The sequence below is a fragment of the Neovison vison genome, chromosome 10, assembly GCF_020171115.1.
Source record: "Neovison vison isolate M4711 chromosome 10, ASM_NN_V1, whole genome shotgun sequence".
Classification (NCBI taxonomy): Eukaryota; Metazoa; Chordata; class Mammalia; order Carnivora; family Mustelidae; genus Neogale; species Neogale vison.
In genome coordinates, this window is record NC_058100.1 from 51534201 (window position 1) to 51594567 (window position 60367).

The 60367-nt window shown below is 38.3% G+C and overlaps 2 protein-coding genes across 2 annotated transcripts; one reads left to right on the forward strand and one right to left on the reverse strand.

The window, feature by feature from the left end:
* Nucleotides 1-778: 778 nt before the first annotated feature.
* Nucleotides 779-1112, reverse strand: LOC122917980 (60S ribosomal protein L37-like). The gene has a single exon (XM_044266136.1). It carries the CDS (start codon nucleotides 1110-1112, stop codon nucleotides 801-803), a length of 312 nt encoding a protein of 103 aa, XP_044122071.1. The 3' UTR covers nucleotides 779-800.
* Nucleotides 1113-12052: 10940 nt separating this feature from the next.
* On the forward strand, nucleotides 12053-56738 carry RNF2 (ring finger protein 2). The gene is made up of 7 exons (XM_044267289.1): nucleotides 12053-12248; nucleotides 45011-45099; nucleotides 47797-47957; nucleotides 48583-48798; nucleotides 53061-53333; nucleotides 54276-54447; nucleotides 54727-56738. Exons 2-7 carry the CDS (start codon nucleotides 45013-45015, stop codon nucleotides 54826-54828), a joined length of 1011 nt encoding a protein of 336 aa, XP_044123224.1. The 5' UTR covers nucleotides 12053-12248; nucleotides 45011-45012; the 3' UTR covers nucleotides 54829-56738.
* The last annotated feature ends 3629 nt before the right edge of the window (nucleotides 56739-60367 follow it).

Here is a 60367-nt window from a genome sequence, read left to right on the forward strand (position 1 = left end):
GTTATTTATGTGGTTTAAGTAATCATAAGGAGTAATTTCTTTGAACTCCCTTGGGTCTATAAAGTGATTTAGATATTATAGCTACAAATAAAAGGACAGTTAAAAATCATATGTTGGGGGCACCTGGGTGGCTCAGTGGGTTAAGCCTCTGCCTTCAGCTCAGGTCATGATCTCAGGGTCTTGGGATCGAGCCCCGCATCAGGCTCTCTGCTCAGTAGGGAGCCTTCTTCCCCCTCTCTCTGCCTACTTTTGATCTCTGTCAAATAAACAAAATCTTTAAAAAGAAATCACATGTTGTTCTCGGTTTACATTTCAAAAAGGAGATCTAGCTTAGACATTTTATATTTGAGATACTTATTAGACATCCAAGAAGAGGGGCTGAGAAGGGAGTTGGATATAAGTTTAGAGACGTCCTTAACTTCCAGGAATCTTAGAGAAATCCGTAAGTTTGGAGAAAATTGGGAGTAGTTAACATATACTTACAGCCACAGTACTGAATAGAATCACCCAGACAGAGGATATAAATTAAAAGGGGAAAAAAGTACTAAGACTAAACCTGGGACATTCCAAAACTTAGAGCTTGAGGTCATGATGTGAAGCCACAACAGAGACTGACCTGGAGAGGGTCAGAGGATCCAAGAAATTGGAACCAAGAAAAAGCCAATTATCACATGCTCAGCTCTCACTGACCCTGGCTCTTGCTCGCATCTGTGTTGGGAGATTTTCACAAATTTGGTATGCTATTTGTTTTTGTGGTTTTTTTGTTTTTTTTTTGTTTTTTTGTTTTTAAACCAGAACATTTATTGTGTGACTAGTAGTTGAAATCCTTCAGATGAACTGGACTCTGCAACAGCAGCCCTCTTGGGCTTAGGTGTTGTTCCGTCATGGAACCCATGCCTGAATCTGCGGTCTACAGTTTTTAGGTGCCTCCTCATTCGACCAGTCTCAGTGGTGTTTCTTCTTTTAGCCTTGGCACTCCAGTTACACTTTTCCTTGCGGTTGGCAGGATAGCCACCTTTGCCACAGGTGGACCAATGAAGGTGGTAGGCCTTCGAACCCCAGCAGCCGCACAATGTGTGCGTCTTACGGCGATGCTTTCCAAACGATGACATCCTGTTCGTCTTCCTGTTTCCACAGCAGACCTTCTCGGTATGCTATTTGGATCCATCTCTAGTTTTCCTAACTAACCCTCTTGTTTCTCACAACCCTCATTTGATACTCTGCTCTGCATGCATCTTCAGACTAGGCCCCTCCGAATCTTTAGGATCTAGAGTCAAGGTCAGGGATGTCCTTTTGCCAGTATCAGCTAACACCGGCCATATTGGACTTTACCCTTATTCTTCATCTCACTTGTCATCCTCTCCTGGAGGAGAAGGAAAGATAGCTACTCTTGATGACCTGGCTACAGACCCCCTGATTCAGCTTTCAGGTAGGTGTATTTTACCCTCTTAAACTTATCCTATGCCCCACTTTCTTGGAGCTCCTGCTTGCCTGTGTATTTGCCCTGGGCATCTGGACACTTTGGACAAACAACCTATTTTTTTCAGCCAGTCCCTGAGTTTATCTCTGCACAACCCCACCCCCATTATACCCCAAATGCAATGACTAGTGTTCTTGCTTTGACCCCTTGGGTCATCTGATCCAATCTGGAGAGAGGTCAAGTCTCTTGAACCTGGCCTAACATACTGCCCAAGCTTTTCACCATACGGTAATCTCAAAAAGTTTAGAAACTTAGAATTCCCTGGAGTAGATACATATAAGATGGAAAATTCAAATATGTGATTCTCAACCTACAATTTGTACTTGTTTCCAGTAATCACAAGCTAAATCAGCAGGAATTTCTGGAGGGAGTACTAGAAGTTTAATTAGCAAACAACATCTGATATTTCTCCTAGAGACTGTGGGATATAAATTAGTAGGAGAAGAATAGAATTCCAAGATAATTATATAGGTCCTAGAACTCTTTTAAAGGGTTGCTATTTGAGGGTTATGTAATCATTGCTTGGACCCTGCTTAGCCTAAATTCTTACTAAGTAGGGTCAGGAATGTTTAGGGGAGTGGAAATTGAAGTTTAGTAATAAGACATTAATTTCCTGATTTTCAAGGTCACTACACAACTGGAGCTCTAGAACCAAAGAATTTCCAAATTCTAGTTTTTCTGTTTGCTTTGACTGATATTGCCTGATCTAGAACAGCTTTTTGTTCACCTCCATCCTTCCTCTAATAATAGGTGGATATGTGCAGAAATTTCACTCATTTTTATTAGAGGTTTACTTTTTTTTTTTTTTTTTTTTTAGATTTTATTTGACACAGAGAGAGAGAGAGACAGTGAGAGAGGGAACACAAGCAGGCGGAATGGGAGAGGGAGAGGCAGGCTTCCCACTGAGCAGGGAGCTAGACGCTGGGCTTGATTCCAGGACCCTGGGACCATGACCTGAGCCAAAGGCAGACGCTTGACCACTGAGCCACCCAGGTGCTCCTAGATGTTTACTTTTTACAGGTAATTGTATCTTTACTTTTATGATAAAGCTTAATGTTTTATTCCAGTGTGAAACATGCAGATGATACAGAAATTAAAAAATAATTCAGAAACTGAAAGTCCCCAAAAGTTCTCCTTTCCTTAAATATAATTCCTCTTAATATTTTGGTGTATATTCATTTGAATATGTTTGTATTACAAAAATAGGATATATGGTACACATTACATACATTGCTGAGAGACTTGACTTTTCACTTGATAATTTTTTTTTTAATTTTTTTTTAAATTTTTTAATTTTTATACTTTATTTATTTATTTGGCAGAGAGAGAGAGAGATCACTAGTAGGCAGAGAGGTAGGCAGAGAGAGGAAGGGAAGCAGGCTCCCTGCTGTGCAGAGAGCCCGACGTGGGGCTCGATCCCAGGACCCCGAGATCATGACCTGAGCTGAAGGCAGAGGCTTTAACCCACTGAGCCACCCAGGCGACCCTGATAATATATTTTTGATATCTTTCTATATCAGTACTTGTAGCTTTTTTTCTTCAAGTTTTTATTTAAATTCTGGTTATTTATCATATATGGTAAAATTTGTTTCAGGTATAGAATTTAGTGATTCATCATTTACATATAACACCCAGTGCTCATCATAACAAGTGCCCTCCTTGATACCCATCACCCATTTAGCTAATTTCCCACCCACCTTCCTCCATCAACCCTCAGTTTGTTCTCTATTTTTTTTTTTAAGATTTTATTTATTTACTTGACAGAGAGAGAGATCACAAGTAAGTGGAGAGGCAGGCAGAGAAAGAGAGGAGGAAGCAGGCTCCCCGCTGATCAGAGAGTCCGATGTGGGGCTCGATCCCAGGACCCCGGGATCATGACCTGAGCCGAAGGCAGAGGCTTTAACCCACTGAGCCACGCAGACACCCCCTATTTTAACTTTTTGAGGAACCTCCATGCTGTTTTCCAGAGTGGCTGCACCAATATGCATTCCCACCAACAATGTAAGAGGCTTCCCCTTCTTTGAAATCTTGCCAACATCTGTTGTTTCCAGTGTTGTTAATTTTAGCCATTCTGACAGGTGTGAGGTGGTATCTCATCATGGTTTTGATTTTTATTTCCCTGATGAGTGATGTTAAGCAGTAGCTTTATCTCATTCTTTTTAACAGTTATAAGATACGGTGTTGTATAGAATACTAAAATTTATTTAACCAAAAATAAAATTATAGTCAGGTTTTTACAAATGTAAGCAATGTAAAAATTAACATCCATGTATTTATTTCTTTGCACACTCGTGTGAGTACTTCTGTAAGATACATTCCTGGAACTGGATCTCTTAGGCTGAAAGATACACCCCCTCAAAATTTTGAGAACTACCAAATTGCCCTCTTAGGGGGTTGTGTCATTTTCATGCACATCATTAATATATGTAATATATGTGTTCATAAACACAGACCAACAACTTGTGTTATAATTGTGTGAACGTGGTAGGTAGAAAATTATGCCTATTCAAAGTTTCGCTTTCTAAGTATTGTTGTAATTATTAAACACTCTGTAAAATACGCAAAACAAGTATTTTTAGTGACTGCTTTTTAAAAACTATAGTTATTCTCATTACCTGAAGACATTCCAGATGTATCTTAGGAGCAAAGCATATGCATACCCATAGATTATAATGTTTCAAGTACTGGGGCCCACTTAAAATGAATAATGACTGGCACTGAAAGATGAATACTAACATTGTGCCGTCATTCTACTTTCATTCTCTTGGGTGGGTTAAGGGGGACGTATTTCCATACAGCAAATCTAGGCAAGTGAATGGGGGAGAAAATGCTAAATCTGACTTGAGAAGTAATCAACTTTCAAGTTCCACTTGGAATATTGGGAATAATGTATAGCATGTTAAACTTTTACTCTTGGTATGAAATATTAGTATGTTTTGACAAGACTCTTCAAAATCAACGTTCAAACTGAAGATCCACCAATAACAAACTTTCTTTTTGGTCATTATTCTTTTGGTGGGGTGGGGGGCAGCTGCAAAGATACCACATGACATTCCTAACATGGGTTCTCCTGATCCAGGATTGTTCCTGGAGTATTCTGTACCACAGACAGCAGTCAGTGGACATTTGGGCTCTCTCCAAATGTCCTCCTCATTGTCTCTCCAAATGTCTCTCCTCATTGTTTCTCTGTTCTTTTCCACTGAAGAGCTCTGTATTTTCTGTATTTGTTGATAAAGATGGCTCTTTTCCCGTACCATAAATGGCATGGTATCTACAGGTTATGTTTGGCATGTTCTTGTAATGCCGTTTGTATTCACTATGTGTCAAGCCCCATGTTCAAGGCTGGGGTAAGGATATAGCCAAGCCTAATTGAAGAGCAAGTCAGGAAATGAATAGGTTGGCAAATAGCTAAGAACTGGATCATGTGGAAGAAGGGACAGCTGTGTTGAAGTCAGGCCCACAGTCGTCTTTTTAAATTTTAGGAAAGGGTCAAACCAGGACAGCTAATGTAATAAAGTCCAAGAGTGAAGTCGGAGACTAAGGATGTGTAAATGTCAAGAAGTCAATGAATTGAAAATACACGAAGAGCATCAGTACTGCCTTAAGACAAGAACTAATTAGATCATAGCTGTGAGTGTTGGAGAGGGGTATAACAGTGTGAGTTAGGTCACCCTATATCCTTAACAGGATACTATGACAAGAAGGTTCTTTTGCAGTCATCTTTATCCCATACTTCATATGTGACAGATTTCATAATCCTTAAGGGACAATAGTTAATTCTGATCTCATAAGGATGGTCTGTGAAATCTGTTTATTTTAAAAATGATATAAATTTTGTACAGACTAAAATCCTTAAAAAATGTCTCTTCCTGGGTGTAACACACAAAACCTAATTATTCTTGGTTGACCAGAATGGTTTTTGGATTTACCTGAATTATAGCATACTTTAGTGTCTTATTTGATGTATATTTTTATGGCTTGCTTCTGCAGAGTATAAAATGCAAATGACCCAGCAGATGGATGGATATTGCAGGGGTTTCCAGATCTTAATGTAGTCTAAAATGAAACAAAATTTTCTTTGTATGGGTGGGAGTTGGCAGTTCTTTTAGATTCTTTACTAAAAACATTCCCCAGAAATGTATTAGATAAGAGATGTCTTTACCCTCCATTCTCTCACCCCACAAAAACCATTCTAGCACCAGGCTTGTTTTAAGTGGAAAAAATTAAAATGTCCAAAAAGGCAGTTTGAGCAGTTGTCATTTGACTTAGGTATTTTGCACTCTTCAGCTGTACTTCCCCATAAGGATCTTCCAGCTTTCTTCTCCCGAGAAATTTCCATTTTAGTTCTGAGTTTTGATCTTAATTATCTATTCCTTGTTAGCTTCCAGGATGATTCTTGGTGTTCCTATATCAACGCCAAGACACAACTCTCTTCCCTTCCAGTAAACATTTTGAAAGGAAAAAACTTTCAAAGTTTACTTGAATGGAATAAACATTTTTCATGTTAGAAAGCTTAAGCCAGTAATTATTAAATCATACTTTAACTTATATTTGAAATTGGATATCACAGTAATATTTCCCATTTATATGTCCCATTATTAACTACAAAGAAACAGTTGGCTATTTGTGTTGCATCAGAATGAAAACTTTTATTCTTTCTTTTGACTTTTCAAACATATGCTAGTTCATTATTTTAATAAAATGCACTACCAGATGTTAGGCAGAATGTGGCCACATCTGGGACACATAAAGTACCATTCCAAGTCTCCAAAGGAGGGAAGAAGCAGTATTGTGTAGTTCTCCCCAAAAGTCCAACTTGCCCATCTCATTTAATCGATTTAACTTCTTCAAGTTGAATCGTTAAGAGTAGCACCAATTATTTGGGTTGTCTTGGGAATATAAAGAGGAATGAACTAAAACACCAAGGGAAATGTCACAAGAAGACATGCACTATGCTGAAATACAAATAAAACTTCACTAAAGCCTGTGGCTACAGCTATATTTTTTCAGCTGAAGAGGTTGTAAATCTTGAGTTGCTGGCTTCCTGAAGTCACCTTGAATTATAGGTCTCTTTAGGCCTTTCTACAATGTCCCTACTTAAGTTGACCCTTTCAAAGAAAGCACAACACATCTAAAGGATGGCAAATAAAGAATTTTTTTTAGGAGATATATTTTGACAACAGTAAATATATAGATGGTGATTAAATCCCAAGCTATTCCTGTTTTCTAACCCAACTTTTAATTTTGTTTTGTTTTCATAAAGCAAACTTTTCCTAAAGGTTTTTATTTATTTATTTGACAGAGAGAGATCACAAGTAGGCAGAGAGGCAGGCAGAGAGAGAGAGGGGGGGGGAAGCAGGCTCCCTGCTGAGCAGAGAGCCTGATGTGGGGCTTGATCCCAGGACCCTGGGATCCTGACCTGAGCCAAAGGCAGAGGCTTTAACCCACTGAGCCACCCAGGCGCCCCTGTAAAGCAAATTTTCTAAGAAAACAAAACCAAGACCTGCTGGTTTTCTGTCAATGGATCAGGTTTATACACTTATATTTAATATCATCCCTAGCTTCTTAAAAATAGACCACACTGAGGACTGGAATAATACTAGTGTTGAGAGGAAGCTCTGGAGATGTTTCTCTTATATGCTGCTTACCCATTAGAAGAAAGAAAATGCTGAAGTTGAGTATGCAGCATTGAGAGGGAAGGCACCTGTGGTATGAAGGTAAGGTATCCCTCGACTTGAATTCCGATGACCTAGGTTTGAGTCTCAGCTCTGCCACTTATGAGCTCAATGTCTGCAAAAGCTAGTTAACCACAGAAGTCACATTTTCCTTGTCTATAAAGTAGGAATTCTACCTTGGAGGGCTGAACTGAAGATTCCGTGAAATAATTAATATAAATGTGCTATAGAAACTGTGAGACATACATAGTTTATCGGTAACAAGCTATTGGTGGCCTTAAATCTTCATTTTGGAAAAGCAGGTTAACAATTAGATATTTGGAGCACAACTGAAAAGAAATCCATGTGGTATATATAGAATAGGCAGGCATATATTCCCATTTCAAACACACTGCCTAAATAGAGAAAGATTCTGCAAGGACTAAGAGCAATCTTAATAGAAATTTCTGCTTGTCAGTGATAAAACTGAGGCAAACCCAGCTCATATGCACTGCTCTAATTCATTACACACTGAGATCAAAGATTCGTCTTTCATTCTCTTAACACCTATTTATTGAGCATCTAGTATATGGGCCTAGCATCACACTAATCTCTAGGTATACATACACTGGTGGACAGGATTTCTGTTCTCAAGGAACTTATGTCCTACTTACATTTGTATCTTTATTCCAAGAACTTGGCAAAGTGTTGGCACATAGCTGATGCTCAATAAAAGTTGGTTGAGCTAAACTAATCTAATTTTGTATCATTACCATAGCAGAAAGCCAGTAAAGCTGTGAATTTTGTGATCAGAAATGATGTCTATACTCAGTTCACCATGTGATTAATAGGGCACACTTCTCAAGTTTTGAGGGAAAATAAACTTTTTTTTTAAGGTAAACTCCACCCCCAACACAGGGCTGAAACTGACAACCCCAAGATCAAGAGTCGCATGATCTTCTGACTGAGCCAACCGGCCACCTCAAAAGAGGCTTTAACCCACTGAGCCAAGGTTAAAAAGAATCTTTTTAACCTAGAGTTCATGGAGTCATCTACCTATAGTATGATACTTGTATTATGTAGTGTTAGCATTTTCCTACTGAAGATATGATTATCACCTTCAATTAGTAATGTAACATGGGTGCAGAGTTATTAGTAGGAAATGTTTTTAAGGGTAATATTCCTTAGGTCAGGTAAAAAAGTTAGCAAAAGGAATGTAGGTTGGATATGTCAATCACTAGACAGACTGACATTCATTTAATATACCACTAAAACAAAGGGGAAGAAAATGGCAAGTCCATTCTATTTACATGGTAGTCAATTCTTTTTTTTTTTTTTTTTAAGATTCTATTTATTTATTTGACAGACAGAGATCACAAGCAGGTAGAGAGGCAGGCAGAGACAGAGAAAGGGGGAAGCAGGCTCCCCGCTGAGCGGAGAGCCCGATGCGGGGCTGGATCCCAGGACTCCAGAACCATGATTTGAGCCGAAGGCAGAGGCTTTAACCCACTGAGCCACCCAGGTGCCCCATGATAGTCAATTCTTTTTTTTTTTTTTTTTTTTTTTTAAAGATTTAATTTATTTATTTGACAGAGAGAGATTACAAGTAGGCAGAGAGGCAGGCAGAGAGAGAAGGAGGAGGAAGCAGGCTCCCTGCTGAGCAGAGAGCCCGATGTGGGACTCGATCCCAGGACCCCGAGATCATGACCTGAGCCGAAGGCAGTGGCTTAACCCACTGAGCCACCCAGGTGCCCCATGATAGTCAATTCTTAACAAGCACAGAGAGTTTACTTTTGGAAGCATAACTTCCAGTTATGGAATAAAACTTCTTGGGAGTTTTTTCAAAATATATAGGAGCTCACTGGTGGGGCCGGGATGGGTGACATTAGTATTGTTCACCAATATCCCTACTTCTTTTTTTTTTTTTTTTAAGATTTTATTTATTTATTTGACAGAGAGAGATCACAAGTAGACGGAGAGAGAGGCAGTCAGAGAGAGAGAGAGGGAAGCAGGCTCCCTGCTGAGCAGAGAGCCCAATGCGGGACTCGATCCCAGGACCCTGAGATCATGACCTGAGCCAAAGGCAGCGGCTTAACCCACTGAGCCACCCAGGCGCCCACCAGTATCCCTACTTCTGACTTGTTCAAGGACAGTCTCTCTGCAGATGGCAGAGGCTATCTAACTAGTTTAGGTCAGTGAAATTCTACCAGTAATGTGTGTGTGTGTTTAAATTCTTTTTTGCAGTAATGTGTTGTGGTTTTTTTTTTCCTCCAATCTAAGGCTATGAAAAGTTCATTGGGATTCTTTCATCTCTTCCTCTGCCACAGGGTCAGCTGCTATGATTTAGGTGAGATAGTTACAGAACAGTGGACCCTCTGTCAATCTGGTTCCTGGAGTGACTGGAACAGAGGGCGTTTGATCCATATGAAGCATGAACAAGCAATAAATGTCTGTTGTGTTAAGGCATGGAGATTTTGGAAACTTTATTATCATACCATAACAAAATCTTTCCCGATTAATATAGTCACGGGTGGCGTATAGCACTTTCAATGCCAAGTTTTTGAGTAAGATAAAATAGATAATATGAGTTCCATTAATTTGACAGTCGTGTCTTTCATATTAAGGATGCTAGCCTGAGGTCTAGCTTTTTAATCACATTTAATCCACATATCCCATAAGTTTTCCATTTCCCACTAATTCTCCCGTGAATCTTTTAAAAGTACTATATTTAACTTTTATCCATAAAGTTCCCATGCTTTCAACAAATGATCACTTTTCGCAACATCGATTGAATTTCTTAATGTAACCATACACCATTATCTTCACAGGCATAACTGGAGCAAAAGGTTCCGAATTATGAAGACACAGGCAGTTGTCTGGAGTAAAGAAGTGATGGTTCTGCAACCGCACTATCTTTAGAAAGCGGACCATTATAGGAAGGGAGAAGAAGAAGCATGCTTCGATTATAGTTCTCCCTTGACTTATGACAAGGCTACATCCTGATAAATTGGTGGAGGATGAAAATATCATAGGTCAAAGTCCCGTTAATACACCGAAACCCACTGTCATCATAGCCTACCTTAAATGCGCTCAGAACACTCAGATTAGCTACAGTTGGGCAAAATCATCTCACACAAAGTTATCTTATAATAAAGTGCTGAGTAGCTCATATAATTGAACACTGTACTGAAAGTGAAAAACAGAATGGTTGAATATGGGTACAAAGTGATTGTATCAGATTTTACCCTCTGTATCAAATGGCTGACTGGAAGTTGTGGCTCAACGCTGCGGCCCAGTATCACAAGAGTATCCTATCACATATAGCTAGCCCAGGAAAAGATCAAAATTCAAAACCTGAAGTACAGTTTCTCCCGAACAGTATCGCTTTCAATCACTGTTAGGTTGAAAAATCCTACATGGAATTGTAAGTTAGGACCATCTGTATTTTGACTTTTTTTTTCATACTGGAGATCTTCAGACTTGAAGATCTTATAGAGTCTGAGAATTGTCATTCCTTTCTTTCTTTTTTTTTTAAGTAGGGGATTCCAAGCTCAATGTTGGGCTGAACTCACCACCCAGAGTTCAAGAGTTTAATGGTCTACCCACTGAACCAGCCAGGCTCCCAAGAATTGTCATTTCTATTTAAAGCTATAGAGAGTGAAAATTTTCAAGTCCCTGAAAAAGAATAATGCTTTGCTCGTTTACTTTAATGGATTGTTAGGTAGGATACATAATGTGTTATCTTTAATATCTTAATACCTGTCTTCTTTCTTTCTACCCATCCAAAAACTATCTGCCAAAGTACTAATCAAATCCTAGCTCCTTAGGAAATCTTCCTTCCACACACCAGCTGTAATTGATCCCTTTCTTTTCCAAAATCCTATGTAAATTCATACGTTTATTTGGCATTGCTTGGAGAGTTTCAGAAAGTTCAAAAACTGGAAAAGACCTAAGAATTATCCAACACAATATTCTCATTTTGCAAATGAAGAAAATTCAGTTCAGAGAGGTTATGCAATTTACTTAAGTCTCCTGGTTAGAGACACAGTGGAGGCTATAAACCTAGTTTTATAGGGTGGTCCATTTCTTTATGTCACAAATGCCTTCATATTTACTGTCTGATTTTGTGGATTATCTTTTCAAGAGAATAGGACATCTCACCAATAGCATACCCTGAGGTCAGGGAACTCTTTTGCTTAACTTCTTCAGTGTATCACTTAATTTGTACGCATTTCACATTAATTTTTTTGGCTAATTGGTTGTGTTTTAGGTGATGATTACCTCTATTTAATCTATTACTTTTCATATTCTCAAGTTCAGAAGATAATACTGGAAGGGGCCAAGAAGGCAGGAAGAAAACAGCAAGGTATAATAGAGCTGATGAAAACGATCGGAATACTTACAGACGTCCAACAATATACTTCTAGAATAGAAGGTCATTTACCCTGTAATAATTAGATGTTGTAGGGTCACTCTGCCAGGATGGTGTGTGTCTGTTGAACCGGGAGGCAGGCAGCCGAAGTTCAGGTGAAGTTCTAGGGCTGAATGCCTAACGAGGACGTCTGCCGGGTGGGATGGGTGGGAGAACGGGAGGCAGTCACCGACAGCACAACTCCCAGCCCAAACCCTAAATGCCGGCCGACGAGGTGTAATGGGTGGGCCGAAGCGGGGGCAGAAAGCTCCAGCAGCCTGAACCGCGAGAACGAGGCCGCGCCGTCGACATCCGGGCGTTGCCCGGGGGCTGCGTCGACCCCGCCGAGGGCGCCGAGGGGCGGGGCCGTCCGGCCCGGGGAGGGGCGGCTCGCGCCCTCCAGGCCAGCACGCGGCGGCGCCCCCTCCCCTCGCGCCGCGGGCCTCCCCGCGCGGTGTACGTCCGCGTCCCGCGCCTCCGCCCCCTCGCTGGCTCGCTCCTTCCCGCCCTCCCCGCAGCGCCGGCCGAGCCGGCTTCCCCTCAGTCTCTCATGAATATTGAGCGGCCCCTGTTGTATTTCCCGAGCTCCATTGCGGAAGCCGAGGCTCGCCATATTGTGCGGCGGCGCCGGCGGCCGCGGCGGCTTGTACCTGAGTCTCGGTCTGGCCGCGGCCAGCTGAGTCCCGGGCTGGGGCAGGAGCCGGTGAGTGGGGCGGGCGAGGAGGCGAAGGGCGCGGGAACTGCGGGCCGGGACGCGCGTCGGCTCGGCGGGGCTGCGGGCGGCTGACGGCGGCCCGGGGGCCGGGGGTGTGTTGCCCGCGGGGGTGTGAGGGGAGATGGCGCCGCCGCCCCCGGCCGCTCTCGGGCGGGGATGGTGGGGGGAGGCAGCTTCTCATTGTTCCGGTTCTTCAAGGGTCCGGCTTGCGGAGGACCCCGTGGGCGAAGCTCAGGGATTGAATTCCTTCCTTCGTTGGGAACCCCTTGCTGTCCGCTCCTCCGCGGAGGCCGGGGCCACGGTGCGGCCCCCTCGCCTCTCGGGGCGGGGGCTCTAGCTTCTCTGCGGGGCCTCTCCGAGGCCAGCCGCGTGGACTGCGGGGTTTTTCCTCCGGGCTTCCCCCTCGCTGCCCGGCAGTCTGTGTCTACACCGTGGGGGTGGGGTAGGGGCGCTTTGTGCGGAATGCCCCCTTTCCCCCCCGCGGGGCTGGAGTCTGGGTTCGCTGGTGGAGGCGCTCCTCGGCGTCGGGGTTCCTTGTGGGCTGCGGGGAGAGCCCCCCGGGTTAAAACATTCCTGGAGTGCCGCCTGCCTGCCCGCGAGTATCTGTTGCTGCTCTCGGAAACCGCGAGGTTGCCCCGGAGGAGTCGTGGGGGGAGGGGGTGTCTTGGTTTGTTTCTGATGGAAGCCTCGCGTTTTGAACCCTGTCGTTGACGCCGAGATCTTCGGTATTGGGTGTCGCCAGGGAACCGTAGACCTGGTTGTCAAGATACTTTGCCTCCTCTGGAAGTAGCTTCCTTGCTCCCGGAGATACTGTTAGTAAAAATTGGTCTTCGAAACTTCCGAGGTTCATTCCGATTATCCGCCCGCGGAGACCTTTATGGTCTTACCGTCTTCAGACCTTTTTGGAGTATATACTGCATGGCTGTCAGAAAGTTTGAGAGAATGTGTGCCTTTAAGGGGTAAAGTGGCTTGAAAATGTTAGGTTTCCTTGAGGTGTCTGAAGAAATTTGCTTTAACAGGATAGGTTTGCATTCAGTGTTTTGGTAATACGCTTTACTTTTAAAAATTAAAAAAAAAAATTGAGACGTGGGTTGGATGTTTTAGACTGAGCATTATGTTTAAAACTCATGTCTGAGTGATTTGCATTACATAATCTACTTTTGGTGAGTTCCAAGACGATAAGCTGGAATACTTAGTGTAATTGGTAGGTAATCTACTTTCCCCTTTTTGCATTGGGGTATAGTTGTTGAATTTTTTTAATAACTTAGATTGGTGTCAGATCAGGCTTCTTACAGTAAATATTTGACCCTTTGATTTACAAAGAATTTAAATGCCAGCAATAAGATTTTTGGTGATTCTTTTTTCCCCTCTGTAATTTATACTTGTCACAATCAACAGGTATCTTTTAAAATCTGGATTGTACATTTAACGTGTTCAAAGTAAAATGATGGGTGGTTTTATAAGACTCCGTTTTCCAGCGGTAGCACAGCAAATATGGCCCCTTACTTTTTCTGAGGATTTGAGTTATTTCCTTCAGGTACACTTGTGGAATCCTCTTTGAGGTTAATTATAGTATGTATGAGAGTGATTTGGAGAATTTATGAAGGAAAAATGCCTGAATAGGCTAGCCTGAGTATTTTAAAAATATGCTTGTGGTCCTCATATGTGCTGCACTGAAAATTTTCAAATTAGAGCCACTAATATTATGTAGAAATGCACACATTCAAAATACTGAGACATTTTGAGAATTTTGAGTTTTTCTCTGCCTGTATTGAGCACTCAGCTAGTTCCTAGGTTTGTGTGGATAGAAATACTGTATAGAGCAGGTCAGCAAATATCTTAGGAATTTCATTTTTGTATTATTGACCTTTAGTGTGTAGTGTGAGGTCATTCTCTGATTTATTCATGATTTGTGTTTTAATTATGTGGTCTTTGGAGTAAAGGTGATTTATGTCTAATGAATAATATATAACCAGATGTTTCAGTGACAGTTTCATTTCTGTACATTAAGCAAAGAAGCATAATTCCTTCCACCAAGAGAAGTGAGTTAACATGAAAATGTACTTTATTAAAGTTATGGACACATTTTTAGTATGGCTTAAAGCACTCATAATTTTGTGGCAACTCATTTATTAAGTCTGGAGAAACAAAACAATGCATCACAGTTTGCCATTTTTAGAAAAGGAAAAATACTGTCGGATTATGTATGTTCTGCCCACATACAGATCTACATTGAGTGTTATTACACATGGTGTGCAGGCCTTTTTATTAAACAGATTATTCAATTTCATTTTTTCCCCATTTCTCTGAAATCCTAGTTATCATAGTAACTTACTGAATATTTTTTGCATTTAATTGAACAGATCCCCATATAATGGGGGGGGTGTGCAGAGGTACAATAACATTTGCCCTGTCCTTTCCCTCTCTGTAGGTCAAGATATCCTATTTATCCCCTTCATCCCTAGGTTTCCGTGTAATGTGTCAGATGGGTCCTTGGGTGTTTCTTGTTGAAAGGAATAGAGCTTGGTTGATTTTACATAGACATACTGACTGCGGTAATACAACTCTTGGCACATAAAAGGAAGATGGTGTTAGTATTTTTACATCGGTAGCAGGAGCTAGGTAATGAGTCCCTGACTTTATAGATGTAGGTGGTAAGGGAAGTAGGTGGCCCACTATCCATTTTTATGCTACTTGGAGGAACTCCAGTAGAATTGGCAATGGATTTTCAAGTTTAAAATTCTTTCCACTTCTCTTTTGCTTTACGGATGTTATAGGCAGGTGAAGTGGGCTAGTATGTCTGGGCCTAGTGATACTCTATGTTGGAAGCTCAGCTGTGTACATTACTAAAAATTACAGGAAGGATTCCTGTTGTTTGCATTTGCTTTCTCCCAGTTCATTTGGAAATGGATTAACAGTGTGTTTGCTGCTTCTTCGTATCTTCCATTTTGTCATTATTAAAAAAATAAGTTTGTTAGGTATAATAATGAAAGATTATTTTTGTAGCTCACCTTAGATTAAATTGTCTAATGAGGCTATTTTATTAAGTAACAGACCATATGAAAGCTATCAGAGCATTTTGGTCATTTATTTTCAACAGATGTGTTGATTATGGACTCTCCTGCAAGGGGGATTTCTTTTTGTTTCTATGCTGCAGAGTGCAATTGCATTTTATGAAGAGGTTAGATTCTAAAGTTGATGCATAAAGTGAAAGTCACACGTGGTAAAAAAAAGAAAATGATTTCTTGAAAATCCCTTAGGAAGGGAGAACAATATGCCAATAAATTTAGATTACCTTTAGTGTTGGAAAAGATTAGTGTTCAACAAAAGAAACAGCTTTCTATTGCATTTGGGGCCATATTGAACAATGAAAAATGTATTTTTTTTAATTTTTAAAATCTTTATTTACTTTTTAATTTTTTTATTTTAAAGATTCTATTTATTTGTTTGAGAGAGAGAGAGAATGAGAGAGAGCAAGCACCAGAGGGGGACAGTCAGAGGGATAAGCAGACCCCCTGCTGAGTAGGGAGCCTGATGAGAACTGATCCCGAACTGATCTGGGGACTCCAGGATCATGACCTGAGCTGAAGGCAGTTGCTCAACCAATTGAGCCACCCAAGTGCCCTTTATTTTCTTTTTAGAGTAAACTTTGTGCCTAGTGTGGGGCTTGAACTCGTCCCCAAGGTCCAGAGTCGCATGCTCCACCAACTCTACCAGCCAGGTGCCCCTCCAAAAATGTATTTAACTGTAAGAATCACATTCAGCATGGTCATGCTTATGTGAGGAGACGCTTGTGCGAGCTGAGACCTTTGAAGAGCGGCAGGTGAGCTTTTACCATCTCATATTTTCTGTAGGATATGAGCTTTAGTACAGGGAGATGGTTGTGTGTGCTTAGAATACCTTGTGCTATTTAAATAATTCTCATTTCCTTTCTTTTTTTTCTTTCCAAGTTGGATAGTTTAAAACACAAAAGTGGAATGATTTTTGTGGTGCACCTCAACAAATTTTTAAAAGATTTCTAAGTAGTCTCTATACCCAAGATGGGATTTGAACTCAGTCCTGAGATCAGGAGTTGCATGCTCCACCAACTGAGCCAGCCAGGCACACCTTAGCAGACAAATCTAAAGGGTTTTGAGTTATCCTTTATAAAATAGATTTTATCTATAGGAATAATTCCAAATTTTCTTAACTTTTCTCTTTAGTGAAGGTGCAAGATCTCTAAAAGGAGAGCTGTTTGACAGTGTATTAGTCCTAGTAGAGAAAACAGTAACTTGAGTAAGAATTTCAGCAGAGGAGTTTTAATATGGGGAGTTGGTTGGATGGTTTTAAGAGCAAAAAGAGAACATTACAGTGTAATGGACCTAAGAGCTCAGAAAAAAGGATTCTATTGGCCTGGTTCTGAACCTTTGAGGAGGTTACCATTCAGCTGCTGATCAGTTTCTGCAAATACCTATAAGTACCCAGAGTCGCTGGAGACTAAAAACTGTTGTTTCTGCCAGGGTGAGGGGCTGCAGTTGCTGATGCTGCCAGGAACTGGAAGCCAGTCCTTTCACCCCTCTTTTTGCTTTCCAGTTTTCCTTTTACTACCTCTACTGTTGAAGCCTAGCAGGGAGAGCTGGCAGAAGAGTACGTGAAATAAAATTGTGCAGTCTCCCAGCCCCAGCGCCAAAGTGCGGTATCTAGAATGGTGTTTGGAGTTGACAGAGAGTGAGTAAATGATCGGCACAAAATAGTGTAGGTTAAAGTACAATAATTTAAATAGGGATTTTTGTCCTTACCTTGCCTGTTCAAAAAACATGTGTTGATTTTCTTCTGTGTGCCAGACCCTATTCAAGGGGTTAGGGGTAGAAAATGTATTGAACAAGGTCTCTGTCCTTAAGGAATTTAGAGTCTAAGTAGGGATGATAAATAAACCATCTTACAGTGTGTTAAATGCAATAACAGACGAGTGATGTGCTTTGAGAACCCAAAGGACCTTGCAACCTACTTGCCTCTTTGCCTTGTTAAACTTAATGACTACTATTTTTATTTTGTATCTTGATCAAATCCAACTTTATTCTCTCTGCTGTGTTCAGCTCAACTATGAAAGCTCTTTACCAGAGATGCCACAATATTGTTATGTAGTCAGAATCATTACTAGTTAAGCATTTCTGTGTGCCGTATTGATTTAGATTGTAATTGATTTAGATTGTAAAGGCTATCACTTTCTCCGCACTTTTAGCCTAGCCTTGTGCTGTAACATAGAAGATGTTTGAGAAATTTTGTTTTTGCAGTAGATCATGGGAATTAAAATGTGGATTATTACTTTGCAGACATTGTTTCTTCCTTCCAAGGTCATTAGAAAGTAGTTTTGAGTAGAGCGTTTTCTGATTTTACAGATGTGAGAGTTGAAAGATTAAAATAATTGGTTAATTTAACCTGTATAGTACCAGCAGCTGATCTAGAAATAGGACTTTGGATTTTTTATTCCAGAGCCAGCAATTTTGGCAGGGATTCATTTAATGGCTAAAAAAAATCCTCTTCTACACCTCTCATTATTTTACAGGCTAATAATCTAAAGTCTCACAGTTACTTCTGGCAGAAAGACATGCTCCTCTTTTTATTTCCTAAAAATATGATGCAGTTTCTTTTTATGTTGTTCTTTTTAATTATCCATTTTTGTCTTCTTTTTTCCCCCTATTCCATTTGTTACTACTGTCTCTATTAGCTATTGTAAAATATGCAAATCTGTAGTATTTCATTTTGACTTCTCTTAGAATAGTGTTCTGTTTGTTTCTACTACTATACACACACTATTAACTTAAATCAACTTAAAACCAACTGATTCTTCACTTTTAAAAAGATGTATGTCTCCATGCCAGTAATTGCATTAAACCTTCACTATTTACACTGTTTGCTATATAGAGTCCAATTCAGTCTGGGACTGCTGTCTTGGAATCCAGCCAAATGTTTTATAGGAGGCTTTACTATATTACAGAAAGGGTAGTGTTGTGTATAGTGGAAAGAGTTTCAGAACTGAAGGCCAGGAGTCTTGGTTTCTAGGTCTGGTTTCACTACAAGCAAGATTATTGGCCTTTCTGTTTTCTATTAAAAAAAAAAAATGCCACTCTTGCTGACCTCACAGACTATTTGTAAAGACATAAGAGGTAGTGTAGGTAAAAGGTTTTGTAAACAGCGAAGCATATTGCAAATATATGGCGTGTAGGTGAAGAAAGAGAGACAGAGATGGATTAATCTCTGGCATAGATCCTGGTTATAGTTCTGTGTCTACTTTCAGGGGAGTTTTCTTATTTCAAAGTTGTTAGGGTGGAATGGAGTGTGGGAGGAGTTGTGGATGTCTCCTAACCCTTTTCCCAAGTCTAGTTTATGGTATAGTATTCTCTCCCCCTTAAATAATTGCATTTTAAGGTTGACCTGTCTCATTAATTTCTTTACACCAGGGTCAAATATCTTCCTTATATCATTAGGTAGTAATATCCCAAGCTTTACTTACACATTGGGAGCAAAACTACCACTTTGTAGATTGTTTAAATGACAAGGACCTGGGAGAGTAGGGGAAACAGATTGTATTACTGTTTTGACTGGAAACTACTCTAGTGGTTTTGTTTTACTTATTTGTTATTTTATGATATCAATTACAGAAAATATCTGCTTTTCACAGTACACTTATTAGCAAAATTAGAAAATATATCTCTTGTTTACTTTTAATGAACTTGCCCTCTTATCCTTGTTCTTAAAAATTTTAATTGGCCTATTTGTGAAGAAAACATGCCTCTTTGAATTAGTGGAAAGATACCTTTTTCTAGCTTTTCTATTTTTATGAGGTACTGTCCTCCAGGAATGTTTTCTCATGTGGCTATAAAGTAATGAAATATGTTAAAGACTCTTGAACATTGATAGTTAAGTATTGTCTAAAATATTAAGACTCAGTTTCTCTGTCCTTATGTTATTATAATTGATTATGTTTGTATTTAAATGTAGGTCTCATTTCCAGTTTGGGTTAACCAGGGATAAATTACCAGTGTAGCCTCCTGAAATACTTTTTTTCTCAGAAGTCTCCATAACTTTTGGAAAGGTAATATTATAAATGTATAGATAACATGACAATCAATACTAGTTTAATTTCTTCTGAAACCTTTTGGATAATCTGTTGCAGTAATTGATTTAGGAAAATTAAGAAGACAATATTGGTGTGCCAGTGAGGAAAAAAGTGTCACACAGTAACCTAGCTGTTTTTCTTTTCTTTTCTTTTCTTTTTTTTTAAGATTTTATTTATTAATTATTTAAATGAGAAGAAGCACACGCATGTGTGAGCGTACGGGGAAGGGCAGAGGGTGAGAGAATCTCCGAGAGCTGACTCTGGGCTAAGCATGAGCCTATGTGCTGCTCTGTCTCAGGGATCTGAGATCTTGATCTGAGCCCCCGAGGTGCTTCATGTTATTCATCTCTTAAATGGATTGTTTTTAGTTTTAATACTCATGTTAAATATTTCTTGGTCCTTTAAAAAATAGCTTAGGAGTTGATGGGAAAATTGATAATGTATTGAATTTTTTTAAATTAAATATAGTTTCAGTCATCACTTTAATTTTTTTAAGTATTTGGGGGGGCATTTTAAGAAGAAAGTTAAAAATCATGTTTTCAGTACTCAGTTTTAATTCCTCTTAAATTTTGATGTATTTCTTTTTGGAAATTTTATCTTTTGGTTTTCGTTTTGTTTAAAATGTAGTTTAGACTGATTTTATATTATGGACCTGAATTTATGTGTGTTTTTAAATTCTTTTGATATCACAAACATTTTCTATGCCATAACCAGTCTGGTAACGTTTTGACAATGGTATGATACCTCAGATGGATTTAACAGTGGTTGGATCGTGGGGTTCCCTTTAGCTTTGTATTTATGTTGGTTGTAGGGAAGTCCAGAATTCATTGTGACAGCCAGATCAAAGTAAACAAGCAATACTTTTGGTCTCCATAAATTCACGAGAATCGATCTCTAATCCTTGGCAGTAGCTTTGTTGCAGTATAGTTGATGAAAACTGAGAAGGATTAAGAGCAGATAATCTCTGGTTTTTCTGTTTATTAGGTTTTGGAATTCTTTTTTGGAGCCAAGTGTTCTTAGCCTTCAGTTTTGGGCTCTCTTAAGGCACCACTATTCTGAGATTTAGGGCATGTGTTTTGTGTATGGTATCCCACTCCGCCCCCCCCCCCCCAACATGAGAGTTCCTAACTTTTTTCAGATTCTTAATGGAGTTGTAGATTCAAAAGTTAAGAACTGTGGACTTAAAGGATTTCGTTAAAAAGTGGATGTAGAGGGAAAGCTGTACAAAAAGTGCCTGCAAACAGTATCTTGTGTTGAATTAATGTCAGTTTTCTTTTTTGTTCATTGTTTAATAATAAAGAATCAGTTTTGCTTATGAAAGGGTGATTTCACTACTTTAGCTACTTAAGTCTTTTTTCTTAAAGATTTTATTTTTAAGTAATCTCCCAACGTAGTGTGGGGCTTGAACTCACAACCCCAAAAAACCAGTAGGTTGCATGCTCCACTGACTGAACCAGCCAGATACCCCAAGTTTTTATTTTCATATTTATTTATTTATTTTAAAGATTATTTATTTATTTATTTGACAGAGAGAAATCACAAGTAGACGGAGAGGCAGGCAGAGAAAGAGAGAGGGAAGCAGGCTCCCTGCTGAGCAGAGAGCCGGATGCGGGACTCGATCCTAGGACCCTGAGATCATGACCTGAGCCGAAGGCAGCGGCTAACCCACTGAACCACCCAGGCGCCCCTATGCTAATCTTTAGATTTATCAGAGCTGTAAAACTTTCTGTCCTCAGAGCTCCTGATTTCTTTTTCATGCTTCTAAAATCCTGGTCTTTGGAACCCCCAGACTGCTTTTTCAGTTTAAAACTTTTTTTGGTGCAAGTTGCAGAAACCTAGAGATAAAGTCCAGAACAGAAGAAAGATTAAATCCATTTATCTTTTTTTTTTTTTTTTTAAGATTTTATTTATTTATTTGACAGAGGCACAGCGAGAGAAGGAACACAAGCTGGGGTGGGGGGGTGGGGCGGGAAGCACTCTTCCGGCCTAGTAGGGAGCCCAATGCGCGTGGCTCAATCCCAGGACCATGATTTTAGCCAAAGGCAGATGCTTAATGACTGAGACACCGAGGTGCCCCAAATCCGTTTATCTTTTGGAATTGTTTCAAGAACCCCAAATGAGAATCGAGGTCTCCTGGATCCCAGCCTGTCTGCTACTATTGAATATGCATCGGGACATAAGAGTTTGTCTTTTCTTGCAAGAATAATCTACCTGTGTGACAAAGGGATACCAGAGACATGTTCTTCACTTCTCTGTTCTTATCTTTCATTGTCTTAAAACTGTTATAAGTCTGTGCTTACTATTTTGGGAGTTGAAAAATGGAAACTCCCTCCACAAACTACTAACACTGTGTTACCTTAGAACGTAACTTTTATATAGCTGTAATTGTAGCACAGATGCAAATCAGTGGCCTCTGTCTTCATTTTATCTTGTGAGTATCATTAGTCATTGCATATTCTATTAACAATTGTTACATTTAATGACGGCAGAAATTTCCTGATGTTGATGTTGCAAATGTGTCTCCTTGCTGGTGGTGATGTTGCTATTGTAGTAGTACCAGTAGTCTTTGATGTGGCTAAGGGCATGGCCTCCTTAGTCAAATAGACCTACATTTGAGTCTTGCCTTTGACACTTATTACTGTGAGACCTTTAAGCAAGTTGCTTATTAATTTACACTTTAGCTCAATTTCCTTATTTCTTAGGTGAGGAAAATAGTACCTGCTTCATAGGGTTGTTATGATTAAGCAGAATTTCAGAGAAATGATGAACCCTCTAAATGTTTATTATTAATAACATTTCCTAGGACTGGGATTACTGGGTAAAAAGCATTCATATATTTTTGTTTTTGTGGAATTGAATTGCCTCACTGCTTTCTTTCTGAAAGTGTTATTCCATTATTCTAGCTGCTGTTATAAGAGAATTTGGGGCCATAAGCCTTCAGCTTTCTCTATTATCTCATTAATCATATTCTTTTGTCATTACCACAGATTTAATTTTTCAGAAAGTATGTCTTTGTCAGAAGTGTAGACCCTGTTACTGTATTTTCAGTGACACAGTGGAGTGTTGCTGTGATTTCCTACGCTGTTATTTGCTAATGCTTATGTGTGTGTTTATCAGCACTTCTGCGTCTGGCAAGAGTCAGCACTTTATGGACATTTCTCTTCCCAGGAAAGGATATACCTTGCTATACCACTTTTCAGAAGTTAGCTTTTATTCTGGCATATGGGGCTTTGGACTAAAATTCAGTAGTTATTAGACTTTTTAGCTTTGTCATTAGTGATAAGCTTATTTAAATTTTTAAGCTTTGCTTTTATGCCTTAGTTGTGTTTGACATCTCTCTCTAAAAAATAGAAGTACTAATCTGTCTGTGCCATTAAATCTGCAGATGTTTTTGGGGGGCCACTCTTATGTGCTGCTGACCCAGAGCAATAGTCTACAGCCCAATAGTAAGCTGGTAACTGCTGCCACATTAATACACTCCTTTGTTTAGTTTCCTCTAATCTGGGGAGAGATGTGAAATGAAGTTGGTAGCATCCCGTGTTCTACTTTAGGAACTCAAAAAAACCTTTTTTTTTTCTTTGCTTTGCTCGGGAAGTATCAGTGTCCTTTGTGTCTCTTGGTCTTAAGGTACTGGGAGAATTAAAAGTCCCTTTCTAAGAATGTGGTTAGTTTGTGGTATAGAGTTGGTGTGTGTTCAGAGCTGAGAACCTAGATTATGCCAAAGTCTGAGATCTAAATTACTAGTGAGTCAGTGGTTTGGCAGGTTGAATCTAGGTTACTAGATTCAAGTAATCGGATGAAGCAGTAGACTGGAAACCCCTTAGGCAAGCAGAGATTGAGACATCCTTGGAAGAGTTACAAAATCTAGACTGGCAGATGAGAACCAGGAGGTAAAGTACCAGTGTAAGGAATGTCTTGACAGAGGGACAGTTAAGAATTCAGGAAATTAACAAAAATGGAAGGTTCTGACCAAATGAGGCAAAAAGTATAAAATAGCACGAGAAAAAAAAAAAGGAAAAGAAACAAAATCCCCCAAATATATAGCCTCTATTTCCAAGGACACTAGTTAAAGAGAAAATAAATAGTTCATTGTTTAAAGTATGTGTGCAAACAATCCAGATGAATGTGGAGAAGTATGGTATCAGCTATTTTCTTTAAGACAAGGGAAAAAAGTGCAGATAACCTTGGCTTTAACTTGGAATCCTAGATGTGTGAACAGTATGTCTCTTTTGACCTGCTTTAAAAAGAAAAGATTGGTGGGCGCCTGGGTGGCTCAGTGAGTTAAGCCGCTGCCTTTGGCTCAGGTCATGATCTCAGGGTCCTGGGATTGAGTCCTGCATCGGGCTCTCTGCTCAGCAGGGAGCCTGCTTCCCTCTCTCTCTCTGCCTGCCTCTCCGTCTACTTGTGATTTCTCTCTGTCAAATAAATAAATAAAATTTAAAAAAAAAAAAGAAAAGAAAAGATTGGAGGAAACTGGTTATGATTGTTTGAAGTATTCCAAGTTGAAAGAAGTTGCTAAAGGTAGAATACCTTTTCAGCTTAAGAGGACAGGACTCTAAGCACTATACTGTGAGAGACATTTTTAAATTAAATAAGTTTTTTGATATACTGGTTGAGAGGACTTTTTTTTTTTTTTTAAAGATTTTATTTATTTATCAGAGAGAGAGAGAGAGGGGGAGAGAGCGAGCACAGGCAGACAGAATGGCAGGCAGAGGCAGAGGGAGAAGCAGGCTCCCTGCCGAGCAAGGAGCCTATGTTGGACTTGGTCCCCAGGACGCTGGGATCATGACCTGAGCCGAAGGCAGCTGCTTAACCAACTGAGCCACCCAGGCGTCCCAGTTAAGAGGGCTTTTGATGCTACTTTAAATTCTTTTTTTTTTTTTAAGATTTTATTTAACTACTTTAAATTCTTAAATTTACAAATAAGGTAGCCAGATCCTCAGCAAAAGTAACTAGTCCTGGTTTACTCAAGAATTTAGAGGTAGAACTTCTTTACCATTTGATAATATTTTTAGAAAATATAGGGCTACTCTCATTTCAGTAACTAATATTCCTATTATTAAATTGTCTCCACCTAGTGGAAACATATATTTTGCAAAGCTGCCTACAAACTTTGAAAAAACTGCTAGGGACAACTGTTCTTCACAGCTTTTAAGGAAGAGTCAGCCTGGTTAGTGACAGTTGTATTGCTTTTGCAAAGAAATGGAAGAGACGTGTGCCTGATGCTTATTTTCATATTCCATAACCTGACCAAGGAATTTGTAAATTCTGTATACCTGAGTTTGGCAGCATGTTTATTGTTGACAGTGTAAGAAGTTATTAGTATGTTAAGCGTGTATTTTTAAATTTTCATATACACATGTATAAGTGTATATAGTCACATGTTTAAATTTTTTTTCTCCTTATCTTTGTAATGAGTTAAAATGATAGCATGGTAACTTCCATCAGTGGAGAAGAGATAAACTAAACAATAAATGATGTTCCCAGTAAGTTACATGGTGGCAGGGAAAGGGGCAGAGATTCTGAGTTCTTAAATGTAAAAAAACGAAACTCTGAAAATATTAGAAAAAACCTTTAGGTGGCTGGTGGACGTTTTTATAATGTTAGAGTATAGATTTAGAGTGTGGATTAGCTTTCCAAAGAAGCCATATAGGGAAAGATAAATATGGTTAAAAAAACAAAACAAAACAACGATCTCTGACCTTAAGAAGTCAAAGCCAAAGAACAGAAAAACAAACTGGGTAAAATATTAAGCACTCATGGACAGACAAAAGGTCAATTTCTTTAACAAAAAATTTTTGCAAATCAGTTTATTTATTTGGGAGAGAAAGAGCACGAACGAGGCGGGGGCAGACAGAGGGAGAAGTAGTCTGCTTACTAAGTGGGGGTCCATTCCAGGACCCCAGGATCATGCCTGACCTGAGCCAAAGGCAGACGCTTAACTGATTGAGCTACCCAGGCACCCCGCAAATCAGCTTTTTTTGTTGATTTAAATAAAGTTTTATTTTCCAAAATGTACAGTTGGTGGATTTTGTTCATGCATCTTCTCCAGATCAGCTTTAAAAAAACTAATAGAAATGGATATATAGTAATTGACAGGCAAAAAAAAAAAAGGTCAGTAAAGCAGTGAAAATAAAATACACTTGTTCACTCATGATTGAAGCCTTGCAGATTAAAACATCAGTGAAATGTTGTTTCCTACCTATTAGATTGGGCAGGTTTAAAAAAAAATGTTGCTAATCCTTAATTGGTAGAAGGGTAAATTGGCATAGGAATTTAGAAGTATTTGTCAGAATAAAAAAATTTTGCTTGCTTTTGATCCAGTAGTTTTTCCTTTAGGAATTTGTGCAACTTCTTACTTAGGGTAACTTATTACCAAAGATAAGTTAGCGGGGTGCCTGGGTGGCTCAGTGGGTTAAAGCCTCTGCCTTCAGCTCAGATCATGATCCCAGGGTCCTTGGATCGAGCCCCGCATCAGGCTCTCTGCTTAGCAGGGAGCCTGCTTCTTCCTCTCTCTCTGCCTGCTTCTCTGCCTACTTGTGATCTCTGTCTGTCAAATAAATAAATAAAATCTTAAAATAAGTTAGCAAAACATACATGAAACCAATGATTGGTGAACCACATCTGTATTGGGGACAGTTTCAGGAACTTCTAGTAGTATTTGGAAATGCCATAGGTTTCCTTAGGTTGCTAAAAACTAATTTTTAGAGGTGCCTGGGTGGCTCAGTGGGTTAAAGCCTCTGCCTTCGGCTCAGGTCATGATCTCAGGGTCTTGGGATCGAGCCCTGCATCGGGCTCTCTGCTCAAGCGGGGAGCCTGCTTCCTCCTCTCTCTCTCTGCTTGCTTCTCTGCCTACTAGTGATCTCTGTCTGTCAAATAAATAAACATCTTTAAAAAAAAAAAACAAAACTAATCTTTAGCTAGAATAGCAAGTTTTCAACCCTGGCTGTACAAAAAAACCATCTGACTGATTCTCTGACGATATCAGGAGCCCCAGATGTAATGACTGAATTGATCTGAAAGGGGACCTTGTGATCTGAATTGTTTAAAAGTTCTCCAGGTGACACCTATACACAGCCAGATTTGAGAATTACTTACTCTCGAGGAAGACCATTTTTCCTGTGGATGTGTTGAATTTTCTTTTGGCAGAAGCCAGTACTCCACTGGGCATGTAAACTGTTGTACATATTTTTTTCAATTTCTTTCATTCTTCCATTGACTTTCTCATGATAATCTGGGTTCAGCTGGTATATTAGATTCCTGTTGCTTACAGTTCTGACAGTCAGAAGTCCAAAATGGGTCATAAGGGATTAAAATCAAGATGTTGGCAGGTCTGCTTTTTTTCTGCAAGCTCTAGGGGAGAATTCATACCTTTTCCTTTTCTAGCTTCTAGAGGCTGCTGACGAGGCTGCTCATGGGTCCTTGCTCTGCGTACCAGAGGCATAGCATCTTAGATGTTCACTCTTTGACTATTATCCCTGTCTCCTTCATCACGTTGCCTTCTCTCTTATAAGGACTCTTCTGATTATGTTGGCCCAAACTCACATAATCTAGGATAATCTCCCCATCTCAAAAATTCTTAATTTAATCACACTGGCACAGTCCTTTTTGTCACATAAGGTGACATAGTCACAAATTCTGAGCATTAAGATGTGGACACTTTGGGGGGCCCATTCAGTGTACCGTAGTTGGAGACATGAGAAGGCCACTAAAAATTTATAAATGCAGTATTTTAGTTTATCTTAAATTGATATCATATTTTATCCCACAGTGTAAATTAGTTTCTATATAGTCATTTATGATTAATGTTTATTACTCCTCAGGAGCAATATGCAGTTTTTGTCTTTGTTGCTAGAAATGTAGGTTGAATAGGTTGTCTCATTTTTATTACAACAGTAATAGCTATCATATGTTCTTCACAGGAGTCTGTGAAGTAGGTGCTTTATTTCAGCCCTGGCAAGATTTCATACTTTGATTTTTGTCTCTCAGGTATATAACTAGAATTGGAATTGCTGGATCATATGGTAATTCTGTTTCATTTTTTGAGGGACTTCCCATACTTTTTTCAAAACTGGCTATATCATTTTATAGTTCCAAAAGCAGCACACTAGGGTTTGACTTTTGCCACATCTTCATGAATACTTGCAGTTTTCTGTTTTTTTTTTTTTTATACTAGTCATGTAGCCATCCTAATGGGTATAAAGTGTGATATTTTGTGGTTTTGATTTGCATCTTTCTAATGATTAGTGGTATTGAACATTTCTTCATGTACTTGTTGGCCATCTGTTTATCTTCTCTGGAGAAATGTGTCTATTCAGGTCTTTTTCCCATTCTTTTAATTGAGTTGTTTTTGTTGTTGTAGTAATTCTTCATATATTCCAGATATTAATCATTTATCAAATACATGATTTGTGAATTTTTCTCCCATTTTGTGGATTGCCTTTTCACTCTTGATAGTGTTCTTTGACACCTTTAGTGTTAAAGGTTTTGATTTTTTTTTTTTTTTTTTTAAAGTAAACTCTACGACCAACATGGGGCTTGAATTCACAACCTCAGATCATGAATTGCCTGCTCTACTGACTGAGCCAGTCAGGTACCCCTAAAAAGTTTTAATTTTAATAAAGTCCAGTTCATCACTTTTTTCTTTTATCACCTGTGCTGTTGGTGTCCTATAAAAAAAAAAAACCATTGTTAAATTCAGTGTCCTGAAAAGTTTCTTCATGTTTTCTTCTAAGAGTTTTATAGTCTTAGTTCTTAACCTTTAGATCTTTGATCTGTTTTATTTTTTATTTTTTTTAAGATTTTATTTATTTATTTGACAGACAGAGATCACAAGTAGGCAGAGAGGCAGGCAGAGAGAGAGGAAGGGAAGAGAGCTGTGGGGCTCTATCCCAGAACCCTGGAATCATGACCTGGGCTGAAGGCAGAGGCTTTAACCCACTGAGCCACCCAGGCGCCCCTGATCTGTTTTAATTTTTATAAATGATAGAAGGTTATGGTCGAGCCTTGTTCTTTTTGCATGTGGGGATATCCAGTTTTCCCAGTTGTTTATGTTGAAAAAACTGACCTTCCCCTGTTGAATGGTCCTGGCATTTGTGTCAAAATAACTTCCCATGTATGTGAGGATTTACTTCTGGGCTTTGTATTCTACTCCTTTGATCGGTCGATATGTCTCTCTTTGTATCAATAGCCAGTTAGTTTGATTCCTGTAGCTTTGTAGTATGTTTTGAAATCAGGAAGTATTGAGTCATCGAACTTGTTCGCTTTTAGGGTTATTTTGGTTGTTTGGGGTTTCTTGAGATTCTTTTTTTTTTTTTTTTTAAGGATTTTATTTATTTATTTGAGAGAGGGAGAAAGAGAGATAAGCAGACTCCTTGCTGGTAGGGACCCTGACTCAGGGCTGAATCCCAGGATGTGGAGATCAATCGGGACCTGAGACGAAGGCAGATGCTTAACCCACTGAGCCACCCAGGCGCCCCTCCTTGATTTTCTATACGAGTATTAGGATGGGTTTTTTGATTTCTGTAAGCGCCATCAGGATTTTGATAGGAATTGTGTTGAATCTGTAGATTGCTTTGGGTATTATTGTCATCTTAACAATATTAAGTCTTCTGATCCATGAAAATAGGATGGGATATCTTTATATTTACTTAATGTCTTTCAACAGTGTTTATAATTTTCTGTGTACAAATCTTTGCTTTAGTTAAGTTTATTCCTAGTATTCTTTTTGATACTTTTGCAAATGGAATTTTTTTTCTTGATGTCCTTTTTAGACTGTTTATTTAGTATATAGAAATGCAGTTGTTTTTTGTATGTTGACCCCTCCCTGCAATTTTGCTCAATTCATTTAATCAGTTTAGTTTTTAACTTTTTTTGTGGAGTCTGTAGGGTTCACTATCAATAAAATCATATCATATGTAAACATAATTTTTCTTTTCTAGTGTGGATGCCTAATTGATGTGGGTAGACTTTCAGTATAGTATGTTGAATAGAAGGGGCAAAAATACCATTTCCTTTTTGGTTTCTCACTTTTTTTTTGTATCAAAATCTTAACAGCCACAACTTTGGGAATTTATGGCTTTCTTCTTCTCCTTTCTTTCTCTTTTCCTATACTCCAAGTATTTTGCCTCCTACGTATTTTGCAGCTCTGCTGCCCCTAATTCACCCTTAGTATTAACAGACTCATTGTATTCATTTCTTATTTGAAATATTGCACAAGCTGTTTAACTGGTATTCTTGCCTCCTGCAAGTCCATCCTCCACTGTTACCAGAGTTGGTCTGTCTCCGAAGCAAATCTCACCTTGTCATTGAATTGTAGATTTTTCCTGAGACCTTTGCATGGCTTTTAGGCTTCCCTGATCTGGTCCACAGTTTAATTCTTCAGCTTCACTCCCTCCCTCTCTCTTTTCACTCATTTAATAGTGATCTAGTTAGAGTTCCCCAGCACACCATACTGAGTTGTGCCTTTGCTTATTATGATGAGCCTTCTGGACTGCTTCTCTTTCCTCATTTGGTTAACTTCCACTTGACCTTAAAAAGTCTCTTCTTTCAAGGAAGAATCTCTTTCTCTGGGAAACCTTTCTGGTTTTCCATTTGACTATTGTTGTTTGTTTTGGTTTGGTTTTTGGTACTCTTGTAGCATTTACCAAATGGTATTGAAAGCATGTTCAGGACCCACTAGTCAATGAGCAGTTGGAGGGTCTCTTTTCCTATCACATGGTAGTTTTCAGTAAATGTTTCCTAAATTGCTGAGCTCAGCTGTTTTTCTTTATGGGTCTGTTAGCTAGCTTCTAATATGGATAGGCAGAGGGAGCAGAAGGAAAATAAGATGGCTGCTGCTGTTTCAACTGGTGTTGACTAATATTAGACCTTGGTAGGAGAGACTGAATTGGGTCATTAAGAAACTTGTTGGGGGGACGGTGGGGGTTCAGGAAAATGAAGTAGTGTTAGAGGAGATGAGATAGTGATGGGTCATAAGTATGGTAGGACGGCACAGATCACACTAATTATCTAGAGCTGCATTTTAATTGGTGCTTTAAAAATTCTTTAAACAATTATTTTCCCTATAACAATAACTCTGTTATATAAGACTAGAAAACCTTGTTACCAGTGCTTGAAAACTTAAGATTGGATAATGAAGATTTGGTAAGTCATCTTTGAAAGTTTCCTGCTCTGCTCTGCAATACGCAAAAAATATAATCCTATTAGGAATTGATTATATTGCCTTTTTATTTTTCACTTATTTATTTATTTTTTAAAAAAAGATTTTATTTATTTATTTGACAGAGAGAGAGATCACAAGTAGCCAGAGAGGCAGACAGAGACAGAGGGGGAAGCAGGCTCCCTGCTGAGCAGAGAGCCCGATGCCAGGCTCGGTCCCAGGATCATGACTTAGAAGGTAGAGGCTTAATCCACGGAGCGACACAGGCACCCCTATGTTACCTTTTTAAATAAAGATGATGTTAGGTTACCAAAGTAATTTTGATGAGTATTCCAGATGTTTAGTACAGTGGTATCTTTTTCAATAAAGAATACTGCCTTTGTGTCTTTACTCTAGAAGCTTACAAAAATTAATGTCTGTTTTACAGCTGTAGTTTTAGATTAAACTGCTGCAAGTGGTTTTTATGAGGTGATACTGCAGGCAACGTTATGATGGCAGTTGGATTGCTTAGTCAGAATTTATTATTGCTCCCTGGTTTGCCTAGCCTTGAATAGTTTCTAAAATTGAACACCTGTATCCTGTAAGCAAGCAGTGTTTTAATTAAGGAACAAATGCTCATTCACAAGTTGTATAAAGAGGAAAAGAAAAATGCTAAAGCTTGAGAGAGCTAATTTGAAATTATGTGTACTTACTTTATGTTCAGAAAGGACAATAACCATGAAAGAAAAAGATATATTTCTTGTTTAAAAATAAAGAGTTTCTTAGTTTTGTTTCATAGTACTTAGGGAAGCAAATCTCAAATGAGGAAAGATGCTTCATGGGAAGATGGGATAATCTAATTTAAAGTTACTGTATTTTTTTATATATATTTTACAATTTGAAAAACGAAGGAAACAAATCAATGCAGGATAAAGACATAAGTGTTGGCTTCAAGGAATTGGTTATACATTTAAGCTTGCTTTGGCAAGTTTGGTAGGCTGAAAAATGGACTCTTCCAAAATGTCCACATTCTAATCCTTGAAATCTGTAATGTTACTTTGTTTGGGGCTGGATTGTGTGTGTGAGGAAGTCTTTGCAAATGTCATTAAATTAAAGGTCTTGTTATGAAGAGATTATCCCAGATTATCTGGGTGGGCTCTAAATGTCATTCTGTATCTTTTGAGTGAGGCAGAGGGAGATTACTTATACAGAAGAGGAGGCAATGTGGCCACAAGGGAAGGAATGCCAGCTGGAAGAAACAACAGAATTTCCAATAAAACCTCTCGAAGAAGCAGAGCCCTGCCAGTACCTTAATTTTGGGCCAGTGGTACTGATTTAGGACTTTGGGCCTCCAGAAGTAAGAGAGTATGGTAATTTGTTAGAGTTGTAGGAAATTGATACAGCAATCTTTTTTCAAAGTGCAAATGGACCTTTTTAAACAACTCCATTTACGTAAACTCTTTCTCCTTTGGTGGGGGAGCTGTCATTTATAACTTACTCATATTAGTCTTTAATTCTATTTAAAATATTCTGTACACCAGGCAGTTTTTATGATTAAAGCAACTGGTGAACATTCTTTGACACAGAACTTTGAAGTTTTAGCTCAAAATAATTTATATTTAAAACCTCCTTTTTTGGGTAAAGTATATTATCTGGTCTGGAAGCTCCCTTGTGGTTGCTTTGTTACAGCTATACTTTGGTAAGAATACAGTTTAGACTCCTAAAATTTTACAACACATGGCCAGCCTTTTTGGCTGCACAGTTTCTATTTAATACGAATTTTTCTTTCAATATATTACAGAAAATGTACACATGAAGCTTTTACTGAGAATTATGTTACAAGTTCACTGTGACCCAGCATGTACTAGGGTCTCAGTTAAGACTTTGGCGTAGTGGGACTCTGACCAGACGATAAATAAAGGCCATGTAAGATTTTTTTTTTCTTTTTAAAAAAGATTTTATTGTTAGAGAGAGAGTGCGAGAGCATGGGGGTGGGCAGAGAGAGGGAGACAAGCAGACTTCACACTGAGCAGGGAGCCTGATGCAGTAATCATCCCAGGACCCCAAGATCATGACCTGAGCTGAAAGGCAGACACTTAACTGACAGAGCCACCCAGGCGCCCCTCGTCTTATACACTTAATGATCAGACTCAGATGTACCTGTCCTATATTATCTTAGTCCCTCAAAGAGTGTTCAAAGAGGGAGGGATAATCCAAGAGACATTTGAATGTCTTTGAATGTTCTGCAAAACTGTGGTTCAGGATGAGCTTCTTTATGTTACTTTATGTCCCTTTTTAAAAGATTCTACAAGTTTCTAATAAAGTCTGGGCCAGCAATGTCTCTATTTAGTATTTCTCTTTTTCTTTTAACTTCCAGGAGCTACACTTAATATTCAGCCCATACAGTTTACTAGCAGCAGGCAACGGACAAATCTCTTTCTGGCAATTTTTTGTTACTGAAAAGGCCTTAAAGAGTAGTCTTGGATTAATTGGCCTGCTGTTTGATTTTTTTTTTTTAATCACATGAAGCACATAACCAAACATTTTTATGTTTTTTTCTAAAGTAATTTAATTTTTTAAAAACGTGATTAATGTAATATTTTTAGTACATTAGGGAGTGGCTAAGTAGTTTTTCTTCCTGGTCTTTTATATTTTGGGTGGCCGGGGGCTGAGAAATAAGAATTCTTATTTATTGAAATAAATCAAGGAAATGATGCCCTCTCCGTTTTATGGCCATCATTCATGAAATATGCTAGGCACTTTATATGAACACCTCATTCAACTTTGCCAATGACCCTGAACATTTCTGTCACTTTGCAGATTTAAAAAAAAAAAAAAGAAAGAAAAAATTTGAATATAGGTCCATAACCAGTAGCAGCCAGTATTATGATGCATATGTAAGCTGATTCAGTTCCAAAAATCATTTACTGTACTTTCTGGTTGTTTTGTTTGTTGTACCATAAAATAAAGACATACCTAAAATACAGAGTTCTCTGTCCTTATTGTTGAGGAATTTATGATTTAGTCTGTCCATTTTTCCTTCTAGGGGAGCTAGAGAATGGTCTCAGGAGCAAATGTATGGCTTATTCAAGGGAGTTGAGGGTCTTGGGGGGGGTCTCAAAGAATTGAATGTTTTATTATTATTATTGTTTTCTGTTTTTCAGAAACCTGTTCTTTGCCACATGTAATCTCTAATAGACTTGACCATGATTTTTTTTTTTTTTTTAAGATTTTATTTATTTATTTGACAGAGAGAGATTACATGTAGGCAGAGAGGCAGGCAGAGAGAGAGAGGAGGAAGCAGGCTCCCCGCTGAGCAGAGAGCCCGATGCGGGACTCCATCCCAGGACTCTGGGATCATGACCTGAGCTGAAGGCAGCGGCCCAACCCACTGAGCCACCCAAGCGCCACAAGACTTGACCATGATTTTTTAAATTCCCCTTGACCAGTTAAAGGATTGTAGATTAGGGGTGGGATTTAAAAAAAAAAAAATGGCAGGGCATCTGGGTGGCTCAGTGGGTTAAAGCCTCTGCCTTCAGCTCAGGTTATGTTCCCAGGGTCCTGGGATTTAGCCCCATGTCTGGCTCTCTGCTCAGCGGGGAGCCTGCTTCCTCCTCCCTCCCTCTCTCTCTCTCTCTCTCTCTGCCTACTTGTGATCTCTATCTGTCAAATAAATAAATGAAATCTTTTAAAAAAAATGGTACTTTAGGAAGCCTCTTTTTGCCAGGCACTGTTAAAAGAATATGTATGTAGGAACAGTGTTGTGATTAGTGGTTAGGTTCTTAGACTAGTCTTCAGAAGACTAATCCATAATGTGATTGAACCTAGTGTGCAAATTTTTCAGTAGTTCATACACTTCATTAAATTCATTACTTAAGTATAGTATGTTTTTTTTTTTTTTAAATATTTTATTTATTTATTTGACAGGCAGAGATCACAGGTAGGCAGAGAGGCAGGAAGAGAGAGAGGAGGAAGCAGGTTCCCCGCTGAGCAGAGAGCCCGATGTGGGGCTCGATCCCAGGACCCTGAGATCATGACCTGAGCCGAAGGCAGAGGATTTAACCACTGAGCCACCCAGGCGCCCCAGTATAGTATGTTTTTAGGGTGCTTTGGTGGCTTAGTCAGTTAAGCGTCTGCCTTGGGCTTCGGTCATGATCTCCAGGTTCTGGGATCGAGTGCCACATCCAGCTCCCAGCTCAGCAGGAAGTCTGCTTCTGCCTCTCCCCATGCTTGTGCTCCCTCTGTCTCTGTCTCTCAAATGAATAAATTTAAAAAAATCTTAAAAAAAAAGTTTAAAGGATAGTGTGCATGTCTTTTTTGTTGTTGTTGTTTAAAGATTTATTTATTATAGGGAGAAGAGGATATGCTTGCTGGTGGGACAGAGAGGATGGGACGGGGGTGGGGGTGGAGGGGGAAGAGGGAGGATCCCAAGCAGGTTCCACACCCAGTGACCTGAGCTGAAACCAAGAGTTCGACACTTAACTATGCCACCCAGGCGCACCTAAGTATATGTATTTTTTTTTTTTTAAGATTTTATTTTAATTATTTTGGAGATGGGGGGAGAGTGAGTGATCATGCAAGCAGGGAGGGAGCAAAAGTAGAGGGAGAGAAGCAGACTCCCTGCTGATCTCAGAGGCCAATGATCATGACCAGGGCCAAATTTGAGTATTGGCTTCTTAACCGCCTGAGTCACCCAGGCACCTCTATAGTATGTTTTTAATGGAAAAGCTTAGGATGGAAATTTTAGTTTTCAAGCTGGAGACTTCATGTATTCTTGTCCTGAAAATTGATTTTTTTTAAATTGTCTTTTTTTTTTTTTTTAAAGATTTTGCTTATTTATTTGACAGAGAGAGACACAGTGAGAGAGGGAACACAAGCAGAGGTAGTGGGAGAGGGAGAAGCAGGCTTCCCGCCGATCAGGGAGCCTGATGTGGGCCTCAATCCCAGGACCCTGGGATCATGACCTGAGCCAAAGGCAGATGCTTAACGACTGAACCATCCAGGTGCCCCTAAAAAAAATTATTTTTCTTAAAGCTTGAATTACAGTGTTAAATTTTAGGAGCCAAATTTATAATAGAATGATAAATTTTTAAAAGCTGTATTCTTGTTTTCCTGACAGTAAACACAAAATTTCTCAGGCAGGGATGGATTAATTATTAAAGTAATAACCCTGTTGCCCCAGTTCTCCCCTCTCAGTGATGCAGTGAAACCGGGATGTTCATTTGGTAGGTAAGGAATCTGAAGAACATGAATCTGGGAGCTTGTCTAGATGTTTGCTCCCTCCTGAAAGAGGGAGGGAGACCTTTGCTTTCAATATGAACAAATTCTCAGTGGTTCCAGAGGGGAAGATCCTGTTTCTTACACTTTGGAATGTAAATGAATGTGGGGAGGGGTAGGGAGATCAGACAGGTGTTAGAATTTACAATCCGTGAATGTCTCCATAGTCTTATACCCCCTGAAGTATAAACATATACTTCTAAAGAGGTAAATCTCTTATCTATTCAGTTATCTTTAATTTTTCAAGACTTCTCTTTTGTAGGACAGATTTGTATGCTCTGGTAGCTCTAACTATGTAGATATATAAAGATACTTTCTCTATATATAGAAAACAGACCAACTGATAGATTTTCCCTTTGTCTTTTTTACCATGTTATTTTGAAGTATGTGTGTTTGGTTATGAAAATATGAAATGTTAAGGTTGTCTAATTTTAGCTCCTTTATTGAGTGATCACTGCTGAGTTCTACAGCAAATATTTATTAACTCCTATATGCCAAGCACAGTGCAGGGTTTTGGGGACATTGTGGTGAATAAGATAAATATTCTGCATTCAGGGGGCTTAGAGACTATAAAAGTGCTGTGATGAAAAAGAAAGAGAGGAGACATGAGCAAATGGCAAAGATAGAATTTTTGTTAGAATACATGAAGGAGGTAGCAATGGCAAGATCTTAGGGGGAGGGGTAGGACCAAAGCATTCAGTTCCAGATGGAAAGGATGCACCAGTAAAAAAATTCTAAAATGAGAATGAGCTTGGCAAGATAGATAGAAGGATGGCAAATATGGATGAAACAGAGTGAACAGAACTCAAAATCACAAATGTACATTGAGGTGTTTGGTTTTGTTTTTTTTTCTGGTATTTCTAAAATAGGGTCATGTTCCGTGCATTTCGCCCTGCAACGTGCTTTTTTTTTTTTTTTTTTTTTAAGATTTTATTTTTTTATTTTACACAGAGAGATCACAATCACAAGTAGGCAGAGGCAGGCAGAGAGGGAGGGGGAAGCAGGCTCCCGCTGAGCAGAGAGCCTGCTGCAGGGCCTGATCCCAGGACCCTGAGATCATGACCTGAGCCGAAGGCAGAGGCTTAACCCACTGAGCCACCCAGGTGCCTTGCAACATGCTTTTTAAAAAGTTAATGTATGTTGTATATGTATGTTGAATTCTGTGTCAGCATGTATAGCTATATAGCTTCGTCTGTATCCCATTTAGCCATATTCCTATTGACAGACACATACAGACTTCTACGATTTTTTTGCTGTCACAAACAATGCTGTGATCACCATTCTTGTATATATGTTTATTGCACACCTGTATGAGAATTTTTGTTGGATAGATTTCCTGAGAGAAGCATTACAAGGTCAGAACTTTTGACAGATTCAGGCTCCTTTGAGAGGTGAAGATTCAGCCAATACAGTACAGTGTTATTTTTGATTTGGCTAAAGAGCAGAGACCGTTCTTTTGGTATATTTTCTTTCATTGGCATCTATTTGTCAGATACAGTTTTTTGATTCATAACCGTTAATTTTATTGAATTTTTTAAAAAGATAAATAAATGAGATTATTTCAGAGTTTAAAGTACCTGTGTATGTTAAAAAATATGTATATATATGTGTATATACATATATATGTATAAGTATGTATATATGTATTGAAGTTCTGGGCTAATGTGTCTGTCTACTATTAATACTTTTTTGGGGAGTAAATCATATTTTTTCTCATTTTTAAAAAATTTAATTTAGCATGTATTATTAGTTTCAGAGGTAGAGGTCAGTGATTTATCAGTCTTATGTAACACCCAGTGCTCATTACATCACATGCCCTTCTTAATGTCCATCAGCCAGTTGCCCCATCCCTCCCAACCATCCCCTCTCAGCCCTCAGTTTGTTTCTTACAATTAAGAGTCTCTTATGGTTTGTCTCCCTCTCTTATTTCATTTTGTTTTATTTTTTTCCTCTCTTCTCCTGTGATCCTCTGTTTTGTTTCTTAAATTCCACATATAGTGAGATCATGTGATAATTGTCTTTCTCCGATTGCCTTATTTTGCTTAGCATAATACCCTCTGGTTCCATCCATGTCATTGCAAATGGCAAGACTTCATTTTTTGGTGGCTGAGTAGTAGTCAGTTGCACGCTATATAGCGTGCAATATATATATATATATATTCATATCTAGGCTCTTTCCATATTTTGGCTATTGTGGACATTGCTGCTGTAAACATTGGGGTGCAATGTTTATACACTTCACGACATTTGTATCTTTGGGGTAGATACCTAGTAGTGCATTTGTTGGGTCATAGGGTAGCTCTATTTTTAACTTTTTGAGGAAGCGCCATACTGTTTTCCAGAGTGGCTATACCAGCTTGCATTCCCACCAGCAGTGTAGGAGGGTTCCATTTTCTCTATCCTTTCCCGCATCTGTTTCCTGACTTGCTGATTTTAGCCATTCTCCCTGGTGTAGAGGTGGTAGCGGATTGTGGTTTTGATTTGTATTTCCCTGATGCCAAGTGATGTTGAGCATTTTTTCATGTGTCTTTTGGCCATCTCTGTATCTTTGGAGAAATGTCTGTTCATGTCCTCTGCCCATTTCTTTTCTTCTTCTTCTTCTTTTTTTTTTTTTTAAAGAGTTTATTTATTTATTTGTCAGAGAGAGAGAGAGAGACTGAGAGTGAGCCTGGCGCTGGGATCATGACCTGAACCGAAGGCAGCTGCTTAACCAACTGAGCCACCCAAGCGTCCCTCTTTTTTTTTTTTTTTTTTTAAAGATTTTTTGAATTTATTTGACAGAGATCATAAGTAGACAGAGAGGCAGGAAGAGCGAGAGGAAGGGAAGCAGGCTCCCTGCTGAGCAAAGAGCCTGATGTGGGGCTGGATATCAGGATCCTGGGATCATGACCTGAGCTGAAGGCAGAGGCTTTAACCCACTGAGCCACTCAGGCACCCCTCTCTGCCCATTTCTTGATTGGATTATTTGTGCTTTGGGTATAGAGTTTGGTAAGTTCTTAATAGATTTTGGATACTAGCCCTTTATCTGGTAAGAATTTGCAAATATCTTCTCCCATCCTGTTGGTTGTCTTTTGGTTTTGTTGACTGTTTTCTTTTGCTGTGCAAAAGCTTTTTTTTAAATTTTAAATAAGATTTTTATTTATTTATTTGAAAGAGAGAGATAGTGAGAGAGAGCACACGAGTGGGGAGGAGAGGGAGTAGCAGGCTCCCCAGTGAGCAGGGAGCCTGATGTGGGGAGATGTGGGGCTTGATTCCAGGACTCTGGGATCATGACCTGAGCCAAAGGCCGAGGGTTAACTGAGGCACTCAGGCGTCCCTTGATTGTCCTGCCTTAAATAGTTCCCTTTCTCCTATTGATTATGTAACCCAGAGCCCCTTTTTGTATCTTTTATATGGCACTCAAGAATTATTAGTTTGTTGTACGCATGTTTGTTCTGTTTATTGTTGGTATTTCTAGCACCTTGTACAGTGCATGGTGCGCAGTAGATAAATCAGTATTTGAGTGAGTGAATGAACGATTTCTAAACTTATGAAAGGATTAGGGAAGGAGAGGGACCCATCCAGATACATAGGCCTATTCTTAGGTCGTTTGGATAGAAAGACTTCAGGAAAATTGATAACCTGTAAATTAAATTATTGGAAAACTGTCCTAGCCCTGGATAACACACTGGAAAGCTTTTGTCTAGGTCAGGAATATACATGCATACCCCAATTTGAAGATGCCTGGTTAAATCATGTTAAGATCAGCTTTAGTAAGCATTCATTCTCTACTGTTATGTATCATGTGAGGTTCATTTTTTCCTTTCTGAGTATCTTCCCTCAGTCATTTATTTAACTTCTGTTGAAAAGCAGGCTTTCTAGCATGGGAGAAGATAGTATTTCAGTCCAGCTAGAAGGGTAGATTTGTAAGCAACTATAATGTGATATAAATTGTACTTTGGTTTTTTTGATCTTTAAAAATTTTATTTATTTATTTGCAAGCGTAACCATTTCCTCTGGCTTCTTTCAGGCTTTTTTTCCTTCATCTTTGAATTTCTGTAGTATGAAAATTACGTGCCATGGTGTAGTGTTTTTGGCATTTATTCTGCTGGGAGTTCTCTGAGCTTCCTGGATCTATGATGTGATATCTGACATTAATTTTGGGAGTCATTAAAACAGTCATTACTGTTTTAATGATTTCTTCTGTTCCTTTCTCCTCCTCATATTCCCATTACATGTAGTTAAATCTTTTGAGGTTAACTCACAGTTCTTGGATATTCTGTTCTTTTTTTTTTTTTTTCCAGTCTTTGTTCTTTTTCCTTTTCAGTTTTTGAGGATTCTATTGATCTTGTCATCCTCTAGCTCAAGAGCTCTTGCCTGAGCAGTATCTAGGCTACTAATAAGCCCATCAAAGGCATTCTTCATGTCTGTTACAGTGTTTTGATCTTTAGCATTACTTATTGTTTTTTTCTCAGGATTTCTATCTCTCTGCTTACATTGCCCACGTGTTCTTAGGTCTACTTTACTTATTAGAGCCCTTTACATTCCTGGTGTGATAATTCCAGGACTGTTTTGCCATGTCTACTTCTGATGCTTGCTTTATATCTTCAGATTGTGTTTTTGCCGTTAGTATGCCTTGTCATTTTTTTTCTAGATGGCCAGACATGATGTACTGGGTACAATGAACTGCTGTAAATAGGCCTTTAGTTATGTGGTAGTGAGATGTAAGGGGAGAGGTAGGGCTCTATAGTTTTATAATTAGGTCTCAGTCTTTTAGTGAGACTAATAGTATGGACTATGGGCTTCATTAGTGGTTCTCAGTTATTTCCCTCCCCACTTAGGTGGGACAGGATGGCTAGAATAGGGTGGAGTTGGGTATTGCTCTTTCCTAGGTCATTTAGGTTCTGATAATATCCCAGCATGTTTGGTTCTGATTAACTAGTTTTTCCTGGGGCGCCTGGGTGGCTCAGTGGATTAAGCCGCTGCCTTCGGTTCAGGTCATGATTTCAGGGTCCTGGGATCGAGTCCCACGTCGGGCTCTCTGCTCGGCGGGGGAGCCTGCTTCCCTTCCTCTCTCTCTCTCTGCCTGCTTCTCTGTCTACTTGTGATCTCTCTCTGTCAAATAAATAAATAAAAATATTAAAAAAAAAATTTAGCTAGTTTTTCCTAAGGGTAGGCCTTGTTAAGAAGAACATACTGCTCAGGCAAGCATAAGGGGGATTTTTCCAATTATTTCCTGTGGGACTCTGGTCAAGCTTCTGGAGGTAAATTTCATAGTATTTTGGGGGTTCTCCTATGACTGAGTCCTCCTGGAGTTTTTAAACTATCAGACTTCTTTGCCCTGAGCCTCCAGCAATTTTTTAAAGATCTTATTTATTTACTTAGAGAAAAAGCAGGAGGGGTAGGAGAGAGAGAGGATCCCAAGTCGACTTCACACACAGTGCATGGAGCCCAACGTGGGACTTCTTTCACGACTCTGATATCATGACCTGAACCAAAATCAAGAGTTAGATGCTCAGCCCACGGAGCCACGTAGGTGCCCAGCAATTTATTTTTATTGCACTTTAGACTTCCCTACCTGACACTAATTCCTGTTGGAGTTTCCACTCCTGAATTGCTCTGGTAAGCTGAGATTCCCTGTATTTTATCTTTCCTGTCTTAGGGGCAGTGGTTTTCTTGGGTTGTCTCCTTGCTTATGGACTCAAGAAGAGTTTTTGATTTTCTAGACTCTACAGTTTTTTACTTGTTAGGACAAAGTGGTGACTAACATGTGGAACTGGAAACCAGAAGTCTAACCTTTTTCTTGTTTTAAAAAAGATAAACTTGGGGTGCCTGGGTGGCCCAGTTGGTTGGGTGTCTGACTCTTGGTTTCATTTCAGGTTGTGAGCTCCAAGTCCTGGGATTGCCCGCAGCCAGCTTTGTGCTCAGTGTGGGGTCTGCTTGTCCCTCTCCCTCCCTCTGCTCCCTGTCCCCAACACACGTGTGCTCTCTGAATCTCTCTCAAATCTTTGAAAAAAGATAAACTTATTAAATCTTGCTATGTATAACATGTAAGAATTTCTCATCTCTTTTTGCATATTCTCCTCATTCTGGGTAGTCACTTCTTGGGGGTGCTATCTTCAAAAAGCTTCTGAGATAACTTTGAGCCCCTTGCAGAAGGATTGCATGATCTGCCATACATGTGAAGACACATAAGTCAGCATGAAAGTGCCAGGTATTTTCAGTCACTACAAGAATATTGGGAATATCGTATTGCTTTTTCTTCAACTTTGGTTATTGAAGCTGCAAGCTTTCAAAATCTGCCTGTAACTAAGTTTTTTATCAAATTTATTTTCTATTTCTCCCAAGTTATCTTGTCCAGACTAATGCTTACTTTTCATTCGTACATTCTCTCCACAAGAGTGAAAGCCTATTTGGGCAGTTTGTTGGATATCTCTTATTCAAGTATAATTGAGGTGTTGTAAGTTGGGTATTGGGCCAGGTAGACGTAGATCTTTTTCTGTTGTACTGCAAAGATCATCAGGAAGTAGTCATCCAGGAAGCACATTCCTGTTGCTGCAAAGAATTTCTAAGATTACTTTTTCTGACCTCATTTCTCATCTTCTCTGGCTTCATGTCTTCTCTCCGTCCTTTCAGGTTATAATTATTCCTAGGTGACCCATTCTTGTTTTCTCTGTCTATATATTAGTAATATCTGTACATAGATAACTCCCAAATACTGTTCATTAAAATGAGAGTTCATTCTCTTACGAAAAACAGAAGCTATATGTGTTTCACATTCTTGGCTTGGACAAGCGGAAATGCGGCTTCTAACCAAATGAAAGTAGAAGAAAGGTTTTAAGTGATTTTGGGGAAGGGTAGAGTTTAGATTAAATTTAAATGACACAGTATATTGACATAAAGAGGAACTAATTCTTGAAAGCTTTTCTGTTTAGTGACTGCCAAAAGTAGAAATCTGAGCTTCCTTTTACACATATAGAGCATGGCCTTTAGGCCACATATTAGGTATATACTTCTTCTGTGTGTGTTAATTATATCTTGAGACCAAAAAAAAAAAAAAAAGGAATTTTTAAATCTTAGTTTCCATTGACCCTCCTTGGCCAGGTCACAGGAGAGGCCACTAGATATTATTGAGATCTACACTGCTGATATGTTCTCAATAGAGATTGTGGCTTTGACAGTCAGCAAGATTGTATCTTTTTTTTGGGTCTCAGGATAACCTGCTGTATTGTTTGGTAAGGTAACATCCATGCAATAGCAGTTAAGACTCCAGATACCAGGAAGCATATGATTGTAATATAGACACAAACAGAAAGACTGGAAAACTTACCAAAGCCACAGAAATCCCATTTTTTCCAAATACAGGAAAATCTGCATCTACAACTAACTTGTGAATTATTTCCTGAATCTTGTTGCCACAGGAATACAGATATCTAAATCAGATATAATTTGTTTATGTTCAGGAGAGCTGATATCTCTAGAAGTGAGCCTTCAGCAGAAGGCTTTTATTTGATGGTTCCCGTTAATTTGCTGGGGGAGCTTTCTGGAGACAGAAGAAAGGACTATTCTGTTTATAGTGTACCTTAGGTTAACAGTTAAAGGTTGGGACATGGGATTAGGATTTGAAATTATTAGAAATTCCACCTGAGTAATTTTAGTTCTCTGAGAGATTCATTATGTTGTGGTAGGATTTATGGCAGAAATAATGGCATGTGTATCTACCAGGAAGCACAGAGGCTCAAGGAATTTTTGCTTGTTTGGGAGTCCACTACTTCTGATAAGCAAAACGACTGAGAATACTCAAGATACGCTCAGCGGATGGCCTTGAAATTGTAAAACTTCTTTTTTTAAGGATTTTAAAAATTTATTTGAGAGAGCATGAGCAGGAGGAGGAGCAGAGGGAGAAGCACGCTCTCTGCTGAGCAGGGAACCCAATGCAGGCCTCAATCCCTGGAACTCTGATAATGACCTGAGCTGAAGGCAGAGGCTTAGCCAACTAAGCCACCCAGGCACCCCAGTCTTGAAATTGTTAAAAAAAAAAAAACCAAACAAACAAAAAACCCCACAACTTGCTCATTTGAAACATTTCATTATATTTATTTCAAATTTTGTGCTTGGGCAAGGGAGAAACTTCATATGGAATGTGGCTTTTGTTAAAAGAAGAGGCAAGGTATATAGAATTTTAGAGGGGGCTAGAATAGCTTTTAGAAGTGCTTTTAGTTCTCAAAGCAAAGTTGCGCTAATTGCTGATTGAGTTCTTTTTCTATTTATTTATTTGACAGAGAGAGACACAGCGAGAGACGAACACAAGCAGAGGGAGAGGGAGAAGCAGGCTTCCCGCTGAGCAGGGAGCCTGATGTGGGGCTGGATCCCAGGACCCTAGGATCTTGACCTGAGCTGATGGCAGCTCAGACTGAGCCACCCAGGTGTCCCAAGAGTTAGTTTTCTAAGACCATCTTCTTCTCATGTATCCTAGATCCCATTCAAAGACAAGCATAGAAATTGGCCTTACCATTGTTCAGTTTATTTATAACTAGAGGGGAGAGGCAGAATTAATATCAGGGTGGTGAGGAGACCTTGAAATCACATTAGATGGTGGCCATAGGCAGAACTAGAATGTTTGGCCAAAAGGAAAGAAAAATCAGGTGGGATACGTAACAGTACCCAAATATTTGAAAGACTGTCATACAGAAAAATCATTAGTCATAATCCGTGTGCCTCCAGAGGGCAGCTGTGGACTGAATAGGTAGCAGTTTTAGGTTCAGCATTAGGAAGAGCTTTCTATACATTATAAACTGATGTATTATATCAAGTAGGGGATTTTTTTCATGAGTGGAGCTGTGAAAGTAGAGGCAGAATGATCAGGAGTTTAAAGTACTATGAAGTAGATTTTGTTATCTCTGGCAAGAATTGACCATACTGGAGAGTCTTAAGTTTTCCTGGTATAGTTCTAAGTTCCAGGACCGTGAATTTTAGAAGCATACTTCTTGTTTGGGATTAAGACTTGATTTCTGGATATTCAGTAATAATTTTAGGTCTTTCTTTGTGCTACCTGTTAGGCATTCAGAGATCAGTCATGGTGTCTTGCACTCAGATAGCTCATATTTATAAATGAAAAGATTCTTGCACTTTCAGTTTTTGAGGAGCTGGTGTGTCATTTGATTATTTTTAGGATTCACAATTCCAAAAAATCAGTTTTGAGATTTACTTTCCTTCTGGATACTGAAATTATTTTTCTTTTCTTTTTATTCTTAGCAATGTCTCAGGCTGTGCAGACAAACGGAACTCAACCATTAAGCAAAACATGGGAACTCAGTTTATATGAATTACAACGAACACCTCAGGTAATGAAGACTAAGATAAATTTGGGGGAAATATAACACATGTGGAAACTGGGATACATTTTTAGAAAATGAAAGCTTGAAAGAACAAAATGATAATAATGAACTTATATATAGGTAGTCTTGTGTATGTTTGGTTTACACTTCATTCATTGATTCAACAAATAATGTCAGTGTATACTCTATACCAGGTCTTACACTAGGCACTAGGTGAAGTGAATAAAATAGATGAGGTGCGAGCTTATGGGATTTAGAGACATTAAATGAATAAATCCACAGAAGTACACATTTGAGAAGTGTAAACGGGAAAAGTGCTCAGTGCTATAACAATGGGAGGGGGCACTAGAGAGATTAAGAAGGGAAAGATGGGAAAGACTGGGGGAGAAGCAAGTTTGAAGGAGATAAACATGCTTAAACTGAACTCATTTTCAGATGCCTGTTAGGCAGGCAGAAATGTTAACCTAGGGGTCTGTACGAAATATAAAATTTTGGGGGGTGTCAGCACATTTTAAGCAATGAAAATAGGATAAGATCACCTAGAGAGAGAGAGATAAGCAGAGGGGCCCAGAATTTCATCCAAGGAGCTTCAACGTTTAGAAATAAAGGAAAAAATGGAAAAGAAGCTGGCAGAGGTGACTGAGAAGGAATAGGCAAAGTAAAGAAAAAGAGGAGATGGAGAGAGGACCAAACTCTAAGAGGAGGCATCTTAAAGAGGGAGGGTGTAGTTACTGTGTTCAACACTACTGAGAGGATGAGTAAGGTGAGGATTACAGAAGTACACGTTGTATGTGGCAGTGTGTACTTCATGACCTTGGCAGAAGTAAATTCACTTGAATCGATTGTGCTGTGTTGAAGGGGGAAAAAAGAAAATGTGTAGGTAATTTTTCAGAGAAGTTTCATTCTGTAGAGAAGCAGAGAAATGGGAGTAGAAACTGGAGGGAAACATGGAATTGGGAAGTTTTAAAATTTTGTTTATAAGATGGGAGATAAGAGGTGCACCAAGGACATCCCCGTGGCCCGCATGGCTTTCAGGTGTATCGGTCAGATTTCACTAGACAGCAGCCCCATGCAGATACTACTTACTCTAGGCTGATCTAGTGGAGAGTCCAGAGACTGCTGAAGCCTGAGAGCAAATAAAGTAATCAAAAGGATATACTTGAAAAGGGAGGAAGGAAGGTACTTTTGATAGAAAGAGGCATATTTTCTCTTTGTAGCAAGAAAGAAAATGATTTATAAAAAGGTCCGAAAATGAGAGAACTCAGCAGTGAAATTTGAGGTAAGGTAAACTTTTGAATGTTCAGATGTAGGAAGTTCTGCAGATAGAAGAAAAGGTGTGAAATAGCGTGGAAAAAACAAGTTTGTTACAAGAGAAACTTATTGCTGAGGGTGTTGAACACCAGTTTGAGACTTGTGAAATTTTTAGTGATACCAGTCTGGTTGACTCCCCCCCCTGCTTTTTCTGCCACAGTGCTAGACACCTGCACAGGTACATAGATCAAGAACGTGGATGGTCGAGTTTATCCTGGGCTGGGATTTTGCTAGGCAAGTTTTAAAGAGGAAAAGGACAGACTCGGTTACTAGCTGAGTCATTGTCATACTCTGATAATTTTCTCATTTGTGAAATGGAAGTTTTAATTCCTGAATCAAAAGTTTGTGTGTATTGAATTAGGTAAAAAACACTGAAAGTGCTTTCTATAGAGAGGTTGAGACATAATAAGACATTCAAAAATAGTGGTAGTTATTGTAAATGTAAAGGTACTTTACTTGAGTCCTTTGTGGACAGTATCTTAATGGACAGTAGTTTCTGTGTCTTTCCCTGTAGAGGAAACACAAGTGTGGTAAGCCAGTGAAAATAGGAAGTAACATATGGGAAGCCTTTTATTTCTACCTGCACCTTCCTCTTCAGGAGCCACCTATTAGACATCTTTCCTCAATCTAAAGGAGCCAGGATTGGTAACTTTAGAGCTAGATAATTTGTGCTCAGTGCCACCTTGTGGGAAAGGTGGGTAATGGTGAAGAAAGCAGGAGTCATCTCTGCCTTTGGGAGATGTGCTGGAACTCCAAATGCATTTTTGCACTGAAACATTTTTACACATAACAGTTAGAAATACTAATACTGGTACTGTGGATTAAATTAGTTTGTAGGTTAGCCTGAGAACCTGACCACTTTGTATAAAACTGCTTCTGTGGATCAAGACTTAAGGTTCAAGAAGTGCTTTCAAAATGAAACCCTGTTAAACTGTGTGTAAATTAGAAATACTTGTATTGGAATCTTAAAATATTTAAATGGATGGCATGAAATATATATCAAAATGGTAGAATTTTGGAGATAGAAGAATTAAAGTTTATTTTGCTTTACCTTCCTCATTTTGAAGGTAAGAAGACAGTGTTAAATTATTATTTAGAGTCATGTTAATATGGCTGGAACTAGAACGTAAGGCATCTGATTCTAAATTCAGTGTTTTTTTTTTTTATGTTACTTGGCTTTTCAACACATTATAATGTTATTTTTTAGCGTTAAAATAATTGGTGGGGTTGGTGTGTTGGGGAAGATTATGATAAAACTGAGTTGATAGTGGTGGTGGCTGGGTGATGGGCACATAGTTGATTTTTGTCATTTTCTGTTCTTTTGTTATGTTTGAACTTGTCCATAATAAAAAAAAATAGGTAGCATTTAATTTTAAAGTGACTCTTCTATAGGAGGCAATAACGGATGGCTTGGAAATTGTGGTTTCACCTCGAAGTCTACACAGTGAATTAATGTGTCCAATTTGTTTGGATATGTTGAAAAACACCATGACGACAAAGGAGTGTTTACATCGTTTTTGTGCAGACTGCATTATCACAGCCCTCAGAAGTGGGTATGTTGAAATGAGTTATACTAGGTATTTAATTATACCAACATGGTGCTTACATGGGTTTTGAGAAATACGAAGTATTCATTTGAGAATTGGAAATTTTTCTAAATCTAAGTTTTAATTATTGGAGAATCTTTGTTTTGAAATAGTTGGTTTTATACAGTTTAAAAAGCTTTATAGCATGAGTATTTGAGGAAATTACAAAGCATGAAACAATGGTTCTTCCACTTCTAAATTATATAAAAAGTATCTTTATGAATGCTATTTTAATAAAAGAATCGATAACATAAATTAATATGCATTAGTGATTAAATTTTCCTTGTAGGGCATGGATAGCAAGGAAAATTTAAATTAGCAAGGAATAGATTTTTATTTCTAAAATGATTATGTTTGAATTATCATTGGAAAGTAATAGAATTTTTGCCTGTTGGCAAATACTGCCTGAAGTTCCCCAAATCTTGCTTACTCTCAAATCAGATTTTCAGAGAAATTCAGATTAATCAGTTTAAATTTCTGTGACTGAGTAAAGGTATTAGAATAGAGATAACTATCCAGAAGTTGGATGTTTTTGTCCTTAGCTCAAAGATACTGACATTGTTTACATTTTCTTTTCCCTCTTTTTATTTAGCAATAAAGAATGTCCTACCTGTCGGAAAAAGCTAGTTTCTAAAAGATCACTAAGGCCAGACCCAAACTTTGATGCGCTTATCAGCAAAATTTATCCAAGTCGTGATGAGTATGAAGCTCATCAAGAGAGAGTATTAGCCAGGATCAACAAGCACAATAATCAGCAAGCACTCAGTCACAGCATTGAGGAAGGACTGAAGATACAGGCCATGAACAGGTACATGGGAAAGAAGGCCAGTGATGGTGGCCATTTTTCTGAATACTTTTATTAAAGTATTGAATTGACTTAGGAGCCTCCACTTTGAAAAAGATACAACGTAACAATAAATAGAAGTTCTGCATGATTTCCTTTCCATGCAGGCATAATATATACCTCCAGGCGTTAATAGGGTTTTTGGTTTACAATACTATTCTCTGTTGTACCCACTTCCCCCTCCAATTACTATTTCTTTTCTTTTATTTCGATAGCAAAACTGCTTGAAAAAGTCGTGCTCACTATCTCCAGTTCTTCTCCCATTCTGTTTTGAACCCCCTGTATTCAGGCTTTTTTCCCCTCCCCTACCTCCATATCACTTTATCAAATTTTCCTTTGACCTCCAAATTGCAAAATTTAATTACTGATTCTCAGACTTCATTTTCCTGTCTTCCTCAGCAGCATTTGACACTTAATTTCTCTTTGAATGGTTTTCTTCACTTGGCTTTCAGGAGACAATATTCTCCTGGTTCCTTTTGTATAAAGTGGCTTATTCCTTAACTCAAATTTAACATGTCCAATACTGAACTTTTTATTCTTACCCCCTACTCCTCTTCATTCTTGTTCATTTCAGTTGATGGCAACTGTCATTCCACTTCCTTTAGCCAAAAACTTTGGAGTTACCCGTAACATTTTTCTCACATTGTATATCCCAACCTGTGAATAAATATATATTTAACTTTTTCCATAATATATCCATAATACATCCACATTGGTCCACCGTCTTTGATTTGAAGTATTGAAATAGCCTCCTAATTGGTCTTTTTATTTTCCGTGCTTTTCCTTACAGAGTCTGTTCTCAGCACATCAGCAGGAGTGATTCTGTTAAATTGAAAGTCAGATCATGGTTCTCCTTTGCTTTGAAGCCTCTTATATCTATCTTCTCTTCGCTTTCAGGTTAAATGACCTTAATGATGGCTTTCAGCACCCTGCATAATCTGGCCACTTTCTTACCCTCATTGTAGTTTCCTTTCTGATACTTCCTAATATATTCAGGCCTCAGTGAGAGGCATTGTTTTCCAAAGTAAGAGATGCCAGTAAAGCCCCATCCCAGTTTAGTGTTTCTCACCTTGGCTGAACATCAGAATCACAGAAAGTTTTAAAATTTTAGGACCTCCAGTATCATCCCAAACCAAACAAATCAGAATCTTTGATTGAGTTCCAGGCATTGCTATTTTTAAGGTTTGGAAGTAGTTTTGAAGATGTGCTACATTGTAACTATATTAAACTGACCTATAACTTTGTTGAGCAAAGTAAAATAAAGTATTAAGTGTTGAGTGTATTTATTTTGAAAGAGTTATGCATTTCTAAGAGGTTGAGGGACTTTAATGGTGCTCATTTTAGATACCATTTTAAGCAGGACAAAGAGTCCCCTTTGCAAAATCTTTTATAGATAGTCCTTTGATTTTGCTTGAACGTTTCTAATGGTGGGCGTATGTGATAGAAGCTCCTTTCGTTTGTTCACAACTTTATTATAGTTTTCTTGCTGATCTTCTGATTTCCGAAGCATGGTTTTGTCTCAGGCCGTTTATACTTATTATTCTCTCTTTAAGGAACCTTCCTCCAGATAATCCACATGGCACACTCTTTCTTCAGATGTCTGCTAAGTTCCCATCTTCTACCTCAGGACCCCAACCATCTTACCCTCCCTTCTTCATTTTTCTCCACAGAACTTATTCTCTTGAGATGTATGTGTTACCTGCTACATAGAACAATATAAGCCCTTAGAGGGCAGAGAGACTGTCAGTATTTCTGATTGTTATAATTGCAGTGCGTAGAACAATGCTTGGCTTCAGATAGCTGCTCAGTAAATATTTCTGAATGTATGAATTTTTTGAAGTTCTATTATATTGAATTAAAATTAGTTTCTTATGTGTAGCAATCTTGATCTGTGTCAAAATATTTATGTTGGATTCTTTACTTATTTCAGATTCTGCTTCTTTCTACTAGTTCTTTAAATAGTAGAAGCTAATTTTTTTTTTTTTTAAGATTTTATGTATTTATTTGTCAGAGAGCGAGAGAGTGTGTACAAGCAGGGGAAGCAGCAGGCAGAGGGAGAAGCAGGCTCCCTGCCAGGCAAGGGTAGAAGCTAAATATTGACATTCCTAATTACTGTTATTATTCCTCAAATGACTTTTAAGTTTGATGGTGTAGGTCTTGAAATGCTACCTCTAGAATGGTATGGAGTATTATACATATGATTTGATAAATGCAAGATATAATAAGCTATTAATCTCTATTATGAACATTATTTTAAGAATGATGCCTAAAATAAATTGACCTAGGTCTGTCAACCTCACACTTTTTTGGAAAGAAGTTTGGGAGCCTGGGTGGCTCAGTTGGTTGGACGACTGCCTTCGGCCCAGGTCATGATCCTGGAGTCCCGGGATCCAGTCCCGCATCGGGCTCCCAGCTCCACAGGGAGTCTGCTTCTCCCTCTGACCTTCTCCTCACTCATGCTCTCTCTCACTGTCTCTCTCTCAAGTAGATAAATAAAATCTTTAAAATAAATAAATAAATAAATACATACATACATACATTAAGACAAGTAACCCTGTTAGCTTACTTTATAATCAACTGAAACAACTTTGCTTTTGCTTTAGTTGTAGATTTTAGGAAATATTTAAGTGTGGTCTTTATATTTTCACTGTTGTATTTTTCTTTTTCATAATTTTGGCCTGTTCATGTCATATATATGTATTTTAAATTGTGATAAAAAAGATATAATGTAAAATTTACCATCTCACCCATTTCTAAGAGTACAGTTCAGTATTATGAATACATTCACATTAATGTATAACCAATTTTCAGAAATTTCTTCATCTTATAAAACCAAAACTCTGTACCTATTAAACAACTCATTTCATCATCTCTTGGCGACCACCATTCTACTTTCTGTTTTGATGAATTTGACTACTTTAAATACCTCATATACATGGAATTGTGACTGGCTTATTTCACTTTTCGTTAAGATTTTATTTATTTATTTGACAGACAAAGATCACAAGTAGGCAGAGAGGCAGGCAGAGTGTTCTGGGGGAGGGGGGAAGCAGGCTCCCCGCCTAGCAGAGAGCCTGATGCAGGGCTCCATCCCAGGGTCCTGAGATCATGACCTGAGCCAAAGGCAGAGGCTGAGCCACGCAGGTGCCCCTTATTTCACATTTTTAAGACTAATATTTCACTATCTGTTTCACTATCTGTTTATCTTTTTGGATCATAGTTTTGTCATTTGATATGTTAATGATCCCCACTTAATTTTGAAATGATATATAGATTTCATAAACAGTATTTTGTGTTTTTGTTGTTTAAAAAAAAAAAAAATTACAGGTTCTTGAGCATGTTTCCTAAGCAGTGGGCTATGATTTGCTTGTACTGGCAGTAAACAAGTAATAATGATACTATCTTAGAAGTGCAGGTCATTTCTCATATTTCTTTCATATACAGGTAGAGAGGGGGGCAGTGTGGTAGAATGTGCATCACATCTTAGCTCTAGTTCTGGTACTTCTACTAGCTTATAACCATAGAGCTTTGAACTTCACTTTCATTGGTTTTCTCAACTATAAAATGACGATAGATAATGTTAACTACCGTGATGATCGTTTTGGAACCATTGTTTTGATGAGTAAGACAGATCTGTATACAAAGCACCTTGCCCAGTTATTGGTGTTTTTTTTGTTTCTGTTTTTGAGCTTGTTAGACTGCTTCTGTATCCATGCTTGTGATTTAGCTGTATCTCATTTTTCTCACCAGCATAATTTTATATTGCATTAGCAGACTTTGAGTGAGGTTGGCAGGGAGGGACTGCTTAACGTTCTCTTAAATCTTGTTTCCATAAGAACCTTTAATTAAAGAGGCATGAATATCTTCCTTTAGAACTTTTACATTTTCATTTCGGAATCATGTCTTTGTTTAGATTTAAAATCTCATAACAAAAAAATTTATCTACATGTAAATAATAGAATTCCTATAGTCAACAAAGAAAATTATTTTTGTGACTATAAACAAACATTTGTTTAAGTCATTCAGATATATCCGTGTGAGTAAGGTTCTTTAGAAATTTCTGGGACATGAAGTTTCAAAATAAATGCCATTATCCAGCTTGGAGCAAATTCAGTTATTGAAGACTTTTTTTAGAATTCTAAAGTTCAGTAAACATGTTTCAAAATCAATGCATTCAGAAGGTCCAAATATAAATTTTATGCAACTCCTTATTTTTCCTTCACTAGATTACAGCGAGGCAAGAAACAACAGATCGAAAATGGCAGTGGAGCAGAAGACAATGGTGACAGTTCTCACTGTAGTAATGCTTCCACACACAGTAATCAGGAAGCAGGACCTAGTAACAAACGGACCAAAACATCTGACGATTCCGGGCTTGAGCTTGATAACAACAATGCAACAGTGGCAATTGATCCAGTAATGGATGGTGCTAGTGAAATTGAATTAGTATTCAGGCCTCATCCCACACTAATGGAAAAAGATGATAGTGCACAGACAAGGTAAGTGTTAGCAAGGTTAGCTTCAGATTATTTGAATTCATAATACTTAATTTGGAGTTAAAAGGCAATTTTGTGTAAGAAATAAGGGCAGTATTTGTCATGCCATTGGTTGCCAGGGTTCTTTTGGATGTTCTGGCTGCCTAGATTACAGTTTTCCTTCTTCTTCGTGTGCTTCCTACCCACATTTGTGTATCTAAAAGGAGTGACTCTGGGGCACTTGGGTGGCTCAGTCTGTTAAGGCTCTGCCTTCAGCTCAGGTCATGATGCTGGAGTCCTGGGATTGAGCTCTGTGTTGGTCTCCCTGCCTAGTGGGGAGCCTGCTTCTCCCTCTTCCTCTGCCCCTCCCCCCACTCACTCATGCTTTCTCTCTTTCTCTCATATAAATAAATAAAATCTTAAAAATAAATGAATAAACAAAAGGAGTGAGCCTCCTAGGTAGAGGGGGAAGAAGAGTCCTTTAACTTGTTCAAAGAGTGGTTCAATTATAAACCATGCTTTAAGCAAAAGTCTCAAGATGAGTGCTTCTTGGCTCTGTTTGAAAAACCAGAAAATTGATCACTTCTTAGTATAAAATTTGCTCAGAATTTTATTAGTCCTCTTGCTGCTGTAGATGGTAGAATTCTGCTTCTTGGGGTTGAGGGGTATTTTCTTTCCCACTGCTGCAGTACTCCTTGTATTTATTTGGTTTTTGTCATGTCATATTTACAGATGGTAAGGTAGAGCTTTCATGCTCTTGGAGACAGATGGTGTGTGTGTACTTTCCCCTTTTCTGTACCTTGCAATAAAAAATGTTTAGATAATAGAGGAGTAAATTTTTGGTACTCTTTTATCAGTAATTGAGACATTTACATTTTATTCAGCTTGTTAGAAATGTATTCTATAATTTGAGTATGTTTTTATCATTAGTGTAGAAGTTAAATTATTAATGATTTATTTTTCCAGATACATAAAGACTTCAGGTAATGCCACTGTTGATCACTTATCCAAGTATCTGGCTGTGAGGTTAGCTTTGGAGGAACTTCGAAGCAAAGGAGAATCAAACCAGATGAACCTTGATACAGCCAGTGAGAAGCAGTATACCATTTACATAGCAACAGCCAGTGGGCAGTTCACTGTGAGTATTTAAAAGAATAGGCTGTTGAAACCGGGAGCACATTCACCATCTGAGACTGGCAGGTGTTTTGGTGGGGCCTAATAAAAATGTTTGGGACCCTGAGACCCTGACAAAATGAGAAATTGCAATGGGGTAATTTTGATATCTTTTGGTTGTCCTTTTATGAATAGTATGTGACAAGTTTTATCCTAAGAGTAAAAAAAAAATGGACTTCGATGTTTGTTTCATCTCACTGCTGTGCTTTGAATAGTTTTTTAATTGTTTCTTTTTCTGTTTTAGGTATTAAATGGCTCTTTTTCTCTGGAATTGGTCAGTGAGAAATACTGGAAAGTGAACAAACCCATGGAACTTTATTATGCACCCACAAAGGAGCACAAATGAGCTTTTACTAAAACCAAGTCTGAGAATGAACTTTTTTTATAGCCTATTTCTTTAATATTAAAGATGTAACGTCTTTACTTTTACGGACAGAATATTGGATATGTTGTTCAGTTTTCTTTCTGAGCCAGACTCGTTTACACTATTAGAATCTTTTCCCCTTAATTTAAAATTTCCTTTTTGGAAGGGACTGCAGTTATTCAGGACTTTTTCTTTCCTTTTAAAAATATATCTAAGTTGTATGTTTTCATGAAGTATGGTTCCATTTGGAGCACCCTTTTGACCCAGGAATTTTTCACAGTTCCATCTTCTTAAGTGAAGATTCAGTTGGCTGTCCTTTTCCCTCCCCTCTAAAGTTTTTTTAGGCCTACAGAATGTTAAATAATATGTATTTTGACTTTTTTTCCTGGAGTCTTGTATATTTATAGTTTTCTATATAAGCTGTAGTATCTTCATGAAGACCAAGGCTCAAACTTACTGTGCTTAAAAAACAATTCTCATAGGATTATTATTTTCATGGTATTTTCTTCCATAATATCTCATTTTTTAAAAAAGGTTCTTTATGAACTTAGTGTCCATTGTCATGCAATGTTATTTTTTTTCCATTTTTCCCCTCTAATTTTGGAATTTCTGATCCTGGGAAAGAGAAACAAAATGTCAAGTTCTATGAGAACTTGGTTCATTTACAGATTTCACTGAAGAAAGAAAAATTAAATTGGTCTTGTGTAGTCTTCAAGTGTATATTTAAAGAGGTCTTTTTGTATTAGCTTTACCGTCACTTCAGATCCTTTATTTGTGTTTGATGTTTTTTCCTATTAAAATACCAGAGATATGGAGATATTTTGCACTTTAGCCTTGATGAAAAGTACAAGATATGTTCAAAGCTTCCCTAATTCTTTTCTTCTTGGTAGCCACGTAAGTTTTAAGAATAACATGGCACATAGAACTAACAACTGGAAAAAAAAAGTTTACTTCCGTTTGAAAAGTGTGTTCAGCATTTTGGGTGGCCCTATCACTTTATAAATTTGGTGCTCTGCTAATCACACTCTAGAGAAGCAAGTTAAAGGAGCTTGAGCCCTGCCCTAGTGAAAGATTATTTTGTAGAAGAATGTCAGCAAGTAGGATAAAGTCATTTTGTTCTTAATTTAGTTTTATATTTAGGGACAGTGTTGGGCTTTTAGAGCCAGAAGGCTTTATGACGACAGATCAGAAATAAGATTGACTTGTGTGTTACTTTTCATCACTGTCCTGATTCCAGGTATGTTTCCAGGTTTATAATTATCACAGTATTTACAAAGATTTGAGCATTGAGAAATTAACCTCAAAGGGTTTTTTTTTTTTTTTTTTTGGCCAGCCAGGGTTGAGTAGTCCTCCAGTTCCATTGTAACTAAATAACCTGTCTAGACATTGTAAATATTTATCTGTCATTTTTGACAGATTGGGGCCAGCTTGATGTTTTAAATCTTCAGTCCAATATTATGAAAACTTAAAGGCTCATTAAATTTTTTACTGTCTTACTGAAAATATTTCAAATCTGTTTTTATAGTTTTATTGTGCCATGAAATTTGAAGACCACCAAAAATCAAGGGAAATTTTGTATTCAATTCCTTTTCTGGTGTAATGTTAAGTTGTATAGATTATTAATGCATGTCCACTGCATATAACCCTGGTTTTGTGATATAACTGCTTAGATTTTATTCGTGATATTAGATTAGTGGTTGCATTAAATAACTAAATTCCCATTGTGATTAATTGAAATTTTGTCTTGAAGCAGAAAATTATTTGTGAATATAAGCTTTGTGCTTAGAGTGTATGTGTTTCTCTCTGTTGGTATGGGAGGATGTAAACTCTGTGTCATTAGTGAATTCATTAGATGTGTAATTCTTTGCAAAATATAATAGGTATTTGGTAGAGCGCTGAGTGTAGTTTGTGTGTGTGTGTGTGTGTGTGTGTGTGTGTGGTGGGTGGGTACTCTTTACCACCACCACCAACCAAGGTTTTGTAACTCTTTATCTAAGTAACTTGTATACCCACTCTTTCAGTTGAAGAACAAAAGGCTCACCAAATGAGGTAAGGGCCTTTAAGATACATTATCATTTTAAAATTTATTATAGTAAAATATACATAACCAAATTTATCATTTGATAAATAAGTTGCATTAAGTACATTCACGGTGTTGTGTACATCACTGCTATCTAGTTTCACAACTTGAAATTCATCATCCCAAACAAACTCTGGATTCATTAAACAGTAACTCCCCATTCCTTTCCCCACCCTCATCCCTCAAGCCCTTGGTAACTTTTATTGTTTCTCTCTTTGAAGTTGACTATCTTAGGCACCTTTTATAAGTGGAATCATGTAATATTTGTCCTTTGTGTCTGTCTTATTTCATTTAGCATGTTTTTAAGGTTCATCCATGTTGTATATTTATGTTGTATTTTGTTTATCCATTTATCTTTGGATGGACAAAGATTGATGGACACTTTTTGCTGTTCGAATAATGCTACTTTGTACATTTTTATACAAGTATCTGTTTGAGTCCCTGTTTTATTATTTTTTTTTTAAAGATTTTATTTATTTATTTGACAGAGAGAGATCACAAGTAGGCAGAGAGGCAGGCAGAGAGAGAGAGGAGGAAGCAGGCTCCCCGCTGAGCAGAGAGCCCGATGCGGGACTCGATCCCAGGACCCTGAGATCATGACCTGAGCCGAAGGCAGCGGCTTAACCCACTGAGCCACCCAGGCGCCCTGAGTCCCTGTTTTAAATTCTTTGAGTATATACCTAGAAGCACAGTTGCTGGAATATACAGTAATTCTATGTTTAATTTTTTGAGGAATCCCAAACCATTTTCCCCAGGGCCTGCACGGTTTTATATTCTCACCAGCAGTGTACTAGGATTCCAGTTTCTCCACATTCCCACCAACACTTGGTATTTGTTTGTTTTTTAATAGTTACCCTAATGAAGGTAAAGTGTTATTTCATTGTGGGTTTGATTTACATTTCCCTAAAAGCTTTTGATTCTAATCTTTTCATATGCTTATTGGCTGTTTGTGTATCTTCTGTAGAAAAATGTTCATATCTTGCTCATTTTTAATTGGGTGGTGATTTGTTGAATTGTGGAGTTTTTTAATCTATTATCAGATATACGATGTAGAAATACTTTGTCCCATCCTGTGGGTTGCTTATTTATTCTCTTGGTAGTGTCCTTTGGTGCACAAAATTTCTAATATTTGTGTTGTTTTCATTGTTGCCTATGCTTTTTGTGTCCTGCCTATCCAAGAAAGCATTATCAAATCCAGTGTTAGGAACGTCTTATATATGTTTTCTTCTAAGAGTTTTATTTATAGATTTAGCTATTATATGTAGGTATTTGATCCATTTTGAGTTTTGTGCATGGTAAAAGGAAAGGATTCAGCTTTGTTGTTTGCTTTTGGATATCCAGTTTTTCCAGCACCGTTTGTTGAAAAGACTGCCATTTTTCCATTACATTGTCTTGGCAGTCTTACTTGAGATTAATTGACTGTATATGTGAGGATTTATTTCTGGGCTCTGTATTCCACCTGGCCTATATATATGATTGTCCTCTTGCCAGTACCACACTGTTTTGATTACTGTAGCTTTGTTGTAAGTTTTACATTATAATTTAAAATTCTTCAAACCCTGTGAAGATCATGTTTCCCTTGTACATTTTAGGAAATTGAGGGTCAGGATTCTGATTTAAATATCTAAACATGAAATAATTGAAATGCTAGATAAGAAAAGGTGTCTTTTTTTTTTTTTTTTTTTTAGAAAAAGTGTCTTTTTAAAATCCCCTCACATTTCTACTTAGAAATACTTGCTTTTATAAAAATAAAATAGAAACATAGTTATAAGAAAGGAATATTTGCATGCAGTTGTTGTCACTATAAAAATTACTTCCTTGAGAACACTTCTAAATTAATGGAAGCCTCTGAAAATCTGTTCCATAAAAGTGATGAGAACACTGTGAAAGTTGTCACAATTAAATTTTTCAGAACTCTGAAACTGAAATAAAGGCTTTCAGTAATCTGAATATTTATCAGTAATAAAAACTGTAAGTTCCATAGCAGTAGAGATTGCTCTACCCTTTCCCCCCTACTTCTGGATAGTTTTGAAAAGGAATAGCCTTGCAACTACGGTAGCAGTGAAAAATCTGCAGCCTTAGAACCCCTGGAAGAGGCTTTTAAAGCTCCCTAAAAAGCCCATCCCAGAGAATCATCACTAGTTGACTTGTCTGGTCCTTCACTGAATAGCTCAAGTCCCAGAACTTGTCTTTATTTGATCTATCTCTGCCTGTGTGTACAGAGCTCTATCTACAGCTTGTTTGTTAAAAATAGCTTCAGTTGTTCAGCATTAGCAGTGTTTCGAGGCAGTGATACCAATTGGGACTAAAAAGAAGGTGGCCAAAAAAATAACAGGAAAAGCTGAGGAATGACATGTCTGTGTAGTACTTTGAAAAGCTTCAGCATATTCCTGTGAATATCGAAGGCCGCATGCATGTGCAAGGCCATATGCATCCCAAGGGGGAGAAGAAGTCGTCACTGATTGTACTTGTGGCACAACATGAGCCTCTGCAAGCAGGAAGTGAATACTAAGGTCGAGTTGGGAAAAAACAAACCTACATGTTGTGGGTTGGAGGCCTATCCCAACACGTTTCCAGAGCACTTCAACAAGGGCGAGGGAGTTATGCAGTTGTTTCAAGGCATTTAAGCATTAGCATTAGCTGACCTCTAAATTAATGAAGTAGAATATAGTGATCACACACAGCAAGAATGCAGTGTGTTATAAGAATTAATCCAGGAAGGTCACTCGACCTGCATTGTTTTAAATGTCTAGTTTTCAACACAAATTTACAATATATGTGAAGAAGTAGGAAAGAGTGAAGATACCCAGATGTTGGACTTATTAAACAAAGACTTTAAGTTAGTGTCTAAAAACGTGTCCAAGGAACTAAAAGAAACCATATCTTAATAAGTAGATATGAGAACAAATGAGAATAACAGTAAAGAGGTAGAGATTATAGTTAAACAACCATAGAGAAATTCTGGATTGAAATAATATAGTGAAATAAATTCATAGAAAGAAAATTCATAGAAAGAAAATTCATAGAAAGAAAATTCATAGAAAGAAAAGTCTGGCTGGCTTAATCAGTAAAGCGTGTGACTCTTGATATCAGGTTTGTGAGTTCAAGCCCCTCATTGTGCATAGAGCTTACCTAAAAAAATTAAAAATAGGGGCTAACAGATTTGAACTGGTAGAAATATTCAACAAATGAGAACACAGTCCAATTGAGAGTATCCTATCAGAAAAAGAAGGGGAGAATGCTGCAGAGACCTGTGGGACACCCATCAAATGCATAATGAGAGTCCTAGAAGGAGAGGAAGAAGAGGGGCTCAAAACTCATTAAGAAATAATTGTTAAAAAATTTAAAAATTTGATGAAAAACATCAATCTGCACATCAAAGAAGCTCAACAAATGCTAAATAAGTAAGACTCTTGTAAGCAGCAAGAGGAAAGTAATTAA

What these genes read in the sequence shown, in the direction of transcription:
- LOC122917980 (XM_044266136.1), bottom strand. Translation starts at nt 1,112, where the DNA reads ATGTCATCGTTTGGAAAGCATCGCCGTAAGACGCACACATTGTGCGGC.
- RNF2 (XM_044267289.1), top strand. Translation starts at nt 45,013, where the DNA reads ATGTCTCAGGCTGTGCAGACAAACGGAACTCAACCATTAAGCAAAACA. An exon ending in ATCACAGCCCTCAGAAGTGG is followed by an intron (nt 47,958 to 48,582) that starts GTATGTTGAAAT and finishes CTTTTTATTTAG; the next exon opens with CAATAAAGAATGTCCTACCT. An exon ending in CAGCCAGTGGGCAGTTCACT is followed by an intron (nt 54,448 to 54,726) that starts GTGAGTATTTAA and finishes TTTCTGTTTTAG; the next exon opens with GTATTAAATGGCTCTTTTTC.